The sequence below is a fragment of the Ursus maritimus genome, unplaced genomic scaffold (assembly GCF_017311325.1).
Source record: "Ursus maritimus isolate PB19 unplaced genomic scaffold, ASM1731132v1 scaffold_20, whole genome shotgun sequence".
Lineage (NCBI taxonomy): Eukaryota > Metazoa > Chordata > Mammalia > Carnivora > Ursidae > Ursus > Ursus maritimus.
In genome coordinates, this window is record NW_024424453.1 from 517835 (window position 1) to 589923 (window position 72089).

At 35.7% G+C, this 72089-nt stretch overlaps 1 long non-coding RNA gene across 1 annotated transcript; it reads right to left on the reverse strand.

The window, feature by feature from the left end:
- Positions 1-4531: 4531 nt before the first annotated feature.
- Positions 4532-47459, reverse strand: LOC121104242. The gene is made up of 3 exons (XR_005836520.1): positions 47391-47459; positions 5803-5994; positions 4532-5289 (listed from the first exon to the last, which is right to left on the reverse strand). It is a non-coding gene; the product is annotated as an uncharacterized LOC121104242 (long non-coding RNA).
- Positions 47460-72089: the final 24630 nt, after the last annotated feature.

Here is a 72089-nt window from a genome sequence, read left to right on the forward strand (position 1 = left end):
GACCCATCCATATGCTGCCTACAAGAGACTCATTTTGAACCTAAAGATACATCCAGACTGAAAGTGAAGGGATGGAGAACCATTTTTTCATGCCAATGGACCTCAAAAGAAAGCTGGGGTAGCAATTCTCATATCAGACAAATTAAAGTTTAAGCTAAAGACTGTAGTTAGCGATACAGAAGGACACTGTATTATTCTTAAAGGGTATATCCAACAAGAGGATCTAACAATTATAAATATCAATGCCCCAACAGGGGAGGAGCCAACTACATAAGCCAACCATTAACCAGAATAAAGAGACATATAGATAATAATATGTTAATAGTAGGGGATCTCAACACTCCACTCTCAGCAATAGACAGATCATCTAAGCAGAAAATCAACAGAGAAAGAAGAGCTTTGAATGACACACTGGACCAGATGGACCTCATAGATACATACAGAACATTCCACCCTAGAATAACAGAATACTCATTCTTTTCAAATGCACATGGAACTTTCTCCAGAGTAGACCATATACTGGGTCACAAAGCAGGTCTCAACTGATACCAAAAGATTGAGATTATTCCCTGCATACTCTCAGACCACAATGCTTTGAAACTGGAATGAATGCAATCACAAGAAAAAAATTGGAAGAAACTCAAACACTTGGAAACTAAGGATCATCCTGCTTAAGAATGTTTGGGTAAACCAGGAAATTAAAGAAGAACTTAAGCAATTTATGGAAACCAATGAGAATGAAAACACATTGGTCCAAAACCTATGGGACATTGCACAGGTGGTCCTGAGGGGGGGAAATACATAGCCATCCAAGCCTCACTCAAAAGAACAGAAAAATCTAAAATGCAGTCCTTATACTCACACCTTAAACAGCTGGAGATGGAACAAAAGAACAGGCCTAAGCCATGCATGAAAAGACAACTGATTAAGATTAGAGCAGAGATTAATGAATTAGAAACCAGAAATACAGTAGAGCAGATCAACAATACTAGAAGCTGGTTCTTTGAAAGAATTAATAAGATAGATCAGCCACTGGCCAGACTTATTCAAAAAAATAGAGAAAGGACCCAAATTAATAAGATTATGAATGAAAGGGGAGAGATCACGACTAACACCAAGGAAGTAGAAACAATCATGAGAAACTATTATCAACAACTATATGCCAATAAATTAAACAACCTCGAAGAAATGAGAAACTATTATCAACAACTATATGCCAATAAATTAAGCAACCTCGAAGAAATGGATGCCTTCCTGGAAACCCATAAACTACCAAGACTGAAAGAGAAAGAAATTGACAATCTAAATAGACTGATAAACAGTGAAGAATTTGAAGCAGTGATCAAAAACCTCCCAAAAAACAAGAGTCCAGGGCCTGTTGGATTCCCTGGGGAATTCTACCAAACATTCAATGAAGAAATAATACCTATTCTCCTGAAGCTGTTTCAAAAAATAGAAACAGAAGGAAAACTATCAAACTCATTCTATGAGGCCAGCATTACCTTGATCCCCAAACCAGGGAAAGACCCCATCAAAATGGAGAATTACAGACCCATATCCCTGATGAATATGGATGCCAAAATTCTCAACAAGATTCTAGCTAATAGGATCTAACAGTACATTAAGAGGATTATCCATCACTACCACATGGGATTCATCCCTGGGATGCAAGGGTAGTTCAACATTCCCAAATCAAAGCAAGAAAGAATATCCAATGGGGAAAAAGACAGTCTTTTCAACAAAGAGCTGGGAACACTGGATAGCAACATGCAAAAAAATAAATCGGACCACTTTCTTACACCATACACAAACATAAATTCAAAACGGATGAAAGACCTAAATGTGAGACAGGAATCCATCAAAACTCTAGAGGAGAACACAGGCACCAAGCTCTTTGACATCAGCTGTAGTAAACTTCTTAGTGGACACATCTGCTGAGGCAAGGGAAGCAAAAGCAAAAATGAACCATCGGGATTTTATTTTGATAAAGTCAAAGGAACCAGTTAACAAAACTAAAAGGGAACCTACCAAATGGGAGAAAATATTTGCAAATGACATATCTGATGAAGGGTCAGTATCTAAAATCTATAAAGAACTTATCAAACTCAACACCCAAAAAACATAATCCAGTTAAGAAATGGGCAGAAGACATGAATGCACATTTTTCCAAAGAAGACATCCAGATGGCCAATAGACACATGAAAAGATGCTCCACATCACTCATCATCAGGGAACTGCAAATCAAAACTACAATGAGATACCACCTCACGCCTGTCAGAATGGCTACAATTAACACAGGAAACAACAGGTGTTGACAAGGATGCAGAAAAGGGGAGCACGCTTACACTGTTGGTGGGGTTGAAAACTGCTGCAGCCATTCTGAAAACAATATATATGCGGGTTCCTCAAAAAGTTAAAAATAGAATACCCTATGACCAAGCAATTGCATTACTAGATATTTACCTAAAGGATACAAAAATACTGATTCAAAGGGATACGTGTACCCAAGGTTTATACTAGCAGTATCTACAATATCCAAATTACGGAAAGAGCCCAAATGTCCATCGACACATGAATGCATAAAGAAGAGGTGTCATATATATACAATGGAATATTACTCAGCCATCAAAAGGAATGAAATCTTGCCATTTGCTGTGACGTGGATGGAGCTAGTGTATTATGCTATGCAAAATAAGTCATGAGAGAAAGATACTGTAAGACTTCACTCATCTATGAAATTTAAGAAACAAAACATTAATATGGGGAAGAAAAAGAAAAGCAAACCCTAGAGCAGACTCATAACCATAAAAAACAAGCTGAGGATTACTGCAGGGGAGGTGGGCAGGGGGATGGGTTAAACAGGTGATGCATATTAAGGAGGGCACTTGCTGCGATGAGTACTAAGTGTTCATGTAAGTGATGAATCACTAAATTCCACACCTGAAACTAATTACACTGTGTCAACTCACTTGGAATTTAAATAAAAACTTGAAATAAAAAAAATACATATATATTCAATCCTCACTATCTGTAAATGTGTAGTTTGTTTTGATATCCATATACTGGATTTCTCAGCAAACTCCCCCCCGCCCCGTATCTTAAAGAAGCTCCAACATTTAGAAATCAAAGGGCATTAAAGATCTGGCCTAGTCCTTCAGTTTAGCAGATGTGAAAACATGGATTCAGAGGAACTAAATTCCTACAGCTGAATGTTATGATTTTCCAAAGACAGGCAGCTCTTTAGCATAGAAACATTATTACATTAAAAAGACTTTTCAAGAGAGTAAATCTTAAAGTGTTACTCAAAAATATACTAATAGTATTGATACTAACATTAATTTAAAAACAACCTGTTTCCTTACTCGTATAACTGAACCCAAGTTCATTTGCCCAATGTCCAGCAAAGCCAATTACTGAGTCATGGAGTTTGCAGTAAGGAAAGGGTTTATTTTAGAGACAGCTAAACAGGGGAGGAGAGGGCCAGCTTCAAATCTACCTCCCAGAAAGGAGGAAAATTGGGGAAATTCAGAGGCAAACAAAAAAGGTCTGGGTAAAATGTTGCAATTGCCCTTTTTAGGCCAAATAAACCTTTGGTTAAGGGTTGTTGGGGGTCCCAGGAAGGGTAATTTCCATTGAATGGCCAAGGCATTGGAGCCTGCTTGTGTGATTTTGCCATAAATGCTGCTCCGTTGCCCCTCTGAGCGGTTAGAGGCAATCCAAGCCTAGGAATGATTTTGCTTAAAAGTTATGACAACTTCTGAGGCTTTCTCTGAATGACACGGGAAAGCTTCAATTCAACTTGTAAAGGTGTCTACAAATACCAGCAAATATCCGAGTAAAATAATATGGTATTTGTCTTTCTCAGTCTGACTTATTTCACTTATAATACTGTCTAGGTCTATTCCATGTGGTTGCAAATGGCAACATCTCATCTTTTTTTTTTTTTTAATGGTGAACAAATGAATAAACAGACCAAAAAAAGTAGAATCAGACATATAAATACAGAGAACTGATTGTTGCCAGGGGGAAGGGATGGTGGGAGGATAGGCACAATGGATGAAGGAGGGTAGAAAATACAGGCTACCAGATGTGGAATAAGTTACGGTTATAAAAGGAACAGCAGAGGAAATAGAGTCAATGATATTGTAATAGCATTGTACAGTGACAGGGGGTAGTTAAAACTAGTGGTGAGTATAGCACAGGTATAGAGATGTTGAATCACTATATTGTACACCTGAAACTCAGTAACATTATATGTCAACTATACTCAGATTAAAAGGTTAAAAATATATTAGCAAATATTGAAAACTACCTGTTTTTGGCAACATGGTAAAGTCTTCCCGTCTTCTCTAGGTGTGGTGCCTCTGAGTTGTACACTTTTTTTTTTAAAGATTTTATTTATTTATGTGACAGAGAGACAGCCAGCGAGAGAGGGAACACAAGCAGGGGGAGTGGGAGAGGAAGAAGCAGGCTCCCAGCGGAGGAGCCTGAAGTGGGACTCGATCCCGGAATGCCGGGATCATGCTCTGTGCCGAAGGCAGATGCTTAACGACTGCGCTACCCAGGCACCCCTAAGTTGTACACTTTTTAGAATCCAGTTTCAGGATTTTTTCTTTTTTTAGCACAATGATCACATTTTTAAAACAGTTCTCTGAAGACTGGGACCTGTAATATATTTCTGGATCCCCTAAAGAATAGCATCTCACCCATAATGGGTACTTTGGTGAAGATAGTTAATTATTTCTTCCATAAGAAGTTCTGGGATAAGGATTCATTATATTTCCAGCCATCTTTAGCGACAGCATGGTGTCCAAGTCCCTATTCCTTAGCTCATCTTAGGTCTTCTGGGGATACTGGAGTAGATATTTAGTTAAGTGTGTAGGTCTGGTACCAAAGCCATTATAGAGTTTGACAGTCTCATCTAGGCTGCCGGCTTGGCAGCTTCATCTGCCCAGTTGTTCTGGTGTCCTCAGCAGTGGACGAGATCTGATGAGTCAACACTGTGTCCAGTGCTTCACTGGACTTGATCCACAAAACTGTCCCCAACCATGAACATCCCAAAGTCAGGATTTTACACATGCAGATCCATCAAATAAGGACACCTGGAATACACTTGTTCAATTATCTGTAGGTACCTGGTGATCTTTCTGAATAGTCCATACACCAACAGGCAGAAAATGGTCTAAACATGGGCCATTGAGGCCATGTTTTCTCTGAAGATTACCTCAAGTCGTCTAGCTTCAAGTGCCGGGGCTTCAGGAAAAAGAGCACGTTTAGTTCTCAATGATTCTAAGAGAAAGGGAGAAAATTGGAAACTTTAGTTTGAAGAGTCAGAGCCAGACCTTAGAGGATATTAGAATTTAGGATTCAGTCCAGATTTACGGGCAAACAACAAACACTCAAGGACAGTTAATCAGAACTAGTATCTAACATACACAAAGGTGTTATTGAAACATAATTCTCTAAAATCACCCTCATTTCCACCAAAGATAGTCAAATTAAAGCTGATTTGTTTGTAAAAGAAGTCCAATTTTAACAAACTTGGCCTATTTACCTAAGCACAGCAAGAATAATGTTTTTTTTTTTTTAAATTGGTTTTAAAATCTGACGAAGTTGCAACTTTTCATAAGGAATTTCACATTGAACTTTTAAGAGCCTCTTGAGACTAAGAAGCCAAGTCAAATACTTGCATCAGATTTTTGCCAGCAATATCTATAGATTTGGGTGAATTCCTCTTTTCTCAAGGTCCCCATAATGTCCTGAGGACCCTGCACCTCCCAGGAAGTGACCCTCTTTACTCACCTGGTAAGGCTGCTGGAAACCATGTAAGCAAGGTGCCAGGCTGATTTTTACAAGGGGCTTCAATGGTTCCATGAATCAACCTTAATTCCTTAAAGCTGTCTGGTCATATCTGAGTCTATGCATATGTCCCTCAATATGACATTCCAGTCGAAGTTTTTCTTTTGTAATATGACCAACATTTCCAATAGTATCCTGTCATAAGGAGAACAGATTCTTATAAAACTAATGCAAATAAATGCATTGCCATGAAAATATAAAGTTTCCCTGACAGTTTCTGAATTCTGGAGGGGGGAAAAGTATCTTTTACCAAGTTTCTTTAAATCATAGATAGCTTACGAGAAACAATTTCCTTAAATCTGGAAGAATAAACAGAAAACCAGCAGTGTTTTCAACGAGAGTCATAGTATTTTTTTTCATGTTCTTTAATAATCCTTGGAGACACTGGCTTGATAATCCTTTTACACCAGCAACCTGAATGTTTAGCTCCTTGGCAATTTGCCAAAGTTGATAAAATTGAAATCCTTAGCATCTTCTTTGGTTCTCTCAATTCTAACCTTGTTCCTGCCTCTGTTGGACAAATCAGAGATTCCAGCTCCCTAGCAGTGATTGGTAAGCTATTTAACCATTGGCTCTGTCTCCGGAGCTCAAGGTAAAAATCTAGAGGAATTGATCAGCTTCTGTGGATAGCCTTGGATAGACATATTGCTGAGCATTACAGTGTAATTTCTCAATAGCTGGTGGAAAATTAGATCTACTGTCTTTCCAGGAACCACTTTTAATCTTTCCGATAGTGGTTTCTGAAGTACTTGAATCTTGACCAGCTACATGGCACTGCTAACAGTTCTTTGCTTTCCAGCTTTATTGCAATCACATGTTCAGAGTGTAAGTGGCTATGATCCTTATTTGGGGTGTCACCTACACATTTTTGGCTTTCTTCAAAGAGTGCTAATGCCAAACATGCCCTAACAAATTCATGATCAAAAATGACAGGGTGAGTTGACAATGAGTCTAAAAAGGTTTTCTTCAGCTTGAATCTCTTGGATGGCATAAGGTGCTTCGTACTTAATGCATCCTCGGAAGACTTTTTCTGTCCTTTGCTATTGCTGACAGAATTTGCTTCAATGTACGAAAGGAATCTACAGCATCTGAGACCTTGACAACTCTTCTCCCTCAATTCATTCAATTCCATGTCTGCTTGAATGCAGTTTTCCAATTAGTTCTAGAAATTACTGCAGGCCTGTAGTTGTCAGAATCTACGAATTTCCTTAAGGCAGAAACACTTAACGCAAGAGCAACAGAGTACACCAATCACTGAAATGACAAGACTCAAAGATGGCCGTGGTTCCTTACAGTGCAATTAACAAGGGAATTTGGTTATTTCTGTGACAAACAACATCTCAATAATTACACCAGGACATGTCAAAACCTCAGAAACTTCTGGAACAATGATAGTGTTCATCCATACAATATAACCTAGGAAGGCTTATCATCACTTAACAATGCTTCCCATGTAATTTGACATACCAAATAAATAAGCCTAATTAATCAAAAAGCCCTTATTTATAAGTTGAATTTTGAGAATTTTCTCTGAAATATCAAGTTTTAGAGCACATGCCTAAATAGGATTACAGATAATTACAAAACTTAATTATCTATTTAGTGAAGGTGGCAGTAAGATTCTAAAGGCAAATGCAGAGGGTTATATAGCTGATAATAAAACAGTTTTTTTCATATTGAAGAGATTCAACTTTCTGAAGTAAAGACCTAATAAGGACAAAACATAGACATTGTTTTCTAGGTAGATTAGATTGATTTTTAGACTTATTAAAGGTAAATAAAAACCCTTGTTTACACTTTAGGCCACTAGTCTTAAGAAGACTGTCATTTTAACAGGCAGAAAGACCCAACTACAATCTTATACTCATGTACTTCTGATATTAAAACTCATTCATTCCGACAAGATGAATTTTTAAAGCCTTTATGGAATGCCCCCATTTTCCTTCCTATCACTCCCCTGTAGATATATACTTACCGGGAAAAGGACATCGAGCACACTGCGTGGATCTGTGTTATGGTGGAGGCTGAGATGTTCAGGCAGGAAGGACCCTCAGCTGTGGGATGCCACCAACGCTCTCAACTCTCAGATTCCACTGGGGATGGCCTGGACTGAAGACAGCTGTGTCTCCAAGGTCATGCCCTCTTCCCAGGTGGTCACATCCAATGACTAATAAAAGTCCAGCCCTTCTGTCCTATTTAAGGTGGTTCTGAAGGGTGATCCACCTTTTGGAACTTCTCAGAGACTCAGTTAAGGCTTCTGTTGATACTGTATCACTGTTCGACTTCTGCCAAACTTTGTTTTTTTATTCTCCCTTCTCTTCCCCAGGTGGTGATCACTCCCTAACAAATTTTACATACCATTCTCCATAATCATGCACAAAATTCCTTTCCAAAGGTTTCCTTCTCACAAACCTCTACAACTTTCGTTTTTACATTCATTCAGTTTTGGTCCTAAGTTTTCCCCCTCTAACCAGTCTCACTTTCCTTGCATATCGAGTTGTTTCCCTCATTATTCCCAGTAGTCTTATTTATACTTGTTAAAATAGTTTACCTCTGTTTCTGTTCTCAGATTACCAATAAAGCATCATAGAACTTCATAAGTTTTTTTTTTCTTACAAATTTTGCAATGGAGATAACATGAACTTATTTGACTTTCAGTAAGCATACACAGACTAAAAGTTTTATATGTAATGCTGATAATTTACGACCTATATATTTTAATTAAAGCAACCTTAAATTAGCTTTAATACCAAATATTTTCCCATATCATGTGAACGGTAAAACATTTGGATTAGTTTCTATCTTTCTGAGATTTAGACTGCCTAATTCTTACAAGTGCTTATCTTTAAACCAACTAAATAGAGTCCTTTTACAAATTAATGTTATCAGTACCATCCAGAGGCATAAAAAAAGCTCTCACATTTACAATATACATGGACACACATACAAATACACAAACAAGATACAAATACAATCTTAAAGGCCCAATTTTCAGGTATCTCCCTTTTACAACACAAATCTAGTTGCAAGATGGCAGTATAATTTATGGAGTCATTAATCGGTCAGCTTTAACTGGAGTCTAATATTGTGGCCGAGCAGTGCTGCAAAAAATGCCCAACATTGGAGAATACAGTCCGAGGGGCTGCACGTGGGGATCAAACTGTCATTTCTCAGTTCTCCATTAGAACACGGCTGGTTTTATTCCGATACCAGAACAACAACAAAACAACGTGAAGCCCAGAGTGTCTCTTGTGAGCATTAGCTCCTCCCCAAAAGTTAGGGCTTTAGCAACTAAACCAAATGTCTTCCTGGTTTCCAGTTCCTCCCTAAAAGTCAGAGCTTCACCGACTGAACCAAACAGCTTCCTAGCCAGACTTTCCTTAACCGAGCAAGAGAAGAAGCCTAAGAGAACCAAAATCCCCTATTTGGAGGCAATGGAATGGAGGAAATCTAAGCCAAACCAAATGGGAGGAAGAAATAAGTTGATGTGCTTTGCACATGAAATACTCACCAAGAGATGTCCAAATCAAAACCAAAAACTGTTTTCTTGCCACAAGATTTAAGTTAAGCATTGAAGGTTGGAGGTCCCCAGTGGTGCTGTGTGTGTGTTGGGGGGGGGGGCAGGACAGCCTCTAGGACAAAGAGCCTAGGCAGCTGCTTGGACCTGTTACCGGACTCCTGTTACTGGCTGGAGCCTGACAAATCACTGGCAAAGGGCTCCTGGTTTGGCTGGTCAAATTTGTAACCAAACCCATTTGTCTGCCAGATGTGCAATGAAGCGTTACTGACACAAGTATGCACCAAAGAAGGGTTATTCGAGAGGCAGCCAAACGAGGAGCTGGGAGGGCAAACCCCAAATCCACCTTCTCAAAGGAGGAGAGTCAGGGAAATTTAAAGGCAAATGAAAAGGTCTGGGCAAAAAGTTGCAGCTGTACTTGTTAGTCTGCAGCTGCACTCGTTAGTCCTGTTAACCCTTTCGTCACTGGATTTGCTGTACTGTTATTATGTAGAGTATATATTCAATAAATCCTTGTCAAATAGAAAATATTGTTAAAATATTAATAACTGACAGAAAGTTATTATTTCCTGGTTTCCTATTATAAAACATACTAAGCAACATATACACAGAGATGTAATTTGAAACCATTAGTCCCTTCAAAATAAAGTAGACCAATATTTTTAGGAAACCATATCCTTGGAAATGTTTTCCATTGCAAGTAAACAGATATCTAATGGTGACTTAAAAAGTAAAATTTTATTTTGCTAACATAACAAAAAATCTAGAGTTAATCCTTTCTTTTGGCATTTTTGTCAGTGACTTAAATATCACCGATAAGTATACGTCTCCGGACATGTTTTTCATGATCACAAGATGGCTACTTTACGTCAAAGCACCATACCTACATTCAGTGATGAAGAATGTGAAAGTAGGAATGACAAAAGCCTGAGGGAGTCACATCCGTCTCCTTTATCACCAAAGAAAAATCTTCGGAAGAAATCATCTCAGCAGGTCCCCAGGACTTAATCACTTGACCACATCAATCTGCAAACGCGGACAGTAAAGTATGGTATGCAATGTTACAGTTAATTTAGACCAATCACAAACCACTGCTTGGAGTTGGCCCAACTGTTGTTTCAAAACAGAGTCTGCTACAGACCTATTTCTCCCATGAATATAGATTCAAAAATTCTCAACATAATATTGACAAATTGAGTTCAACAGCCTATAAAAAGAATTATACACTATGGCCAAGTGGGATTTATTACAGGTGTGCAAAGCTGGTTTAACATTTGAAAATCAATTAGTGTAAACTATCACATCAACGGATTAAAGAAGAAATATCAAATGATTACATTGGTAGATGCAGAAAAAGCATTTAGTAAAATTCAACACTCATTAATGACAAAAACTATCAGAAAAAAAAAAAAAAGAAGAACAGAAAGGAACTTCATCAAATGGATAAAGAACATCTACGAAAAACCCGTATAGCTAATGTTATACTTAATGGGAAGAAAATAGAAAATTTCCCACTAAGATCAGGAAGAAGGCAAGAATGTCCCGTCACCATTCCTTTTCAACATTGTACTCTAAGTCCCAGCCAATGAAATAAGGCAAAAAATCATAGCAAGTTATTTTGTCTATGTAGAAAACTGAATTCTAATGTTTACACATAAAGGCAATAGACTCAGAATAGTCAATAACAATTATTGAAGGAAAAAATAAAGTAAAATATAAAGATACCATGCAACTTCAAGACATACCATAAATTTCCAGTTATCAAGTCGGTGAATTATTGGTGAGAGAATAAACAGATCAACAGAACAGAAGAGAGCGAGCCCAGAAATATACCCACACAAATATAGTTAACTAATTTTTGACAAAGGAGCAAAGGGACTACAATGGAGAAAGGACAGTCTTTTCAACAAATGTTGCTGAACAACTGTATATCCACATGCAAAAAATATCTCAACATAAATCTTACATATTTCACAAAAAATAACTCAAAATGAATCACAGACTAAATGTAAAATGTAAAACTAAAAACTCCAAGAAGAAAAGATAGGAGAAAATCCAGATGAATTTGGTTTGATAATGACATTCTTTATACAACTTCGAAGGCACTATTCATGAAAGAAAAAACTGATAAGCTGGACTTTATGAAAAACAAAAGCAAACAAACAAAACTTCTCTGTGAAAGGCATAGTCAAGAGAAGGAGAAGACAAGACATAAACTGGGAGAAAACATTTGCAAACGACATATCTGAGAAAAGACTATTATCCCAAATATACAAAAAACTTTAAAACTCAGTAAGAGAAACCCAATTAAAAAGTGGACAATGTCTGAACAAATACCTTAAAATAAGACACATAGATAGCAAATAAGCATATGAAAGAATGCTCCACATCATGTGTCATTTAGAAATGGCAAATTAAAACAGAGATACCACCACACACCTTTTAGAATGGCCCAAATCCCAAACACTTGGAACACCAAATACTGGCAAAGATGTGGACAAACAGGAACTCTCGTCCCTTGCTATTAGGAATACATGATGTATAGCTACTTTGGAAGCCAATTTGTTAGTTTCTTGCAAAACTGAGCATATGATCCAGCAATTGATCTTTGGTATTTACCCAAAGGAGTTGAAAACTTATGTCTATACTCAGTAATTACTAATATCGACAAAATCAAAGGGTGTTATTTCTCCAGTTGGTTCTTTGTTGTTTAAAGACACACACTAAAATATTGAAGAAGTCATATTGTGTCTGATATTAGATTCAAATAACCTTGCTAGTGGTTGAAGTTGGGAGTTAAGTCTGGATTCAGATGAAATAACATTGACTATAATCTGATCATTGTTGAAACTGAGTAACGGATAGAGAGAGAGTTCATTAGATTATTGTGGATAACTCTGTGTATGTCTGAAATTTGCCAGAAATTGGTAGAGTTTTTCCCGAGGCTCACATTGTCCACTGAAGTCATGTTATGTTTAATTTGTATTTTTGGAAACTATTGTTGTTGGTGGGAAATAAATTCTTAAAAAGGCCTTCACTGATTTGAAGGCAAAATCAAGATTGTTTTCTGGAAAAGGGACATACAAGTTAATGGCTTAATTAAAATTATCTAATTTATTTTAAGTCTTTCTACTCTAATTTCTTTCTAATTATGCTAAAATATTTTTGATCTTATTGCTACTTTGACACAATGGCCTTTCTAAAGAAATATTATAGTCTATGAAGACAGTTACGAGTTGGCAAAATGTGATCTGTGGTAAAACTTAGTGATTGTCTAAGTTTAGATGACTGGGTAAGGTGACAAGGGGAAATAGGGACATTTTTGTGGAATATGTAAATATGTCTTGGGAATTTCCAAAACCACATGGGGAAAAGCAGTCTTATAAACTCCTGAATTCCCAGAGGTCAAGCAAGTTGTAGACTCAGAGGTTGTTTTTGTGTGTTTTTTAATGGGCCACTAAAGAAATGTGTGACCATGGAAGGGGACAACTAGATAACTGGTGATATAGCATTAATTTTTAATTTATTATTGAGTTCTGTAAAGATAAATCAGGAGCATCCACTCAAAGTAACTTGTTATCTTCACAATGTAATTACTCCTTCCTAAAAAAATCAAAACTATCAGCACTCGATGGCTTTATAGCTCAGCTTGTATGCTGATACATATTCACTAAATTTTATAAAATTATAAAGGAATCTATCTCAAAGATATCACATGAATAATTTTCTCAGGATACTAAATGGCAAGGCAACAATTTAACAGTTTTGTTTGAAATGTAAGTATCCCTCCAAATAGCACCTAAGAATTCCTCCTATGAACTAGCAGTCCATGGAGCAGGTTTTAGTTACACATCATATCGGTTCAAAAAGACTGCGGCCAGCAGCACGTAGGTCTACCAAGTATGTGCCCTGAGTCTGAGATAGTTAATAAACTTCATATCCGAGGAAAAGCATTGAATTTCATCTCTAACACTTTAAACATAGACCAAAATAAAGTTGGATTAAAGCCAGTATAAATCACAGTAGAATCTGAAATTGTATACTATGTATGTCAGTTTCTGATATCTTTAAATGTCAGAAAAATCCCCTTGTGGATGCTGTGTGTATTGAAGAAGGAAATATATATATATATATATATATATTTATTTTTATTATATATATATATATTTATTTATTTTTTTTTTGGATGGTGAGTGCTTTATGGATCAATAAGCCACATGTCATAACAAAGTTCAAAAAAGCTTAGTAGTAGATTAGTATGAGATGAGAGGTGGAAATAATAAAATTAGTTTTTCTTTTTAATTTCCATCCTGCATATCTATAAATGGGATTGTTTATAGCATATACTTTTATAGTTGAAATAACTGCATCACATATATTTATTTTATTTTACACATTTAGTTACACATATTTGTTCCTTTAGAGTACTAATATTTCATTTACATCTTTCCTTATGTTACCTTAAATACGCACGTTGGTCAATATTTTTCAAATTATAGATATCATCTTTTTATTTCCATTTTTTAGGGGAAAGCGTGTTTTGTGTGTGTGTATATATATATATACACACACACATATATGTATGTATTTAAGATTTATTTATTTATTTTTAGAGAGAGACAGAGACAGAGACAGAGAGAGTGGGAGTGGGAGGAGGGAAGAGGAAGAGGGAAAGATTCTCAAACAGATGACTTGCAGAGCTGATGCAGGGCATAATCTCACGACCCTGAGACCATGACCTGAGCTGAAATCAAGAGGCAGATGCTTAACCAACTGAGTCACCCAGGCACCCTGTAAGGGTGTTATTTAATATAATTAATACAGTTCATTCACTGATTCAATGAATATTCCTACCATCATCTTATGCCAGAACTGCTCTAGACACTAGAGTCAAAGCAGCACACACATAGAAAAAAATTATTTCATGAATTACATGTGCTGTTTGGAGAGAGTTATTAAACACACACAGACACATATGCACACACACATACATGTACAGCAGGTGAAAATAAGTATGATGATAAACAAACAAGAGTAAAATTGTGGGCAATGACGTCATAAGGTCTATTTTATATCAGGGAATAAGAAGTATCTCTCTGAATATTTGGCAATTTTAAACTATCTAAGAACTGATATTAAAAGTTTTTTTTTTCTCCAAAAAAACCCAGATTCTTAACTATAGAGAAGAAACAGATGGTTACCAGAGAGGAGGTGGGTGGAGCGATGGGTGAAATAGGTGAAAGGGATTAAGAGTAAACTTCTCCTGATGAGCGCTGAGTAATATACGGACTGCTGAATCGCTCTGTCGTGCACCTGAAACTAATATAACAGTGTATGTTACGGACACTGGAATTAAAATTTTAAAAGTTAAAGTTCGTTTTTTGGACAGAACATTGAATTGGGTCTGTTTTCCTCTCCAATGCACTCTGAAAATGTGTCTTTTAATTGTACTTAGACCACTAGCCTTAAGAGTGATTGTTAATATAGATAAATATCCACCACATGTGTAACTATTATTCTATTTCATGTTTTCTTTTTTTATTTCTCTGCTTTCTTTAGAAGGTTCTAATTGTGCATTTTGTATGGTTCCATTTTTTTCTTAGTTTTTCTCCTAAGATTATAATATAATGTTTTTAACTAATCTAAGTCCACCTTCAAATAACATTATACCACTTCACGTTTAGTTCCTGTATCATAGGACAGAATACTCCCATTTCCTTCTATTTCTTGTAGCATTGCTATCATTCATCTTATTTTGCCATATACTATCATCATAGATACGTTACTGTTATTGTTACTTTCAATATATATTAGGCGATTATGAATAAAAAGTTAAAATATTTTATTTTCCCTTCAATTATTCCTTCTCGTATGTTCTTTCTTCCTTTTTGTAGATCTGAGTTTCTGATGAGTATCATTTTGCTTCTCCCCAAAGAACTTCTTTTAACATTTTTTTTTTTTTTTGCAGAGAAAGTCTGCTGGTGATAAATTCCCTGGTGATAAATTTTTGTTTGTCTGAGAAGCTCTTCATTTATTCTTCACATTCAAAGGATAATTTCTCTGGACATAGAATTCTCAGATTTTTTTTTTTTAACATCAAATATTTCACTCTAGCTTCTTTTTTACTTTCATAGTTTCCTATTACCAGTCTATGTTAATTTGCATCCTTATTTCTCTTTTGGTGAAGTATATTTTTCTTGACTTCTTTTGTTCCATTCTCTCTATATGGTATGTGATATTCCAATTATGTGTATGTTCAGTGTTAAAAATTGTCCCACAGTTCTTATATGATCTGTCTTTTTTTGTAAAAAAAACTATTTCTTCCCTTTTCATTTCAGTTTGGGACATTTCTCTTGATCTGTCCTTAAGCTCTCTGATTCTTCGGTTGATTTGAGTCTATTGAGGACTGCACTGAAGGAACTCTTTGTTTATGTTACAGTATTTTTTTTTATTTCTAGTATTTCCTTCTGATTCTTACAAAATCAATCTTTCTTCTTATTTTATAATTTATTTTTGCACATTGTGTTTTTTTTCAGTTATAGCTCTTAATATATTAATAACAGATATCTGAAGTTCTCTGAGAATTCCAAAGTCTGAGTCACGTCTGAGTCTCATTCTGATGATTGCCCCGTCTCTTCTGTGTTTTTTTCTTGCCTTTTGACATGTCTTGCAATTTATTCTGGAAGCTGAACAGGTTGTATCAGGTAATAGAAATGGAAGTAAATAGATCTCTAGTGTGAAGATTTATGTTAGGCTGGCTATGAGTTAGTTTTCAATGTTTGCTATGGCTCTAAGTGCCAGAGGCTTCAAGTTCCTCTAAGGTCCTTATTTCTGTTTCCCCTTTTTACTTCCGACTTCCCTAAGTACTATAACTCAGAGCCTCTGTGTCTTGCATCTCCTACTATTATTATACTGATGCCCGTTGAAGTGGTAGTAAGAAGTGGGGGAGTAAGAGGAACTTTATGACCTTATGACTAAGTCTGTCTTTTATGGGCCTATCTTTTGATAATTCTGCTCCCCCAGATTAACATACAACTACATATCTTAGTTTTATGTTCCCTCTTCCATGAGAAAAGAATGCTATTGGGGGCTGCAGTGGTAGAAATGTGCTTCCCCAGGTGGGATAAGGCTTTGGTAAGATATTTCCTCTATAGAGTAAACCTTTGCTATTAATAATGCTCTAAGAATATTTCACAGTATTTCTTCTGCTCCTACCAGAGCCACAAGAGGGTCTTTTAACTCTGCACCATCAGAACCTTGGAGGGGTTCATGAAAATAAAACACACAAATGTGGGGAGATCTCCCTAAGTCTCTGACTTCCAGGAATTTCTCATTCTCAAGCTTGTCTACATCCAGCTTCCAGAAATTCATTAATTTTACCATTTAATTGGATTTTTCTCCAGTTAAGCAGATCATGACTGTAACTCTCTGCATTCACCAGTCTTTCAAGATTTGGTAGTGGTTGTTTGCCCAAGACCTCAGTTTTCTGATGGGTGCAATATAAGTCATTGATTTTCAGTTTGTCTGTCTTTTTCTGTCCTTGCCATAAGGATAGAAGTGATAATTATCAAGTTCTTCACATTTTGAACTGAACCCAGGAGGTTGAATTTTAAGGACTAATACATAGAGAACAGATTATATGGGGCTAGTATGGAAGCAAGTGTGATTTTAAGAGGCAGTTTTTGGCTCTATTTTAAAGAAAGGTTCACATGACGGGGGTGGGGGGAGATATGTATCAAAGATGACACCGAAGTTTTAAATCTAAGTAACAGAACTGAGTTACCAAATGGGCAACTCTCTTTAGGGAACGACGGAAGGAAGCAAAGTTGTGGGCTGTCAAAAGAAAAACAAACAAACTGCCACCTACCAACTTGGAGTGGCCTGACTCTTTCTTTGGTTTCTTTCTACCTTCTGAGTACAGAGGCCAATTTCAGATTACAACAAGGAAGCTCCAGGGAGAGTTATGAACCAACATTGTTGAGAACTAAAAATCCTTCTTTCAAAGACTGAATTCATCATAACTTCATTTTATGTATGAAGAAGAGTAAAAGTAATTAAATTTTGAACAGAGAAATGCCTTGGAAACCAGGGTCATTCTCACTGTTCTTTAGTTCAGCAAATTATCACTTAAGATATGCTTTCTCTTTAAATTCCTCTAAAGCTATAAATGATAAAAAAAAATAACTACTTCTCACTACACACTGATTATGTTAAATGCTATTTATAAATTTTGTTTCTTTTCCCATCACCAAAATTTTAATTATATTGCAATAAACGTAGTTTGTATTGTGATCTAATGTTTTATATAAATTGGACTCTGATGGCAAATGTCTTTTAGAAGTTTCTGAAAGTTCATCTGTAAATTTGAAAGCAAATGATAAGAGTATATTATAAAAAATAATCTCAGTTTAATGAAGCTGAAACTTTCTTCCAGTCTTATTCTGAGATCTTCAGCAGCAGAAGTACACTTTTTTAAATTATTTAACTACATCAGTTTCTGATGTTATTTAGAGGATGGAGACTCTGTGTATTCTTAAGTTTAACACATGTATTTAGTTTAATACTGCATTTAATTTGCATAGCTAATTATGACCCTTATGGAATATATTATGTACATACCAAAATATAAAAAAATTAAATAGTCTTCCAGAATACATGTTGAAACAGTTACATTATTCTGTAAAATTCGAATTCATTGTGTTTACATTTCGTATTATTTGATACATTACTTCAGCATCTAGATAATTCTCTATTTCCCATTCCAAGTATTTTTTCACGTACTGTTTCCTTGGTTGGAAATACATTTAGATTAGCTTAGTTAAAAGCCTAGTTATGAAGAGAAAAGAGAAACAAAGGGCCTGGAATAGACAAGCCTTAGCAGTGAAATGGAACCGGAGTTGAATGCTGTGCAGTTTTCTCTTTCTCCTTTTCTCCCTCCTTTTCAGTCTTCCCTGCTGTTTTCAATAAATCCTATCCATCCTTACTGAAATGTTGTCAACCCCTTAGTTTTCAAGGCAAAATAATCAATTAATATGCCCAAACCTTGCCCTCCTACATTGAAGAAACTGGCCACAAAGAAGGTATAGTCCCTGAACCAAATTCTATAACCCTTAAAATGGATGTCACTCAGTCCATTTGGGTGAGATTTTTTTTCCCCTAAAACAGTCAACTGTGGCATAACACGATAATGTTGAGCTTGAGTACCACTAATCTTCTTTTAGCCATTGCTGTGGATAGGAGTGATAGAAAGGATTATTTCTAAAATGGTCTTGGTAATGATATTTCTGAAATGATATGATGATTAAGGATAAATGTGTGGAATTGTATGGACTCAAAGGATTCATTGTGATAGTCTCTCTAGTTAAAACTGAAATTAAACCCAAATTGCTTTAAAATAAAATTAAAACAATCACTGTTTTCAATTTTTTCCAAGAAAGTATCAAAGTAAAATATACATTACTTCCAAGATGAGGGGAGAAAAGGTGCATGCCTATTCCAATTGGCCAGATGCAGACCCACAGAGACAAGATGAATAAGAGTTCATGTGATGATATCTTAATCTTTGTCTTTATAGTCACTTAGACGGGTTACTTAAATAGTTCCTTACATAATACTCTGACGGAGTCTGTGTGGAATGGACTACTGTATGTTCTGGCGCTGAATATAAAAGTCATAAATGATCAGATGGAGATGAACATATCAAAATATGGCAGTGTGAAAATATCTGGAAAAAGACTAATACTTTTCTACTAAATGCATAAATGCATTCCTCTCCTTCTTATGGACACTTACTAAGTGTTCAATTGTAACACTGTGAGTATGTGAGGAAATGGGTACACTCCCCTTCCTCGATACACACAAGAAGCTAGAGAAATCCTCAGAACTCATAGCATTCATTCATTCATTCACCCGTCCACTTAAAAAGAATCAGCTTATAGTACCTACGTTTAGAGACAGGTAACTTTTGAGGTATTGCAATTTTAACATGATAATTATTTGATTTTGGGTATGCTGCTCAACTTTTCTGTGCGTCACTATTCTCTTCTACAAAAAGGAGATAATAATATCCTCTTAGGAGGCGTATTTTTAGAATCATATAAAATAATGTTTTCAAAGTTCCTGGTACTCAATATATGATCAAACAAATACAATGATTGTGATTAGTTTTATCATTAATCATCATCACCATCATCATCATCAATTATTTATTTAGTAATCACTATGAGGAAGAAGTGATAAGTGATACTGGGAAATAATGATAAATCATACAATTTTCTCTGTTCAAGCTCTTCACGCAGAAACCTTCACCTTCTAATAGCTCATGACAGATCGAAACTACAGAATTCTCATGGATGACCCCTTATATGGAGTGTTCAGTTTACACTGCCATTCATAGGACAGAAATTTAGAACAAGTCCTGCCAGTCGTGATTGCTCAGATTCAAGTCTCCCATTACCGACTCTCATCTTCACAAATCTCCTGCTTCATTAATTTGTTGTAGGTCCTTTTGCCTTTTCCCCCTTTGTCCACAAAGGCACTCTCTCTGTTTGAACAAGCTTTCACACCAAACACTGAAGTTATAAGGGAACAAAGGTACATTTCTCACACTTTGGATGAGAATATGAGAATATTTCTTATACCATGTGTGTTTTAAAATGTTTCTCTGCCTGAGGTCCAAGCAACTGTTTCTAACTATCGCTTGTTTTTTGCAGTTCCACTGCACTGACACACTACAAGCATTTTTAAACTGTAACTACCTATACTTAGCTTCTTGGAAGGTGCTTGTTTTCTGCTGTCTTAATAAGCTATCTGTAGTGAACCATGCCTTGTAGTTATGAAAAGGCATCAGCCCCAGTGGTTTCATTGGCATTTCTGTTTGCCAGCAGAAAGCAACATAAGAAATAATAAGACAAAATAAAACTGTAATAAAAAAATCACAAAATATTGTTATTAAAAGGTTTTTCTCCCGTGGGCAGAACGTAATCAAATATCATAAGGTAAGGTTAACATAACTTTATAAATCCTCATCTTCCCCAATGTACCAATTCATCTAGAAGTTAATGTATACTATTTTCTTCTGTCTTGCGTTTGTAATAATACATGGAGAGCTTACCACCATATATATGTATATAGAGATCTCATTTCGTATCTTTTATACTACTTACGTTATATATCCACTTAGCTCTAAACACATGCAACTGCTTCGTACTTTGCAGTGTTTGGTCATATGCAATCGTAACGCATTTATGATGGATTACAAAATATATTGGCCAGTATTATATTATTTCTGAAAAGTGATATACTCTAATGGATGTTAGTTGATCAAAAATACTCTAAATTAGAGATGAGTATTATTTTCTGGATCTCTTTCCTCATAAAGCAACAGAGAAAACATACGCAATTTTAAAATTGATATTATTGGTAGATCTTACACTTTGTATTTCAAATGATCATTTTTATGTTCACTCCAACATGGACATATGAAGTTTCTTCTTTTAAAAATAAAAGCAAAAAATAAGAGCAAAAAGTTTATTTGCTTTTTAAAAAAATAACATATTTATTGATAGCTGTTGGACTGCTCAGTTATTCTGAGTTCTGAACAAACTCAGTGTGATTGTTTTTCTTTCCCTATTGATGACAGGCCTCCACGCAGGACTTTGTACCCAGATTAATAAACTGGTTGTCTCCAATTAGCTGTGCTTGGTGAGGGTTTCACATATAGTTCAGGGGCTCAGTAAGTTAATTAGTGTGAAAATCTATGCCATAGTCGTTAACCATTCCTATGCCCTACTTACTATTTTATATACCCCATGAAACATCCACAGAGAATCCACAGAGAAGTCTCATTCTCTGCTTTTGCGGACTTCCCAATGTATCCTCAACACACTGATTTTTCTCTCTACTGGGCCTCAGCTTAGACCCTTCACTACATCTGGAATGCAAAGTCATCACCCCTATCTAAAAAGAGAGCACTGCCTCTTCTTCCAGCCTGACTAAAAGACGATCCACATAAAACTTTCTCCCGTGGGAATGAAACTTTTCCCTCTACCATCTGTCTGCGGATTGTGCTTATTTACAATGTACAATATTTTGTCTTCTCCAATAGGCAGTGTATACATTTTTGCCTTCAATATTCTGTGTAATCTCCATAAATTCATTTTTAATGTTTTTTTATTATATTATGTTAGTCACCATACAGTACATCCCTGGTTTCTGATGTAAAGTTCCATGATTCATTAGATGCGTATAACACCCAGTGCACCATGCAATACGTGCCCTCCTTACTACCCATCACCGGTCTATCCCATTCCCCCACCCCCTCCCCTCTGAAGCCCTCAGTTTGTTTCTCATAGTCCATAGTCTCTAATGTTTCATTCCCCCTTCTGATTACCGCCCCCCTTTCTTTAGCCCTTTCTTCCCCTACTGATCTTCCTAGTTCTTATGTTCCATAGATGAGGGAAATCATATGATAATTGTCTTTCTCTGCTTGACTTATTTCACTTAGCATTATCTCTTCTAGTGCCGTCCATGTTGCTTCAAATGTTGAGAAATTGTTCTTTCTGATAGTTGAGTAATATTCCAGTGTATATATGGACCAAAACTTCTTAATACAGTCATCTGTTGAAGGGCATCTCGGCTCCTTCCACGATTTAGCTATTGTGGACATTGCTGCTATGAACATTGGGGTGCATATGGCCTTTCTCTTCACTACGTCTGTATCTTTGGGGTAAACACCCAGTAGTGCAATGGCTGGGTCATAGGGTAGCTCAATTTTTAACTTTTTAAGGGACCTCCACACTGTTTTCCAGAGTGGCTGTACCAACTTGCATTCCCACCAACAATGTAGGAGGGATCCCCTTTCTCCACATCCTCTCCAGCAATTGTTGTTTCTTGCCTTGTCAATTTTTGCCATTCTAACTGGTGTAAGGTGGTATCTTAGTGTGGTTTGGATTTGAATTTCCCTGATGGCTAATGATTTTGAACGTTTTTTCCTCTGTTAGCCATTTGTATGTCATCATTGGAAAAGTGTCTGTTCGTTTCTTCTGCCCATTTTATGATTTGTTTATTTGTTTCCTGCGTATTGAGTTTGAGAAGCTCTTTATAGATCTTGGATACCAGTCTTTTTTTTTTTTTTTTAAAGATTTTATTTATTTATTTGACAGAGATAGAGACAGCCAGCGAGAGAGGGAACACAAGCAGGAGAAGTGGGAGAGGAAGAAGCAGGCTCATAGCAGAGGAGCCTGATGTGGGGCTCGATCCCATAACGCCGGGATCACGCCCTGAGCCGAAGGCAGACGCTTAACCGCTGTGCCACCCACGTGCCCCAGATACGAGTCTTTTGTCTGTAGCATCACTTGCAAATATATTCTCCCATTCCATGGGCTGCCTCTTAGTTTTTTTTGACTGTTTCCTTGGCTGTGCAGAAGCTTTTTATCTTGATGAAGTCCCGCAAGTTCATTTTATCTTTTGTTTCTCTTGCAGATCCTGGCTAATAGAATCCAACAGTACATTAAAAGGATTATCCATCATGACCAAGTGGGATTCATTCCTGGGATGCAAGGGTGGTTCAACATTTGCAAATCGATCAGGGTCTTAGATTTTATCCAGAAAGAAAAATTCAGAAATCATATGATTCTCTCAATAGATGCAGAAAAAGCATTTGACAAAATACAGCATCCTTTCCTGAGTAAAACCTTTCAGAGTGTAGGAATAGAGGGTACATTTCTCAAGCTCATAAAAACCATCTATGAAAAGCCCACAGCAAATGTCATTCTCAATGGGGAAAAGCTGGAAGACTTTCCCTTAAGATCAGGAACACGACAAGGATGCCCACTCTCGCCACTATTATTCAACATTGTACTAGAAGTCCTTGCAACAGCAATCAGACAACAAAAAGGGATGAAAGGTATCCAAATCGGCAAAGAAGAAGTCAAAATGTCTCTCTTTGCAGATGACATGATACTCTATATGGAAAACCCAAAAGAATCCACTCCCCAAACTATTAGAAGTTATAGAGCAATTCAGTAGTGTGGCAGGATACAAAATAAATGCTCAGAAATCAGTTGCATTTCTATACAAGAATAATGAGACTGAAGAAAGAGAAATTAGGGAATCCATCCCATTTACAATAGCACCAAAAACCATACGTTACCTTGGAATTAACTTAACCAGAGACGTAAAGGACCTATATTCTAGAAACTACAAATCACTCTTGAAGACATTGAGGAAGACACAAAAAGATGGAAAAATATTTCACGCTCATGGATCGGAAGAATTAACAGTTAAAATGTCCATGCTACCCAGAGCAATCTACACTTTCCATGCTATCCCGATCAAAATACCGAGGACATTTTTCAAAGAACTGGAACAAATAGTCCTTAAATTTGTGTGGAACCAGAAAAGGCCCCAAATCTCCAAGGAACTGTTGAAAAGGAAAAGCAAAGCTGGTGGCATCTCAATGCCGGATTTCGAGCTGTACTACAAAGCTGTGATCACAAAGACAGCATGGTACTGGCACAAAAACAGACACATAGACCAATGGAACAGAATAGAGAGCCCAGAAATGGACCCTCGGCTCTTTGGGCAACTAATCTTTGATAAAGCAGGAAAAAACATCCGGTGGAAAAAAGACAGTCTCTTCAATAAATGGTGCTGGGAAAATTGGACAGCTACATGCAAAAGAATGAAACTTGACCACTCTCTCACACCATACACAAAGATAAACTCCAAATGGATGAAAGACCTCGATGTGAGACAGGAATCCATCAAAATCATAGAGGAGAACATAGGCAGCAACCTCTACGACATCGGCCACAGCAACCTTTTTCATAAATTCATTTTTAAAACTTGCAAAGATGAGCACTCAATAAATGCTTTTGAAAAAATGATGTAAATATCATTTTTATTTAAATGTAGAAACGGGTTAGGAGCTTTAAGTAACAACATAAGATTACTTTTCTAATAATATATTGGTAGGAACAAAATTCAAGTTGCCTGGCAATCAATCCTTTCCACCATCTGGAATCGACTTCATCCTGTGTCTGTTTTCTCACACCCTGTGCATATTTAGATTCTGCTTCCTACTAAATTGTTTCTAGCAATCCTCACTTTCAATAAAACGAAGGAGGTGAGTTTGTAAAGGATGTGCATATAAAGTTAGATTTTAGGGATACCTAGGTGACCCAGTCAGTTAAGTGTCTGCCTTTGGCTCAGGTCATATCCCAGGGTCCTGGGTTCAAGTCCCACATCGGGTTCCCTGGTCAGCTGGGAGCCTGCTTCTCCCTCTGCCTGCAGTTCTTCTTGCTTATGCTCTCTCTGACAAATAAATAAATAAATAAAATATTTTTTAAAAAGTTAGATTTTAGGGGCGCCTGGGTGGCGCAGTCGTTAGGCGTCTGCCTTCGGCTCAGGGCGTGGTCCTGGCGTTCTGGGATCGAGACCCACATCAGGCTCCTCCGCTGGGAGCCTGCTTCTTCTTGTCCCACTCCCCCTGCTGTGTTCCCTCTCTCGCTGGCTGTCTCTCTGTCACGTAAATAAATAAAAAATCTTAAAAAAAAAAAAAGTTAGATTTTATATTTGGGGTACTGTTTACTCTTGGTGCACTCTTATCAATGACTACTGGGGTCTTGTTTTCAGAATTGTCATGTAAATTAAAAATCTAGGTGACAGGGCACCTGGGTGGTTCAGTCGGTTAAGCATCTACCTTTGGCTCAGGTCATGATCTCAGGGTCCTGGGATTGAGCCCTGCATAAAGCTCCCTACTCAGTGGGGAGTCTGCTTCTCCCTCGTTCTCTGCTTCTCCCCCTGCTCTTTCTCTCTCTCTCTCAAATAAATAAATAAAATCTTAATTGTACAGACTAAGTTTGGTGTAGTATTATTAATTTTGTCAGAAAAATATAATTATTGTACAATTTGGCCAATCTAAGAGTCTTGACTCATCCTGGGAACATTCCATTCATTCCTGCTAATAATATCCCTCTAAAGAGATAGTTATCTGTGGAAATGAATACAAGAAGGTTCACATACCCTGAAATTTCTACCCTGATCATTATAAGCACTTGAGGAATATATCGGCAAACAATTTAACAGAGGGGTATTTATTTAGATAAATGATAAATAAATTTAATTTAGTCAACCTATAAAGTAGAGAAGGTAGATATTATTTCCTGTTTATAAGTGAAGAAGCAAAGTGACTTGGCCAAGTTTAATGGCTAGTAACTGGTTGATAGTGGGAGTTAGTTATTCCTGTTACTAGTCCATTTCCCCCATTCCATTATCTTATATTCACTTAAGAAACAATTACTGTGGACACTGAAGCACTATTTTCTTCTTCTGGATTTTTCTGATAGCCTGTTTGAAACATTTTTCTCAGTATTTTTAATGGTTAGTGAATGTTTATCCACTCCCAGACTGTTCTAAGTGCATTAATTCTATTAACTAATTCAACCTCCTCAACAACAGCATAAGAAGATAAATATGCCGCTTAAAGTTAGATTCCTACCAATCTTTCATTCTTTGCGTCAATCCTGTGAAGTAGATTGTTAATATTTTTTCCATTTTAGGGATGAGTAAAGTAAGACATGGAAGCTAAAACAGCCTTTGACATCAGGCTGACCTCAGGACCTGCACTCTCGTGTTAGTTTGCTAAGACCCCTACAAGTAGTACAATCTTACATGGTTATGTTCTTTCTCTGGGTTTCCATTTTCTGACCTATAAGATGAACAGGATAATAGTTCTTATGTTAAAACACGACTGTGATAATTAAATATGTTTAATGCGCTTACCAGGGCAACTGGTACAGGATTAGTTCTTTTAAAAATGATAGCTCCTATTTCACTGCCTTTTAAATCAGGGTCTCTGATTTAATCCATCCATTAATATTAAGCAGTAAAATTAGACATGAATTTAATTTTTTAATCAAAGATATGTCAACTCTAGAACCTTAGGCAATCACTGACCATAGCTCATGGCCATAGGGGTAAAGTCATATCAGAAGTGAGTTGTCTGCGGGGGGCGCCTGGGTGGCACAGCGGTTAAGCGTCTGCCTTCGACTCAGGGCGTGATCCTGGAGTTCTGGGATCGAGCCCCACATCGGGCTCCTCCGCTGCGAGCCTGCTTCTTCCTCTCCCACTCCCCCTGCCCTCTCTCGCTGGCTGTCTCTATCTCTGTCGAATAAATAAATAAAATCTTTAAAAAAAAAAAAAAAAAAGAAGTGAGTTGTCTGATATGATGAGACCAGCTGGCTATATAAAACGGACATAGAGTAAGCACGACAGAGTTACACCCAAAACCCAAATGAGGCAATATTACATTGTAACCATCAACTGTTAAGTCTAACTACTGTAACTAAAGAGATATTTGAAATAATTGATATTTTTCTCAGTAACACCTTTTATTTGCAGGGATTTAGGAAACTGGTTTTAAAGAGAAGAAAATAAAAACCAAAAGGCTACCACTGCTCCAGTTATCTACTGTTATATAACAAGCCACAGCAAAATTTTGAGATTTAAAGCAATAATTTATTACTATTTCTCACAGCGCAGCAGGCTGATTCTACTCTGGGGCCCCTCCTACAGTTACGAATATATGGTAGATGGGTCTAGAGTCACCTGAAGGCTACTTCACTCACAAGTCTTGTTCCTGGTGGGATATCTGAGGAAATTAGGCGTCGTCAAGCACCCACGTGTGTGTGTGTGTTGTATGTGTGTGTGCACGTGTGCACGCATACGTGTGCAAGCACATGTGTTTCTCTGTCTCTTTCTCTCTCCATCCAGACTATTCCCTTAGATAGCTTAAACTTCCTCACAGCATGGTGATTAGGGTAGTTGAACAATTCACATGGCATCTGGCTTCCCTAGAGCAAGCATTTTAAAGAAACAAAGTAAAAACTGTTAATCCCTTAAAGTTTGGGATGGCTAACTGTCATATAATCAATTATCCCATATTCCATGATCAAAGTAGTCCCACAGTCTGCCCAGATTCAAGAGGAGGGGAAATAGATGCCACCTTTCAATGAAAGAAATACCAAAGGGTTTGTGGCCATCTTTAATCTTCCACAACATTCATACACTTTCAGCTATTTTAAGCATATATACTTTGCATCAATAAAATCATATTATTTGTTAAATAATAAGATTACTTAACAGAGCATATCTTCAAAGATTTTTTTGGCATTTAATAGTTTTACAGTATGTCATTAATGGATATTTATAAACTATGTAAATATTCCTGCTGTTGCACATGTCAATTTGTTTATCATTTCTCACTCTTATAATCAACAGCGTGATGAGTACCCTTTAGCTTAATTGTCGAGGAATTCTAAAGTAATTTCCATAAGAAATATCCCAAGAATCAGAATTACTGAATTTTAATATGTACTGAGAAATGTTTAAATGTGAAATAAAACATGAAGCCCAAACGACGTCTCTCCTCTCTAAATCAAAGTTTCTATAAACTCATCTCATTACTACTGCAAAAGAATTTTTTTAGAACACTTCACCAAGGATTTTGCAGAGATGGTATATTTAACCTGTCCATATTCAAACAGTGTTAAAGCTCAAAATCTTCCTATATTTTATGTTTTGATATGATTTATGCAATGGCTGCAATAATGGAATCACTGAGGAAGAAATCCTAGATATTTTAGGTAGAATGTGCCAAACTTTAATTCTGGACAATAACAAAAAGAATTCTCTACAGAAGAATATGAGTTGAGATACCTATATATTGATCTAGATCTAGAAACAATCAATAAATCAATAAATTCTCAACTAAATCTGAACATAAAAGTGAACAATGCCAGAGGCAGCACAAAGAAAGCTACAATAATCCTAGCTATACAAATAATGAAGCTACAATAATCCTAGCTCCTCACTGTACGCGTATCTCCCCACCCAAAATGGTAGTAATATGAAAACATCGCTCCAGTTACAATTGGAGATGATAGGCAGTTTACATTTGGTCAATAGGCTGAGCTATTTGACCCTGTTTTGCTGTTGTTTATGCTCTCCCAACAAGTTTTAGGACTCTACCATACTCCTTAATATTATATGCTATACAAAAAACCAAGGATATCTTAAGAAATTTTGTGAAATCAGACTCAGTGGTTTTCTAACTAGGTAAACAATAATAAATGCTTTATTTGAAGCTTGAGACAACTATTACAGTGGAAGATATATTGAATTGTGCTAGGTCTCTGGAGCTCTTTATCCTCCGTAGAAAGAGGCAAGACTTCCTACTGTTCTCAAACCTGATGTGGAGATTGGGTTGTGCAAGACTCAGAGAATGATACAAATCTGAGGTGTTACCATTCGGATTTATAAGTTTTTAAATTATTCACAATGAAGATAAGTATGTCATATTTTAAATACCTTAAAATAGGTATTTTCCCATGTAAAATTTAACTAAAATTAATATAAATACATCTCTCAAGGGCTCTTATTTCTTAAATTGCATATGACTGTTTTACTTTTATGTCCCATATAATTTCCTTACAGTTTGAATAATCAAGAAAGGACAAAACTGGATGCTAAACAATTTTGAAGTGTGTTTTATACATTGTCTTTTAGACATTATATTGTCCCTCCGTCTAAACTCAGATAAGTAATTTTAAAGTTTTGATCATTTTTTTTTCTCTAGAGGTTTTTATTACTTTTGTACATTTGCCCAATTATTAATTTCCCAATTAGGGTTGGATAAAATAAAAAGTAACCAGAGAAACCACTGTACAAGTGACTCCATGGTTTTTTAAGGATCATAATACTTCAGGCAATTGAATCTTGCAGGCGGAACGATTAATGGATAACTGCCAAGATTTCCATTGGCTGGGTTAATCTACGTTACTTAGATTCAAGTCAGTACTCTGGTCATTCAAACATTGAAAGAAAGAAAGCAACATCCAAAGTGGAATATTTTTAACATGTTTGATTTCATGTTTACATTATGCCTCTGGCAAGATGCACCGCTGGAATGCACAACGAAGAAACAGAACAGAGAAAGGAAGAGTAGATGAAGTTAAGAACACATTGAAAGTTCTAGTCTGACACTTCAAAAGCCATTCTGTTTGTTCATTTACAGATGAAAGTGTTAGAGGGAAAAAACTGGTAAAACATTCTTCCTCCCTATAGTAAAACAAATACTTTTAAAAATAAATCAACACTGTATTAGCAGCTGGTAAAGAGGATAGATCTTCCCTATTTTGCCCAATAAGGTATTCTAGCTTCAAGCAGATGCTGAACATTTAACGTTCTACAACTGGAGAGCAGACTTCAAACATAATTTTATTAGACTAAAAATCCATATGTGCTTTTTCAAAACTACTTGGGAATAAAATTTTTGATATTTAACAATTCGTACACATAGAAAACAGAATTGTAACTAACTTTGACTTCTGTATACTGTTTTTCCCTTTGGAGACGTGAGTAATATTAGTTGCTTATGTTTACACATTTTTATTTTATTTTATTTTATTTGAGAGAGAGAGAAAGTGTACTTGTGGGGAGGGGCAGTGGGGGGACGGCGAGAGCGAATCTTAAGCAGGCTCCATGCCCAGCGCTGAGCCCCACTCAGTGCTCAATCTCATGACCCTGAGAAGCTGAAATCAAGCCGGATGCTAAACCAACTGTGCCACCCAGGTGCCCCTATACATTGATATTTTAAAGTGCTTTTTATTTTGTAACCCTAAGTCTTACACAATGAGGGGAAATTATAATGAGAAGTGATAAGACAATGCAATATGCCAAACCAACTTCCCAACGAAGAGGAATATATTTCGGGGATTGAGTTACTTTTGAGATCATCTATTCTAACTCTTTCATCTTGCCGACTTGGAAACTGAGGTCCCAAACAAAAGCGAAGAAAGAAATTTTCAAGATCACATAGTTATTGACAAAGCAAGATGGAGATGCTCGCTCTGCCGACTCTTCATCTGGAATTGTTGCAACGTCGTGCGCTCCTGCTGTCGGGCTGGACCCGCTCCGCTGCTACGAAATGTCCGCAACGTAGAGTATTTCAGATTAGAAAGCGCCGGTCGGTAAGAAGTGTTATCTAAAAGGCACAACCCTTACTAGATATTCTGAATAAATATGAACTTAGATTTCAAGAGAGAGTGTGTGTATGTGTGTAAGGCTCAAATGCAAATACAGAAGGTTTCCTGTAACCTAATGGAAGAAAATACAAAGCTGTCCATTCAAAAATAGGCAATGGAGAATTCTCAGGAAAACCTATCAGACGTAAAATAAATCAGAAGTCAACAGTTATATTTCAAACAATTAGATATTAATTGTCTTTTAAAAATCTGCTGAGGACTGAGATATAAAAAACTATTTTTCTGGAGGGAAAACTGCCCCATTGAAGATGGGAGACAATTGGTAATTAAGGAGGGAATTTGTACTGTGGCATAGAGAACGCATTGTTTGCTCTGGCCCTCCAGCCTAATAGACGAATTATTGTACAATGAAGGTCAGTTTCTCACACCGACAGTATTCCGACAGCATCTACCCACACGTATTACCTTTGTTCTAAAGCCATGTTATGGGTTTAATGGAATAAATGGTGTTATCGCAAAAAGAAATGTTTAGCGACCCATGCATCAGTGTTATCTGGGAATCGCTGCGTTGCAACTTCTCCAGTTCCGCCAAAGTTGGAAAGATATTTGTGGGTCAGTTGCTACAGATCTCACAATAGCGGGAAATTCTGTCAATGTGTTGTTAAAAACTGATGCTGGCATTACAAGAGGGCCCTGAGTGGCTTTCAGTGTGAAAGCTAATACATTTTATATTAGCATTTCTGCTTAGAAAATCTCTAACTAGGCTGCCAAAGGGGTTAATAAATTTAAGTGAGAAAACAAATTTGTTATTTTTTTCATATGCAGTCTCATGATTATACTGTTTAATATTTATTAGTAGAGTCAATAAAATTTTTTGAAATTACTTGATTGTATCATGACCTAAAACGTAACTCTCACACATGTTTTGACAATGCAAATGCTGAATGCCTTGAGCAATTAAATTATCAAGTTTCTGGGTATGTATTTTGATGAATATCTTATATTCATAATCCACAAAGTCCACCCTGATCTCTCTTTCAGGCTATAACATAGATTTCCCCTTTTAAATACATAATTAACAAGATCTATAGTCCCTGAAGGATACAATTTTGAAATAAATAGTTGGATAAAAAAATAAAACACATGACTTTTCACATAAGGACCCATTATTTCCATATAATTTGAGTAGGGTCGTAAAGAACAGGCATGAAATTTGAAAAGGACTGGTGATATAAAATATTAAGCACATTCTGTATACCAGGTAATAATATTATAAATACTTATTATTAAGCTTTAATGTGATTTTCTTTGATTTAGATATTACAGTTCCTTTTTTAGATAAAGAAACTAAAACAACAGTTTGAGTAACTTGTCTAAGCTAACATAGTTTCTACATCAGTAAAATAATATTTATATTTCAAAATACATCATTACTCATCACTCTAGACTGGGGCAGGAATTCTGAATACTTGGCCCAGGGTCTACTTTCTTAAAAGAGACTGAGTCCTCCACATCATTTATTCTGCCTTTACCAGTTAATATGAGGATTAAGGAGTGCACTTGCTGTAATGAGCATGGGGTGATGCCCGGAAGTGTTGGATTCCTATATTGTACACCTAAAACTAATATATCACTGCATGTTAACTGGAATTAAAATACAAAAAAAATAAAAAATAAAAAGTAAATAAAGTCCATGTGGCCTGGGCCATCTGTTTTCTATCATCAGGTGCTCTGAACTTTCTTATTGCTGAAACCCAAACTCTTCCACTGCGCTCTCAATAACTATGCATGCTAAGAACCTCTCCCCCACCCCCCGCCCAAACCCGGGATCTTTAACCTCATAGCTAAAAGTTCTCTTCAATTCCAAACTTTCTTTGAATGACTCACTATTGAGAACACCACTTGAGTTGTAGCTGTTCAATCAAGTTCTCGTGTAATTAAATTTTGCAGATTTTTGGGTCTTTCGTCTATGTTTCCAGTTATCTCTGCAGATAGTTCAGAGATTATTGCTAATCCCTTGATTTTAAAGAAACCCTGCTGCCATGGTCTGAATGTTTGTGTCCCCCAAATTCATTTGTTGAAATTCTAACCTCCAAAGGTGATGGGTGATGGTATTAGTAGGTGGTTGACTTTGGGAGATGATTAGGTGATGAATTAATGCTCTTACAAAACAGAACTTCCTAGCCACTTCCAACATGTGAGTATACACTGAGACGTCTGTAACCCAAAAGAGGGCCTTCACCAGAATCTGACCATTCTGGCACCCTTTTCTTGACCTTTTAGCTTTCAGCAAGAGAAAAATAAACTTCTGTTGTTTATAGGCTACCCAGTCTGTGGTGTTTGTTATGGCGGCCGGAACAGACTAAGACACGCCACGTTCTCCTCACATCCTGTGCTTGCCCTTCATTGATTCCTGCTACCAACAATTCATCATATATTGGCACATGACTTATTCTCTCTTTAAACTCCAAACCCTGCCATGCTACTGTGCACTTCTACAAGCAGCCGAACGTTCCCTCAGTCACTCTGCCCGGTGAAGTCCTTAGCCTGTTCATAACCACTTCTCTACTCCACTTACATCAGCCACTTCCACACTAACGTCCACAACTGTCAACACATTAAGTCAATCCAATTCCAAAATCATTCATCCAATTATCTTCCTCTGAACCAACCTGCGGCTACTCTCAGTTTGCTCATTTCACTGTGACCTCTTTTCAACCTTTTAAAAATATGCACTCCATTTCTCTACATTTTTCCATTCCTTTAATATTATTTTAAATTATCCTGCTATTTTTAATTTTCTCATAATACAGCTTAGATTGCTAACTCACAAAGATACTTTGCTGGACTAAATTTTACCAAATCTTGATGGAGAAATCCCAATATTGAATGAATCTAATTCTGAAATTCTCCACACTGGTCCCTCAGCAAACTAACCATTCTAAAAGGACATACCAAGACAAACTGTTTCCAGCATAAATTCATGAAAAACAAACAATGGGGGGCATTAGAAATACTAAGCAGACTTACCGTCTCTCTAGCCATTCTCTCTCTACAAATCAAATCTTTTCTTTCATTCTGAAACTTCTAAATCTTCCCATTATTCTCAGATTACTTTGCTTTCTGATTTACAGACAAGAGCAGTTATCAGATGAGAACTCCCCTATTATATAATTACTCAACACGAGGTACTACCTGTATCTAGTGGTAAGTTTATCCAAAGCATCATCCCAAAAAGCGTCAGTAGCTTTGTGCAGGGGCTGGGAGGAAGATGCTACCAAGTGTTGAGAGCTTCAGAGTAATGGACGATCCAACCAACACTCATGCCCCAAAGGAAAAGATTTCCCATGAGTGAGAGCACGGAGAACTGAGTTTGTAAATGATTTCAAGTACTGGGAAAAGAAGTAACGGCTTTGAATTGTGGGTAAGTGCAAAAACAAAATACTTGTGGAGTCGGCAAGTAATTAAATAGGTGTGTGGTGGTCAGAACTGTTAAAGATCTCAGAAATATCCATTTAATACTCATTTTGAAAAAAGCAGAAAACTACCCTGCATGCAACATTCAAATTTAGCAAGCCAGAAAACCTGGGATGAAAGAAAAGAAATTAATTTACAAGGTGAGGGGCAGAAAGAAAGCAGTGGAAAGTGCCGTGACGGTAAAATACATCATAAAATCTGAGAGCATGTTCTTGAAAGGCAGTACCTATAGAGCTTTAGAAAGACCTGGAAATGAGAAACCACACAGGAAACACAAAACCACTCCGAATGACAATAAAGCTATGACGTGGCTACACAGAAAGACCACGTCTTGAGTGGACCATGGATGGTAATAACAGGTGAGGACACACTGAAATCGAAAACCTTCGGAAAATACCTTGGCTTTACCACCTCCTTCACAGAGAACTAACAGCATTCAAATACGGAGAACAAGAAGGGTTTATGCAGAGTTATCCTGAGAAAAAATAAAACGGAACCAAATTTTCTTCAAGATAAAATAAAAACAGAAAAATAGGGACTACAAATCTTATGAAACAATTACCTAATATTTTTAGCTAAAGTAAAATAAATGTAAAAAACTATACCGGCCTCAAAAGAATGAAAAAGTCAGAAATACGTTTGCTTGGAAATGAACTATCTAGATAATAAGAAATTGAAAAAAATGAAAACTGACAAAAATCAGGAAATATAAACAAATTAAAAACCATTTTGGAAATGAAGGCTAAATTAGGGGGAAAAATAAGAACATAACAGACCCTACAAAAAAACCTCAGTAAGTTAACTAGAGAATGGGAAGGAAAAACTATCTCATTAAAATGTAAAAGGAAACAATTAGGAAGTGATAAATGCTGAACACAACTAAAGAAGATGCAACGTACATATTTGGGATCCTTGAAAAGTAAAATCAACTCAAAAGTTTATTAAGTATTTCTTGAATTATTTGATAGAATGACAGTTTTTAATTTAGCTGCTGGTCTCTTCACACATGGACTGAGCCACATTAATGAAAACTGGTTTATTTGGAAGCATAGCATTTTCTTAGACTATGAAACTGCCCTAAGTGATTTTTTCTCAGTGTGTAAGTAGCTACCATCTCTATGGAGATTGCAATAACATTTCGTTATGTCTGAATGTATAAGAACCAGAGTCTTCGTGAGAAGGAGATTGGCTTTCTCCAAAATAGACAATTAAAGTCTTAGATCATATGTTTAATTTTGAACAACCTGTTGTCTTATACTTTCACATTCTCATTTAAACAGTTGCACTTTTTAAAGGCATTTGGTCATTTCACATGGATGGGGAAAAATCATCTCTATGCTTGCTTTTTAATTAGTTTGTTCAATTTGCTGAGCCTGCTTTTCTCTCTTTGTTTTCTAATTATGACAGAGAATCTGAAACGGATGCAGAGGAAGCATGACCTACTTGAGAAATCAGGAGCCAGGCCTGTGAGCTCTGGGGAGTAACGTCAACATTAAGGAACCATCAATCCAAGTGGATTCCAGTATGCAATTGAAGTCGTTAGTATGGATCGGTGTCAGACTTTCAAGCATTTGCCTTATTTACTGAATGACCTAATACTTCTAAATGAAAATGGGGAGAAGGTGGAGTAGGAAGATAAGGATAGCCTCTAATACTAAGGTCCTTAGGGCTCCTATCTGCATTTCAGAATTGCTGGCAAATAAATATTTATTAGTGTCCCTCCTCTTATATGTAGACAATAACTATAAATATAGAAGACTGAATAAAAATTAAGTGCTAAACTGGAATTAGTTTTGAAACTGACTACCAATATTCTTTAGTAAATCTCCCCTGGGATACTATTCTGTGCATAGATTTTTTGTGCTTATTAATTAAAATTTTTTAAGTGATCACTAAAATTGTATCTCCTGACCTACAGAATATATCAAATGTATGTTCTCCGGTCCTTGTGCTAGATGCAAAGTAAATATGAGAAATGCAAATTGAAATTTCTATGAATGCATCATTTTGCAAAATGAGCTTTACAAATTCCATGTTTTATGCAACCCTTCAAAACAAAAACAAAAACAAAAAAACAAGTGCTTACTAAGCTAAATGATGCTGAAACAGTTTATCTGCTGAATGATGTCAGTCAGCAATTAAGAACAGTCAAGCTTTGCAGAAAGCAGCCAGATATTTAAAGGAAAAGTACTTAACAAATATCATAAGAAAAGGAAAATGTCTATGACTCTTCTATATTTTTTAGAATAGAAAAATAAGAATAGGAAAATAAAATTTTAAAAATAAGAACACAGGGGTGCCTGGGTGGCTCCGTTGGTTAAGTGTCTGACTCTTGATTTTGGCTCAGGTCATGATCTCAGGGTTGTGAGGCTCAGCGCTGGGCGTGGAGCAAGCTTAAGATTCTCTCTGTCCCTTTCCCTCATCCCCTCCCCCACTCTCTTTTTCTCTCTAAAAAATAAAAATAAAAAAATGTAAAAACACCACATTTTAAATTTTGTAACAGTAAAATAGTATTATGTATCCTTAACTTTTGCATTTTTAAAATTTAGAAAAATTGGGGCTCCTGGGTGGCTCAGTCGTTAAGCGTCTGCCTTTGGCTCAGGGCGTGATCCCGGAGTCCTGGGATCGAGCCCTGCATCGGGCTCCTCTGCTGGGAGCCCGCTTCTTCCTCTCCCACTCCCCCTGCTGTGTTCCCTCTCTCGCTGGCTGTCTCTCTGTTAAATAAATAAATAAAATCTTTAAAAAAAAGGAAGAAAGAAAGAAAGAAAGATAATAGCATAATTAGGACTTTGATGTAATTTCAGTTCCAACACATCCATTTACCGTTTTTTTCTAAACCTTAGTTTCTTCATATATAAGTGGATTTCTATAAGAATTCAAGTAAGTAATCAATGGTAAATGACAGGTAAACCAAATGGCACATTGTGGGTACAAATAATAGGTGCTCAGTAAATACTGGTTTTTCTTGTGTTTCTATATTAGAATCCATTTTTTTCAAAGTGTGAGGAAAATAAAAATCATGGCTACACCCACCACTTCAACAATGATTATATTTACAGTCAACACTGTTTCTTCTATCTCTATTTTTAGATTAGGTCATTACATAAAAGACTTACCATTATTTTTAGATTAATTGGTTAATAAAATAATGTCCATTGAAACCATAAAACACCAAAGGAACAGATATAAATAAGGTAACACTAAGAATTTATACTAGTTATGTTAATACAAATTTCTGTAGCAGATAACCCTCAAAATAACAGTTGAACACAATGTAAGTTTATTTCCTTTTCTCTATTCCAACTGTCTGTGCTAAGAGAGTTGTCACTATCCTCATAGACCTTTGGGGATTCAGTGACTCAGGAGATAGGGACTGCTTGTTTTATACTTGGCTACCAAGATTTACTTGAGAGTGACACTCAATTCAGCAAGGAATGGGAACTACTAAGAGAACTACTAAGGGAACTACTATGAGGTAATGTGGCAGTTTTGTTAGAACTGGCGTGGAGGAAGCATACATCACTTCTCTTCATAATTCACTGGCTGGCGAAGGCTTAGTCATTTGGCCATAACTAATCTCAAGGGAGACTGGTACAAAAGGGAACATTTTTTCTGAGTATGCTACTTAATTTGTGTCTAAGAAGTAGTAAGAATTGAATACATACATATTACAAAGGCTTTTATTTTTTATTTTTTTAAGAGAGAGCAAGCTAGTAGGAGAGGGGCACAGAGAGAATCTCAAGCAGGCTCCACCACCAGCACCGAGACTGATGGGGGGCTTGATCTCAAGACCCTGAGATCATAACCTGAGCCCCTGAGTCATGACCTGAGCTGAAATCAAAAGTTGGGTGCTTAACCGACTGAGCCACCAAGGTTCCCCTAAAAACAGCCTTTTTTATATAGTTGTGTGTGATATAATTATTAGAATCTCACATATGTGATATTTTAGAAATGCACACAGTACTGCTAACTATTGTTTATTGTTTGGTATACGTGAAATTTACCGAGAGTGTAGATCTTAAAAGTTCTCAGGGCCAAAGGGGGGAAATTGTAACCACATGAGGTAATGATGTTAACTGAACTTACTGTGGTAACCATCTGGCAATACACACGTTCATAAAATCATGTCATACACCTAAAACTAATACAGTGCTATATGTCAATTATATGCCAGTAAAGTTGGGGGAGAAAAGCCATCACCACAATCCAATATAGATACCAGAAGAATTTAAATAAATTGAATGCTAAAAAAAAAAAAAATGTTCAACTTCTCTAAGGGATAGCAGGAATTCTATTGATGTATTTTAGCTAAAATCAACGTTAATATCTACTTGTAGAATATGGTGTTAGAGAACATTCTTGGTGGCTCAAAAAACTGAAACTGTGTTAAGGTTTAAACATAAAATCAAAATGAAATTTTACAATTAAAAAAGAAATGCATATATTTGTCACAAAATGAGGGTTCTTAGTCAATGCATATTAATCAGAGTGAATATGCAGTGTTGGATCTAAAAGCAAGATATTTTTTGACAGATACATATTCTGGGTTGCACATATGTATATAGCAGGTGGGGAAGCAAAGTAATAACCTCTATAATCTGTGTTTGAGATAAATGTAGTACTTTTTATCATCAGTGACACTTACTGGGGTGGGTGAAAGGTAATAGAAATATTAGACCCCAAATAGCAATTTTGCAAGTCTTGGAATTAGATGTCTTAATTCAACTATAAGCACATTTTCAAGATTTCTAGGCTTGAAATACTTTGGTAAGAAACAAAAGGAATACTTTAAAGATAATTAAGAAGAAAATTGCTCTATTTCAAAAATAAAATCTATCTTCATCAACTTTATCTGATATAATTATACATTTCACATATCCACTTAAAATTAGCTATGAACTAAGGTGATACGATTATTTTTCTGGATGTAATAATTTGATTCCAAAAAGAATTTATTTTAATATAGAAAACAAAATTAATGTTCTCAATAGCCAATATTCTCCATTAAATCTAGTAATAAGATTTTTTGAGATCTTCTATCGATTAATGTTAGAACTCCACAATGTAAGATAAGAAAAAAATAAGGCAAGCCAATAAAGAGACATAACATGATTTAAGGCTTAAAAAGAATTAAGGAAAATGACAGGAATTATGTAAAATAGAGAAAATATAAGGTTAGTTTAGTAAATGTTTTTAGATTCTTTAAGGAATATGAAAGGACATAATACTATATTAATTCCATTATAATATTATTAACTTATTTACTTGCATTTTCCCCCAGTGCCTGAGGGCCTGATAGACTTCAAATTGGAATTTTTAGGGCAATAGGTTTTATTTGTCTTTTGGCTATTGAGTCAGTGAAGGCCACTACTGCCAGAAGTTCTTATTGTAAATAACTAGAGCAATATGAAATTGTTTGGCTAGGTTTTAATTAAGAAGCTGTATTTTTAAAACATGAAGTTTATTAAGTCAGTGAATATATCAGTAATAGTAATTAATTTTTTCTGAATATAATTTTAAATTATATTACAGAGTCTTTTAATAAAATACCTTATACTTTTAGACAACAAATATCCTACAAATCCTTCAATGAATGATTTTCAATGAAAGGCATTTTATTTCCTATAGCTTCAACTGTCAATAAGATGGGACTCTCTTAGAGAATGGTTAAAACAGAATGTTGGATTTCAGAAAAGTTTATAGCTTAATTTTCTTAATTTTGCTAACGTGGTTTGTGATATTTGTAGACAAGCCTTGTCAAGTAAAAGTTTATGCTGATCAATATGGGTATTTTAAATCAAATTTTAATGCATAGTTAAATGTCTTGACAATGTGATGCTACTATTATTATTTCCTCTGAGTTCCAGAAGTATTAGTGAACAATGCTTCTCACAGACAACCAAACAGTCATCGATATTGTTTAGTATTAATGTGGTTTCAGCCCAGGTTTGGCAGCGTCATCAACATACATTCTTGGTACAAATCACCTGATATCAAGTGTTACCTTGTTTCATAAACAGCCTGAGCCTCACTCTGTATCCTTCTAGTAGATTCTGTGAAGGATTCCAAATAGGGAACATTATTATTGATGTTATAGAAATAAAATGATTATATGGAGATATGAACAATATATGTGTGTGCATGTACAAATATCACACACATATTTGCAGTCAATCTCTGTCATGTGAAAAATAAATAATTTTTTCTGATTCAGTTATCAAGAGTCAGTTCTTGTGGCTCGGTACTGCAAAAAATTGAAAAGATACTGTATCCTGGTCAGCAAGATGAAGATACAATGTTTCACATTTTAGAAGGGCAGCAAGTGCCAATTCTAGTTGGCTGACGTTTGCTCAAGTTCCCAAAAACTGAAATTTATATTAGAATCCCTTGGATTTGAGGAACAGAATAACAACACATTTAGAGAAATTCTCAGATTTACTCAGTCAGAATTTCTGGGAAATAGAACCTAAGTATTGTAACTTAACATTAGATCCAGGTGTTTGTTATGCAGTCAGAACAGATATATTCCCAGGGTGGGGGATGCCTTTGAATGATTAAATGTGAGGTGAGTGATAACAATGTTAATTCAGAGTTTCAGGTTCCAGACTTTGATAATATAAAGCACTAATCACAAAGTACCGGCACAATTAATCTATCATCTACCTATTGGAAATTTGAGCACCAAATGCATACAAACAGAAGCAAATTATATATTAAATATGCTTCATTTTGAGGCTATATACGTGATTCATGAAGTTTTAAATTTAAAATGAAAAATTAAACTACGTATGTTGAACATAAAGGGAAGGGAGAGGAGAGGAGAAAGGGAGGAGAAAATGAATGGTATTAGAACACATACACGCTTCATCCTCAGTGTCACCATTTTGCTCACATGGGTCTTCATGCAATGCAGATGCTATTATGATCGATATTTTCTTTATTTTGATGTTTATATTCTAGTAGCCTAATATAAAATTCCTCTCCCCCCCAAAAAAGACCCCTTTCATTTTCAAGCTATTGCTTTATTTGCATATTTTTCAATATAGCTACATACATATATCAAATTTAGATATTTTTCTATAGCATATAGATGTAATTATGAGTATTTGTATCTTTCTGAATAAAAAAAATATACTTGAGCATTAAATAATAAGGTCCTATACACACTCCCATGAGAATTTGTGGCCATAATCACATTGCTTTTTATTTTTAAAATTTTCAAATACATCGGATAATTCATATGGGTCTTTAGTTTTACATGTTGAGAAATCAACTTTTTATTATTTTAAAATAAAATCGAATATTTTCTGAGTGAACAGGATTGAGAGAAAGAGAGGAACTGAGGCTATTGTACACAGATGTTAATCTCACGGTACAGCCCCCAACATAATTATTCCAGATTACAAAAATTTGTTCCTACACACAACGGGAAACTCCTCAGACAGAACTGCAACTATTGTGAAAATCTGTAATAGAAGCTTAGTCTATTGTTTCATTACTATGAAGAAAAAAATTCAAGAACATTTGATTTATGGAGATGTTAATTTTAAAATATCACTCCCAAAATTGTATTGTCTTCCTTCCACCCTGTATTCTCTTTTCTCATCCCCCTTCCCCTTTCTGAATCTGTGCTCATACTGCCCCACTCCCAGTTAAAAGTAACCATAATTTGTAGTAGGCAAAACTTCTTTGTAAAGTATCTATTTGCTGAATAGTGGTAAAATATTAATGCGATTTATTGTTGTTGTTGGAAGAGACTCATATCTGAAATTACAGGACTCTCTAGAATTGTCATAATTTGCTGGAAATCTGATCAGATTTTATTACTTATTTTCAGTGACAAATTTTAAATATTTATGATTTGTATTATATCCCTCTTGCATGGTTTGGAATTTGGTAAGTGATATTTCAGACATTACAGTAATTTTTCATTAAAATAAAATGCTAACTGGGAAAATGATGAATATTTACCTCAAAGCCAAGCCAGGATTCTGGGCTTATGGTTTGAATAACCACAATACGTGATTTTCATGAGATTTGATAAATTGGGTTTAGAATGCCCTCTGCCTGATAATGACCTTAATTTATTTGAAAAATGAAGATATTTTGATATACACAAAATAGCTGTTGCTTATGAAGGTTAATAATTAGCATTTGAAATAATTATAAGTTTTCTAGGTTTTCCAAGAGCTAATTTATAATATCTTTGAATTGTTATTTCAACAAGTTTCCCTATTAATTATATTTTAGTATTCTGATAAAATAATCTAATAAATTTAATACAACTTGATTCTCTATCATAATGGATAGACCTCATATTTATTTAAAAATATGTAAATTATCATGTATCTATTATTAAAATATTGTAGTCTTGAGATAGCATAAAATATTATTGCCCTGTCTTTTTGATATCAATAATGGATCATTAAATTTTATATCAAATAAATAAGATGCCATTTCATGAATTAGTGAAAACATCATAAATACATGAACATTGCTTAGTTACTTATTAAGAACCCAATAAAGTATAATGATTACATAGCAAAAAATATTGAAGTAAAATATTTTCCAAAATATTTGTCTTAATTCATGCCATATTAATGACTAATTCATAAGGAAATAATTATTGTACATATCCTTTATGAAAAGTCTTGTAATTTGAAATTTATTTGTATTTGCTTTCAATTAAAAGCCAGCTTTGAAGGTATATACTTAAATAAGAAAGAAAGAAGTATGAGCTCGCTAATGTTTATTCTCAAAGTATGGGACACATACTTCCTTAACATTTTCCTATTTCGGAAGTCAGCTTCTTTTTCTCTTCTATGCAGCCTTCAACAACAGGACTAAATCCTGCAAGCTTTTTAGCCCATGATCTCATGTATGCAGATTCTCTGCCACTCTGGACTTTGAGCTATGTGGAAAGGAGGCGTGTGAGAGAATAGAAACCAAATAGGATGAGCACACAGCCAAAACAAAGCTGACTTGGGCTGTATTTCTTGCTGGGACTCTAGGAACTCACCAACATCATAGAGTTTTGGCATTGTAGAAATGCAGCAGGGCACACGTAGGCAAAGACAGGTTCCAGTATGATGGCACCTCACCTTTCCTCAAGGCCCATGTTGCATGTAAGAGATTCAGAGGTTCTTGGGAAGAAAGTAAACATCGCTGAGATATGGGAAAGAGAGCAGACCTTCAAAGGATGGTATAATTTAGTGAAAATAACTTGAATTAGAATCTGGGGAGTGCATTATTTAGCCAAGGACCATATAGAGGATGAAGCTAAGAATTTGGTATTTTCAGAACCAGGGAGAAGTGGGGGGACAGATTGGAAGATATGGGCCCTGACTATATCCAGATGAGAGACCATAAATGAGCTGTAAACAGCTTTCATTAGAAGACACGATGATAGAAAGCACTGACATGATTCCAGGAAAAAGTAGTCACTTCATAGAGGAATGAGCGGGCAACAGAAAAGGACTGTACAAAGGATTAATCACTCTTTCCACCATGAGGATATACACACTTTCTTTTGTCCCTAGATACCAACGTGGTATGACTTAGATCTTTGGGATGTCTGTGGATCTTGGGATTATTGTCTTTTAACAGAAAATGGAAAATTTTCAGCCATTATCTTTTTGAGCATGTCTTCTTTCCTATCCTGTATCCCTGTTTAAATTTTATTAGATATATGTTCAACTATCTCATGCTATTCTTCATATGATTTAGCCTTCTTTCATATTTTCCATTTGTCTGCCTAGACTGCATTCTATATAACTTATTTTATCTTACATTTTATTTATTATTTCTTTAGCTGTGTTTAATCTGCTAGCTAATTCATCATTGACCTTTAAATTTGAACTGCATCATTGTATTTTTATATCATTATGCTTTATTTCAAATATTCTTGTCCCAGGATCACAATTTTAATCTTGTTATCTAAGGTACCCAATCACCAAATAGATTTATTTTATACTTTGTCTTGTAATTTCAGTACCTGAAGTTATTGTGGATCTGTTTCTGCTGTTTCAGTGAATTAGTTCTCTAAAGGATTTAGGATATAAAATTACTTAGAGTTTGTGCATAAGTACAGTAGTAAGTGAAATCTGCATTATGTCATTATAGTCTAGCAGTCATTATAGTCTTTCCCCATATAAAATAACTCATGAAATAAATAACTCATTTTAGTATTCTAGGTTCTTCAGTCAACAAAAATTAGGTAACTGATATTTACGGAATTAAAATTTCCAACAATAGATCAATAAGGGTTATCAGAAGGTAAATCCTTCTGTTTTTATTTATCAATATCTCACCTAATATTTCTAGGAGACAAAAAATGCTAAGTGAAAACGACTTAAAATTTCTGGGAAATATTAATTGATATATAATATTCTTATATAACTCTTCCTTTTCATAAAGATGCAGAGAGAGAGCTTTCAGAATTTTAGTGAAAGAGAGCTTTTCTCCTAAAGAACTGGTATTCACCGTCTTTTCCAACATGAGAACTAGATCACTGCTTATGTTTTCCTTTGTGCCTTGTTCTCTGTGAAACTCTGACTTAAAGTTTATGCATAAAAAAGGCATCAGATGCATGCTTGGTGCATTTGTTATCTTCTTCTTTGACTATGATTTTCTATTTTTTGTTTTACCATTTTCTATGACTTTTATGGCAAGCCATCAGCTTTGAAACTTTTGCATGAAATGAGAATATATGTGATCCCTGAACAACATATGGATTAGGGGTGCTGACCTCCCACTCAGTTGAAAATTCACATATGACTTTGGACTCCCCCAAAACTGAACTACTAATAGCCTGCTGTTGACCAGAAGCCTTACAGATAACATAAACAGTCGACTAACACACACTTTATATATGTATCTTGTACTGTACTCTTACAATAAAGTATGCTAGAGAAAAGAAAATGTTATTAAGCAAATCATAAAAAAGAGAAAATACATTTACAGTATTGTGTTTATTAAAAAAAGTCCACATATGAATGAATGTGAGCAATTCAAACCTGTGTTACTCAGGGACCAACTGTAGAAAGACAAATCAGGTTGTTAATGGGAGAATCTGCTAATAACTTAGAAGGTTCTAAAAAAATAAAGTAATTCCACATGCAGTTGACATTTGCATAGTGACAAAAATTATTATTCCTCATGATCTTTTCCTTGATCATAGATTTATGTTAGCTGAACGATCTAATGGTAAACAAAATTCTGTTTTTACCTGTGTTATCAACATGGAAATTCACTTAGAATTTTAAAAAATAAAGCATAGTCTGTATTTTTTATTATAATCGATTATTGTCCTAAGCTTAAATTGTAGAATATTTCAAAACAGAATAAAAAAAGAGTACTATGATACAGGAAAACAAAATCCAAAGATGAATTTATGTAAAGGTCTCATTTCCTATCCATCTAAATTGTGTCCTTTTATTTTAGCCAGAAATTGATTGATATTATAAAAATCATTTCACTCCCATAAAGAAATACTGTTATCTATATGGAGATAAGATGGGGAGGTTAGTTTTATATGTCATTAAATAGAAAAATATTGGTATTTAAAAAAATGAATACTTTTAGAAATAAAAGACTATATATTTGTTTTTAAAATAAAAAGTATGGATTTTCTCTACTAACATCTAATTAAAAACCGTCTCCTGTGTAACAGAATAAGAGAATGAAATCCAAGGCTCCCAGAGGAAGCTATCAAATTGATGGATCAATGCAGCCCAATTTGTAAGACAGTAAACATCAAATAACTCATTTAATAATATGATTTTCTCTGGGGCACCTGGGTGGCAAAGTCAGTTAAGCGCCTGACTCTCGGTTTTGGCTCAGGTTGTGATCTCAGGGTGGTGAGATCAAGATCTGAGCTCAGCTTGGAGTCTGGTTGATATTCTCTCCCCATCTCCTGCTCTCTTTCTCTAAAATAAAATAAATTAAAAAAAAACAGTATAATTTTCTGTTAACTCTACTATTTGAAATTTGTTTATTTTCTATTTCTAAAATGTCATGCAATTATGTTAATAATTTACATGATTTCTCAATTAATATTATAGATAATTAAAGAATAAACCAGTGGGAACCTCTTTAACTAAAGGTAACATCTTTTTGCCAAAGAAAGGAGAACATTACAGAAACTTTAATCTCTTAGCAAGTTTGACATAAATATCAGTAGGCATTCCATGTTTCAACTCTCCAGATACTCCTAATTTCTACCAAGTAGTGATTAACCAGCTCATATAAATTATTTCCAATAAATTAAACTTATGTCAGTGGAGGATAAAACCAAACCACTATTTCAAAGAAAAATCCTACAAAAATGAAGGTATTATTTTACTTCTGGTCTTAGAAATTCTTCTGGAGAATTAAACTTATAGTATAAATTCCATTTGCCCTCTAATCAAAGGTCAGTAAATTTATAAAAAAATGTGTCTTTGGAAATTAAGGTCTTCTTTGGGGAAAAGGGGGAAAAATCTACTGGAGCAAATAATTAGCCAATTTAAATTCACCAATGCTTACCAGTAAACTTTTAAGATTAATATTAGTTCCTTGAGATGAAGGCACCTGAACAACCACAACAAAAAACCCTCAAAAAACTTTTATTATATTATAATCCATGGAGGTAGCCATGGCGGTGTCTTACTCAGATCTTTAATTGTCTCTGTAGAGATCCAGAGATAATTAAATTCTCAGCCAAAGACAGTCTCTTACCTAAGACAGGGAAACAAGGAATGAAGACATCAGGCTGAGTTCCCCAGATCACTGGGGGCTCCTCAGACTTCTCTGAACCCTCGAAGCCTACCGAGATGGCCCATCTAATGTATTAAGAACTAGTACTTCCTTTGCTTGGGGAGACACTGCAGACTAATAGGCATCCCCCTCAGGAGCTGTCCCAGGCTGATAATTATAGTTAAATCTCAGCATAACCAGGCTGGCAATATGCTAAGTTTGATATAGGACGAAAAAGATTACAACCCAAAGGAACTGCAAAAATTAGCTACCATGTAACAACAGGATCCAAGGGAGTACTCCTGATATTGGATTTTGTCCCTGGCAACACCATGTTTTATTAACTAACTCATCAGCTTCCTGTCAGTAAAGCCCCCGTGGCTGCTCCTCTGACCTTGCTGACTTTTACAGCGGTTAAGCAGCACCACCTGGCCTCTACTGCTGTATTTCAAGGGGCTTGGAATATGAAATAAATAAACAAGAATTCATTGATTTAGGGGCACTTTTATAGAATACAAAACTTAACTCCCTGGCAAGAACCCTAGGGATTATGAAAACTGGCTGCTAGGAGGCTCTTTAAAACCTGGAGAAGTGATAGCTCAGACTGAGTAAGGCTGAAGCTCCTGAGTCACCTCCGCAGACGGTAGCTAAAGGGATGAAAATGTTCAGGAGCAAGTACATAAAATGATTATATAATGTGAGACTAGAGGACCCACAGAAGAACATCATCCCAGGGGGTGACCCTGAGGACTCACCTTTAGCCGAAGACTTAAAAACTGCAGTGCTGAGACAGATGCTAGCTTCGCTGAGAGACGGTTCTCCTCCACGGGCCAGAGCTGAGGGTAGAAGAGGTAGTCACAGATCTTGCTTGTTAGTAGAAAGGACATAACAGATCCCCAGAGTAAGAGAGGTCAGGTGTTGTTGCTTAACCATCTGAAACCAGAGCGTGACAATGGCTGTAAACATCAGCAAGGTCCGAGAATGGTAAAAGGGGCTTTACAGAGAGGGAATTGATGAGTTAGTTAACAGAACATGGCATTGCTGGGGCAAAAGAGACAGCAAGTGCAGATGGTGTCTGATAACTAGCATCAGAAGAAAGCATGAACGGAGAAGCAGGAATCTGAGGGTGGTTTCCCCAATAGAAACCTGTCCCTTTTACAGTTCCTAGACATCAACACGATTTTCAGATCTAGAACCCTGCTCGGAGCACTATAGATGACAGCCTCCGTCTTCTATTCCTTCTGAATTCACTGTGGCACTCAGGCACGGGCTCTGGGTTGCACCCAGCCCCGATGCCTTTCTTCCTACTGTCTACTCTTTCTTCCCCTTCTTCTTCCACAGATGTCAGATCTGCACTGACAGCTTTCCTTGACAACCTCTGATCCTTCTCCCCTTCAACTTTTCTAGGCATTACCTTCAATAAATTCTGTTTGTGTTCAGTTCTTTCTATGTTTCTGCTTTCTGGAGGACCCACATGGCACACTAACTCTACCAGGCTACTGACTCTTGCAGGGGATGAAATAAGACTACCGTGCTGTAATTCAATTTTAGTCAAACCATTTCAGGATACATTTACTAAGTACCTACTGCGTGACGTATACATCACTATTTCATATATACACACACATAAATGAATGAGATATGGTCTCTATCTTCAAGAAACAGAGTCCATATGGAGAACGAACACATGCGAAATAACTATAATCCCACTCAGGCAGTGATAAGACCATGTCTCAAAAGAATGTATTGAAGTGCTTTGGGAGGAAACTTAAAATAGCTGTGATTGGGAATCTCTGGGAGGCTTTTCTAGTGAAAACTTCTAGCTTCGATCCACTTGTAGTGCATTGTATTCTCTAAAAATAGCCATATGAGCATTTTTATTCTCACGTGATCTTTCAGAAGCTTGCCACTCTATCAAGAGATGGACTCTGTTTCCCCTTCCTTGGACCTGCTAGTGTCTATGAGCCAAGACGAACAGAGTGCAGCAGAAATGATGCTGCGTTACTTCTGAGACCTAGGTCATAAAAGACAACGCAGCCTTCTCTTCAGGATAGATGAGCCAATGATAGGGAAGGCGATATTACCACCAGTTGACACATGAGCTGGACCAGGCAATCAGAGGCTCCTTGTCTGCTCCCCTGTTCTTGGAATGTGGATTCTGCTTGCCTTTTCTGCCCCCAGAGCCTGCTCCAGGGACATAGCCTTGAGATGGTGATGTTGAGAACACCTGCCTTTCTATATAAATTTCAGCATGTTGGTGCAGGGATCCATTCATCTTGCTGTCACCCAAGACAAAACTCATATGCAAGTACCCTTAATGTATTAAAACAGCCACCTGCCAACCTGGAGTAGCCTGCCTCTCTCCTTGGTCTCTCCTTGCTCTCTGCATTTGGGAGCCAGTTTCAGATTATACCCGGGAAGCCCCTGAGGATCTTATGAGCTGACAGCCAACATATTAGAAATTCTGCTACCTTAACGATTCCATTTTGGAGAGACATGAAAAGATACTAAGTAGAGATAGAAATGCCCAAGGAAACCCAGCTGTTTGAGGCTTCCTAGCTAGGTCCCAGATGTGTGAGTGAGAAAACCATCAGATGACTCTGGCAAGAAGCCTCTAGCTGCTTTAGGGACAGCAGAAACTAGCTTTCCTTTTCAAGGACTTTCCAAATTGCAGAATCATGACTAAATAAATGTCATTTTAATCCATGTACAAAATGATGTCAAAAGGCACAAACATCCAGTTATAAAATAAGTCCTGGGAATAAAATGTACGCATGGTGACTACAGTTAATTAATACTGCATTGCATTTTTCAAAATTGCTAAGAATAAATCTTTTTTTTTTTTTTTGCTAAGAGTAAATCTTAAAGTTTCTCATCACAAGAAAAAAAATCTGTAAATATGTAAGGTGATGGCTATTAGGCTTACTGTGGTGATCATTCTGCGGTATATACAAATGTCAAATGTTGTACCTGGGAGTAATACAGCATTATGTCAGTTTCACCTCAATAAAAAAGATCCAATTTTCTAGCTTCAATTACAAATAAATTTCAGTACTTTTTCAACTGACTGATACACAAAGGTGTGTATATGTGAATATGTGTGTATTATCTGTTCATCCTTTGTTCATTAGGGGATTTTCACTCATTGGTTTGAATAAGTTCTTCATTTTTTAAAATACGATATTGGTATTATTCAGGACTATTATATTCAAATAATTTTCTGTAACTGAAATTAAAATTGAATTTACCAATTCATACCCTGGAAGGCCAGGGACTTAAAGGTTCAAGATACAGCTAGACTTCTGTGTGCAAACATTACATTAAGAAGCCCTCATACTATCTTTCAACTGTTGTCTTCTTTTTGTTTCATCTGTTTTCAACCAGAATCTCTGTGGTACTAAAGATGGTCCTAGACAGGTCTGGATTCCATGATCCATAACAGTTATCCCATCAAACTCAGACCATTTCTTAGAAAATAGTTTTAGTGTACTTCCTGACAACAGTTTCATTGGCTTGCTTGAGAAATATGCTCATCTATGAATCGATATGTGTAATCCAGCAGATGGATTGCTCTAATGCCTGTACTCGCAGGCCTGGATCAATGGGTAAGGGCCGCCAAAAAAGACAGAGAAACTTAGTGAAATATCCTTTCAAATCACTTATTACAAATGTTTTTACTATTTTATTATTGGTCTTTTCATTTTAGGTATTTCTTTTTTTATGAATAATTCATTTCAAGTAGTCAAGAGCATTAATTCTTTTTTTTTCTCCAATAATTTCTAATGTCTCCATTCTATATATTTGGTAAAAGTTATTTTCTTCTAGTTTTATACAATTTTTGGAAAATTATTGTATTTTAATTAAATGAAATGTGGGATTATGTGATCTGAGCACCTAAACCGATTGTTTTTCCAAATGCTAGCCTCTCATCTGAACATCACTTACTGGACAACCTTCCTTCTTCCAGTGACTAGTAAATCCCCTTGTCATATGCACACTATACGTACTGAGGAATATTCGGGGCAATGAATCATGCTGGGTTGATGGCTGTATTTTTATCAGTAGCACATTTCTATGATTTCTATATCTTCTGATTATAATTTATTATGCAGGAGTTTCTCTGTTCTCTCAAATTTGAATAACCCATCCTTATGCCATGCCTTATTTCAAATAGTTCAAATCAATAGTCAGAAACATATTTTTCATGAATTGCCTGAGATTTCCTTCTTTTGGAATTACAATTACTTTTCAATTACACTTTGTAACAGCTTTATCGAGGTAATACAGGCATACTGTAAGTTTCTCAAGCAAAAGGTTTAAAATATGTGTATACCCATGTACTATCACCTCAGTCAGGATAATAAACATATCCATCGCCCCCAAAAGTTCCCTCACTCCCTGTTGTAACCCTTCTTTCCTGCCCTTTCCCAAATTCGGCTTCATGTAAACAGTGGTCTGCCTCCTGTTACTGGATGGTAGTTTGCCTTGTAAGATTTTATATCCATGGAACCCTGTATATGCATTCTTTTAATTTGGAGTCTTTCACTCAGCATGATTATTTTGAGATCCATGTTGTTATCTTAACAGTCCATTTTTTGTATTGATAAATAATATTCATTTGTCACATTTGCCACAGTTTATCTATTCACCAGCTTATGGGTTGTTTCCAGTTTGAGGCTATAACAGAAAAAGATGTTCCTATAAATATTCGTGAAAAGTCTTTTAATAAATATAAGCTTTTATTTCTCTATGATAAATACCTAGAAATGGAATGGTCATGTCTTACAGTAGATGAGTGATTGACTTTTTAAAAATATCTAGTTGCACATGCACCCCAATGTTCATCGCAGCAGTGCCCATAATAGCCAAACTGTGGAAGGAGCCGAGATGCCCTTCAACAGACGAATGGATAAAGAAGATGTGGTCCATATATACAATGGAATATTACTCAGCCATCAGAAAGGATGAATATCCACCATTTGCATCGACACGGATGGGACTGGAGGGATTATGCTAAGTGAAATAGGTCAAGTAAAGAAAGACAATTATCAGATGGTTTCACTTATATGTGGAACATAAGGAATAGCATGGAGGACCATGGGGGAAGGGAGGGAAAACTGAATGGGAAGAAATCATAGAGGGAGAAAAACCATGAGACTCTGGACTCCAGGAAACAAACTGAGGGTTACCGAGGGGAGGGGGGGGTAAGTGGGTGATGGGTACTAAGGAGGGCACATGTTGTGATTAGAACTTGGTGTTACACACAACTAATGAACTGTTGAACACTACATCAAAAACCAACGATGTACTACATGCTGCCAACTGAACATAATAAAATAAATAAATAAAACTGCCCAAAAAATCTAGTTGTTTTTTAACCTTAGATTGAAAATGAAGGGTCAGCTTTACACCTAGAGTACTTTCATAGGAACGGTCATCCATTATGAATCAGACGAACAAAGAAAAAGTTATGAAAAGAAACAAGACCACGGGATCAGAGAATATGGAGCAAGAATGATTCTTGGTGATCATATGTCTTAAAGCCCTCATTTTACAAAGGGAAAAGACAAAATCTCAAAATCCAGGAAGAGACTTGCCCAATGCTGCACAAAATCAGGACAAGTTTGATCCAGTGCGCTACCCAAGTTACGAAACTGATTCACACTTTATTATCCACGTCAAAAGTGAGGCGAGGATGGGGATGTGCCAAGTCCATCTCAGCAAAAGGCCAACGAAGACATGAGAGACTTCTCGTCTAAGGCATGCCAGACATTTACTTCTTGCTTTTGATGTGGCTTACTCTATCCAACCTGACTCCTGATCTCCCTGCAGCCTGGCACTTTATTAGCACATTCCTACTTTAGTCTCTAGCGACTCAAGTTTTTTTTTTTTTTTTTAATAATGATTACATTGAGAAATGTTCTTCATAAGTACATTTTCCACTATAGTATTTCTAAAAGCAGCAGACGTAAACCTCTGGGGCTTATTACAAGTAACAGATGATTTGTGTTCTGCTCCTTAGAATATCTATATACTTTACTACCAAAAAAATATCCTAAATATCTTTGGGAAAAGTTTTTTTTTCTGTTTTCTGGTTAATGAAGGAGTATCACAAGTTTTTAAATTTGCACTGAAAAAAAGGAACCAACACTGAATATCAGATTCAATATTCAGTTTTTCTTTTTTCTCTTGATAACCCAATATTTCAAGAATTCACACTTACATGAATGCATGGGTACAAATTTGAGTGTTTTCAATGCTTTATGAAGTATGAGAAGATCGGAGTATTGCCAAGATATTAAAGACACAGAATACACTTTGTATAGAATTTTGATTACTGTATTTCTTGCTGAGTAGTTACCTCCTGTGAAAATGTGTGAATTGCAAGATTCTGTGAACCACTGATTTCTCTCTTTTGTGGTTTCAGGTAAATACTTGTAAAAGTTTTGCTTTTCATGAAAAAAGACGATTGCCGATCTGTTTATTTTATCTCCACCATTGACTATTTAAAGTTTTCAGTTATCCTTTATTGAATTTTATAAAGGAAAATATGCTAAAGTGGTCTTTTTTTGATTATTTTTAAAGTGATTGTATATTCATAGCAAGACTGAGCAGAAGGTAGAGATTTCCCATATTCCCAGTGAACCTACACTGACACTTCATTATCACCAAAAGTCCATAGTTTATGATTCTCTTTGTGTTGCACATTCTTTGGGTCTGGACAAATGCATAACAACATGTTTCCACCATTATAGCATCATATGGAGTATTTTCATAGCCCTAAAAATCCTCTGTGCTCTATCTATTCATCCCTCCCTTTTCCCAACCACTGGCAACCACTGATCTTTTCACCATTTCCATAGTTTTTCCTTTTTAGAATGTCATAGAAAGAATCATAGTATGCAGCTTTTTTCAGACTGGCTTATTTCATTAAGTATATATGCATTTAAGTTTCCTCCATGTTCCCTCCTTTTCATGACTTAATAACTAATTTCTTTCTGAGCTAAATAATATTCCATTTTATGAATGTACCACTGTTTATTTACCTATGTAGCTATTGAAGGACATCTTGGTTACTTCCAAGTTCAGGCAGCTTTAAATCTGCTATAAACATTCATGAGCTGGTTTTGTGTGGACAATAACTGACTTTTTAAGAAATGGCAAACTGTTTTCTGAAGTTTATAATTTCACGTTTCCTACCATCATTGTATGAGTATTTTAGTTTTCCCATATTTCAACCAATAGTTGATATCACCAATCCATTTTAATTTTATATATTCTAATAAGTGTGCTGGTATATAGCACTGTCGTGCTTTTATTTTGCATTTTCCTAACGACTATTTGTTGAGTATTTTTGCACATGCTTCTTTGAAATCCAAAGATCATTTGACATCCCAATATTACATTATTTATGCTTTTCTTACTTTTCTAGAGCTTTTTGGTTCCTTAGTATTTATTTTTTTCAGAATTTTGTATATTATGAATCAAAGTGCTTGATCACATCTGTGATTTGGAAATATGTCCTATCATTCTGTGGACATCCTTTTTCTTTCCATTGACTTAATATCACTTAAAATAAAAAATGTTGAAATCCAATTATATATATATATATATATATAAATTTATTTGGATGGATTTTAACATTCATTTCAGAAGATGGTGTGACCATACATGCATGATAAATATATTCTCACTATGATCTTATGTCATGTTGACCAGGACACTTGGGCATTTCCCTTTTAAAGGTCTTGGGTGAACCAGAAAAAACACCTGAGTGATCTATAATTATAGAAAATACCAACTGTTAACTGGATAAGTAGTAGAGTAGCTATAATTAAAAAGGGGTGTTGGGGCGCCTGGGTAGGTCAGTCGGTTAAGCATCCAACTCTTGATTTCAGCTAAGGTCCTGACCTCAGGATTATGAATTCAAGGCCTGCATTGGGCTCCAGGCTGAAGCCTACTTAAAAAAAAAGGTATCTATGAACAATGATAAATTTCATGAATTAAATATATAGGTGTGTTACTATCACAGCAGAATACAGAAATGGAAGATGATGCATTTTAAAAATTTACTTTTAGATTTATTCATTTTACAATTGTTTCATGAACTATTTAAAAACTTTTGATTCTTGATGAAATCATCAACAAAATTAAACAAAATAGGTGTTTTATTTGATTTAAAATAACTAAAATTTTATTATATTTTATTCTTTATAATGAAACTATGACAATGAATAAGTCTTTTAGAGGTTTCTACTAATCTGAGATTTTATATTGTAAGAAAATAAATTGTGATCTCAAAATAAATGCTTACAGAGATACTTTTTGTGACAATTTCTAATTCTGTCAACCTACTAGTATAGTATGGCTTTGAGCATATGTTTATTTTGCATAAGGTAAGAATATCACAATATGAAATCATCAACCATACTGACTATAAATTGACATATGTGAAATTTCTACAGCAAAAAGCTTTAGTTTCAAATTTGCAAATTAGAGACAATGATTCCTTCTTTCCTTTGGCTTCTGGAATGGATATATTAAGTTATATATATGTACACACATGTAAAAGCCCTTTTATTTTCAATGACAGATGAATAAGATATAAATAACTGTCTAACTCAATGACTCAAAGGGAACACAAACTCACTTACTATGGTGTAAGAATAGGAACATTCTATGCAAGGTCTGGGACCCAACCCAAAAAATAAAAGTACTATTCTATAGCATGGATATGAAATATTGGATATGAGTTATTATTTTCAATCAATGGAAGATAATTCAATATGCCCCCAAATTCCAGTAGTGCCAAGAAAGCAAAGAGGTTAACTCTATAACCATTAATGGGGGTGGTGATCATTTAACTTAAATATCAAAGATATCACTTGCAATTCAGTTAAGAAAATAAACATTACTGCTGCTATAGTTTATTGGGTGTTATAGACTTCGGGGAGAAAAGACGCAAGGTTTGATATATATTCATTCTGTAGAGTGATTTCCTATTGCAAATGCTTGGAACACACTGCTGGCATCCTAATGTTCCTGTGCTGATGGGCTCTTCTGTTGTTCAATGTGTCTAAAGCAATAAAATCAGCTTGTAAGCTTTGCCTCAGCAGCTGCGCACTGCATGCATTCAGGCCATTATGGCAGCAGGGGTGCTCAGTTGGGAAAATGGTATATAAATAACTGACAATGTGAGGGGAGTCTGATTAATCCTTACTGGCCAGTGACTATTTTTAGGATTGCCTTGCATTTGAAAGGATTTGTGTTCCTGAGGAATTAAACGTAAGAGTGTGAATACTAACTCCATTCTGACAGCACAAAAGGAATTCTTAGAAATGATTATTTTAAAAATGATTTCTGAAAATCAGAGTTTTTTAAAAAGGCAATTTTAATTTCCTAGTGATACCTTTTTGATGCATTCTCTGCAATTCTTTAAAATTTCATTTTGCTTCATCATTTAAAAAAATCACTTCTGCAATTCTTTAAAATTGTACTTTACTTCATTTCGTCATTTACAATACAGTTCACTTCAATCTGTTACATGCTCATTCGACAAAATGAAAAGGCAATGTATGGGATGTGAGAAAATATTTGCAAACATGGCTATGAGGTTAATATCCAAAATATATAAAGAACTCACACAACTGACAAGAAAATCCATTTCTTAAAAAATGGACAAGAACCTAAATAAATATTTTTTTCCAAAAACATACAAAGGGCCAACAGGTATATGAAAAGATGCTCAACATATTGCCATTTGTCAGGGAGATGCAAAGGAAAACCACACTGAGCTATCACCACCACCTGGCAGACAATGATTACCAAAAAGTCACAGCATAAGTATTGGTAAAGAGGTGGAAAAAGGGACACTTTTACATTGCTGCAGGCAATGTAAACTGATGTAGCCACGAGGGTCCTCAAAAGAAAAATACAACTATTGCGTGATTCAACAATCCCGTTTCTGGGTATATATTCAAAGCAAACGTCGTCGCTATCCCGGAGCAATACTGCACATCGCAAGCACATTGCCTGCACTAGTTACGGTAGCCAGAACCCAGAAACAACCTGTGTCTGTGGACAGATGAATGGATAGAGAAATGGGATATGTATACGTGTCTGTCTACATGTGTGCATGTATAGACACACACAACAGAGTATCATTTAGCCTTAACAACTTGGATGAACCTAGAAGACATTATGCTCAGTTCAATAAGTTAGACCCAGAAAGACAAGTACTACATGACCTCATAAAAAAAACCAGTTCAACTCATAGTTGGAGTAGAATGGTGGTTACTGGGACTGTAGGGTGGGAGAAAACAGGAGTTGTTGGTCAGAAGGTACAAATTTTTCAGTTATAAGATGAATAAGTTCTGAAGATGTAATGTACAGAACAGTGATTATAGTTAATAACTCTATACCTGAAGTTTGCTAAGCGTGTAGATCTCAAGTGTTCTCACTACGAACATACAACAAGATTGGTAACTATGTGAGGTGATGGGTATGTTAGTTAGCTTAAGTGTGGCAATCATTTCACAATGTGTATAAATCAAAAATATATAATTTTTACTTGTGAATTATACTTCAATAAAGTTGGGAAGAAAAGAACTAAGACTAATGGAATGGAAAATATCAAGGAAACCTATAGATTTGAAAACATCACTAAAAAATGTCAGAAGATGAACACATCAACTATGAAATTATCTACTATAGAGTTATCGTGGAATTTGATTATGCCATACTTTTCTAAGTCTTTAAAATTGGCTTATACGTCCTTTTTTATCTATGATATATGAAATAAAAGAATAATCTGTGTGGAGATAAATACTGGAAATATTTCAAGATCAAGATATGCTTAGGCTATTATCCCTACCCTGATCTTACCAGAAAAATATTGTATTCAAACTCCTTTTGCATTTCTGGTGCAAGAGGGATGGAGAATTAGCACAGTGTCTTTGATTTCATCCGGTAGTGACCAGTTTTCTAGAGTACCTGGACTCTTCTCACTTAATGTCTAACTCTGATAGTCAAAGGATTTTGAATTCAGTTTTGTTTTGTTTTTTTTCCTAGCAGAAGTATTTTGTCTACAACTACTAATGTATTTGGGGGGAAAAACAACAGAAAAACCCTTAAGTCAGGCTTATTAATTATATATATTTTTGTTTGGTATACTAACCTATACCTTAAATCTATGTCAATTTTCACTGACAAGGACTGAGAGGCTATACATTTTTCTTAATATTATGTTTAATTTTCCTTTGTCTTGTTATTCACATATATACGTAAACATAGGTTTGGTTTGGTTTTAGACTTGGATACAGGGACTTGAGTTAACCACGTTCCTTAACTTATTATACACCATCAGTATACATTCATGGAAACCTAATCATTTTTTCCCCACATTATCCCTGACCTCTAGTACCATTTTTCTCTCTCACCAAACACATACTCTAGTATATTTGAATTCTATCCCTGATATATACGCAGCCTCATAAAATATTTAGTGCTGTGTTTGTTTATAGGTATTTATGCATATTTCCCTTTTTATTTTCACAACTGCTATGACTCTTTCGATTTCACTGTGTTCCTTACTCATCTCATCAAACTCCATGTTAGAAAATCTACATAGTTATTTAAGCATATGTATATTTATAATTGCAAATATAATAATTTTCCTTAGGATTCCCTAATGGAGCAATCAGTTGAAACAGAACTTCTTTTCTAAAATTTTAAACTATCTCCACCCTAACTTTAACTTCTGCTTCACTAATACTGAAAGGTTTTTGGTTCCAGACCACTTGCCATGCTTCTCTTTCTATTCCATCCTTTCCATCTTCCTAAAATCCTCCTTCCTTTTCTGTGTGCTTAAAAACTCTCCTCTACACACTGATTCTTTATCACTTAAGTTTGCTATATTATTAGTATGCTAATTAAACAAATGAAATAAATTAAAATTTGCTTAAAACATATACACTTAATGCTCACCAATTCACAGAAACAAGAGTCTTAACAAGAATGCAGATAGATAATTGATTTAAGGACAATACGACTTGCTGAAATGACCAAGTTATTTCCTTGACTTTGCTCTGCCCCCAGCATGTCTGCCTCATCCTGAGACTGAACCCCTTATACTTGTGGCAGCCACTTGGGCTACACTTCCTTAAGCATAGATGTGAGCAAGGAAGCCTGTCTTCCTCAGGTCGTATTTTAATAGTAAGGAAGCTTTTTTCCAGGAACCCTCTATCAAATTGTTCTCAGGTTAATTGACCAAATTTGCTTAGGCCTGTCCTTTTGTAAGTCAGTTACTGGCAAGGGAAAATGGGTTTACCAGGATTAGAGTAGAACCCATCAATCAGTTTCCCTTGCGGTACATGGGCTGAGATCACGAGGAAAGCATACATGAATGAGTCCGGTTTCTCTTACAAAAGGGAACAGCAACATTTGCACACTGGGAAGAAACAACATGGATGTGACACAGAGTCACTCCTCACCTTATTTAGTAAAAGTAAATATCTCAGAGCTTTCATAGCACAAAAAATATAAACCTATGTGTAGATATCATATATTTTATTATGGAAGATCGATACTTCTAAAAAACGAATGAATAACTTTATCAGAGTCAAGATTCTGGAAAGTAAAGAAGGGTCAATACTATTATCTGCCTTCTGGTGCCGTTATAATTTTTATCCCTGTTACTAGCACATAATACTTGGTATCATCCTTAGCCTGGAATGAATACTGAAAAATACTATTATTAGTATTGGTAACACCCACTCTGGACGAGCATGAACTCTCCAGTCCATCATTCTCTAATATGACGTAAGTTATTTTATTTGACCATAGAGGAATTAGAGTTTATGATCTTTGGCTAAAGTCAAAGTCTAAAAAAAAAAACCTCTTTCACTCTTAATAAATCCGATTGTTATTGCAGTTGCTTTTGAGACACATTTACATACACACACACACAGGCACATGCACCCTCCTCAGGGCAGAGACTGTCAGGGGCAGGTGAGATAGGAGGGGGATTTCTTTTCAGAGATATTTGGCAATACCCTTGTTTTAACGTACTGAATATTTATCCTGCTTTTTTCCTCCTCAGATCTCCCTCCTGTCTTACTACACTCAAATTTCCCTATTTATCTCTTTTGATCTTTCACATTTTATGCAAATTACTTTTCAATAGAGACCCCTTCTTTGGCCCACCCCTTAATAGAAGGCCTGACCATGTTTTAAATAGATACCTAGGACCACATTTTTTTATTCATAATTTATTAGTTCTAATTTATTAACTAATAAATTTTACATTTATTTGTGATTATTTGGTTGTCAGGCTATTTTCAACAAGACTCTTTATTTTGTTCATAATATTATTCATTTCCTACCACATATCCAATAAATATTTGTGAAATGTGGTTTACTGGCTAAGATTCTCTGGAGGTTGTTAATTTATGAATATTCTGTGTGGCCTGGAGGGAAAAAAGTCAATATTTTAAATGGATATCAATCTCAGGCTAGAGCCTCAGGTATTACAAATGTAACCTAACTTTTCCATTAATGAACTTAATTTATAAAATTAGCTTTATTCCATTATATGATAGAAAAACATTACACAACCAATAACAAAAACCTCAATCCATTATATGTTTCCCCATTCCAAACAGGTCTCCTTCACCCCCATTAGGTCCCATGATCTGGAGCTTAGGCAGTAACCCACAGGGAGGGTGGGCTTAGAGTTTGCTTGGTGACCGTCATCTCAGCCCATGGCTCTGGCTGAGTCATCTCTTTCCCTATCAAGTCTCATAGGCCTTGCAGTGTTGCTGGGACTCCTTCTCCTCATCACAAGACTTTTCTAGACTTGGCTGTCAACACCCTGTCCACACCTTTCTTAGGCAAACCTGAAACAGAAATGTACTCTGAAGTTTATGTACTTGGGCACGTAAATCCTATGAAGCTTTCTCAGGCCGCTGTGACTAAAAGCTCTTGCTACTGTCTCTGATTCACCGTGTGTGACCCGTGCCAGATGCCAGTAAATGCAATGAGGCTTGCCAACTCCCTAGGGTACATATAGAAAGTGAGGCTACATTAACAGTGTTGGTTAGAAGGGTTTGATTGCTAAAGAACACTCATATACCCCAAATAAAAAGGCTTACACATGTATAGTCTACGGCAGAAAAGGGTACAGTACAACAATAGCATTCAAGTAAGGATATACACACCACAGATATATACACCTGCCTCATAGGAAGATGTCCAAAGAAGCCAGGTGTGAGCTACAGTTGTCCTCTTTCTGTAGGGCTGGCCCAGACACACTCCTTCCTTCTCGGATCAGGACCATTACATGTGCACAAAATACCTCAGAACCAGAGCCCCAAATAGGAACTCAGCTGAGGCTTCTGACAGTCATATAGACATACTCTACCTAGTCAGCCCCAATGCAAATGGCTCCAGAGATCTCATGGAGGCCAGGTGCAAATCATCAATCTCACTCTTATCAATAAAAAATGCTGACTATCCAATACAAACCATCTCCAAACTCCATAGACTTACGGCTACCAAGCAATGCTACTAATCGTGTGCTTCTTGCCTTGATCAGGGTTCAGTGTCCCGCAGGTGAATTAGCAAACAGTGCAGGCCAATTTCAGGGCGCTGACATTAAACCAGCACAAAGGCAGAGGTGTACACTCACACCTAGATTACTTCTTCCCTTCTACCTTCCAGCAGTAATCTACGAATACTTAAATCATTTGGAACTGTGTCAGTGTTCTGGCAGGAAAAGGTGGCGTATTCAAGTAGAGCAATTAAGGAGAGTTTAATGAAGAGACTATTTTCAAATGATGGCTGGTTCAACTAATGAAGGATGTTGCTATTCTCCAGAACTAGAAACGATGACAAAATATGAGCAGGCTTTGCTCAGAAGAAGCCAGGAACATAACAGTTTTTGGAAACAGGAAAAAGTAACTGCATGTAAAGAGTCACTAATAGGAAGTCCAGGAGTTGTGGCCTTCAGAGAAGGGACACAGACAACCAATGGTGATCGATAGCAAGAGAGCTCTAGGGAAGTGGGGAATGCATACCCTGACTGTACTCTCTTCTTCAACTCTGATATTCTGCCAGAGGGCAGGGAGGTCACTGATCAGTCAATACTGCGCAGACTTCTGGGACACAGAGCACAGAACACATCTGGAGAGGCAAGAGGAGAATATCCAGCATGGTGTCAGAGAAAGGTAAAAGCCCAGTTCTTACTTTACCATGCATTCTTGCAAATTCATAGTTATTTTGTGATATATAATTTATGCTTAGCTTCCCTCAGGGATTGAAACCCAAAACTGCAGGATGTAATAACATGAAAGCACATGCATTTTATACTCAGAATCATTTTTTTCTGCTTTCCTAAGGCAGCATTTCATCCTACACACAATGATAGATTGGCTGGGGAAAGGGCTATGGGGCAGAAGGGAATTGCCAAAAGCCTAAACATATTGTGTTAATATACCAAAGTACCTTTCACCCACTACAGTAATAAATCCTTTGATTTCTATGATCTCATTTTGATTGATTTTAAAATATTTAAATAATGTTTTGATATTTATATATTTATCAAAATTTAGGCCAATCCTTTCTATCATTGGACAAATAAGGATATTTATGCTCCAAGAGATTAAACCACTCCTCTAAAGTCAAACTTAGCTTGGCTTCTGAGCCATACCTAGAATCCATATCTCATTCTCTGATTCAGTTTTTTTCTTTTTTTTTTAAGGTTTTATTTATTTATTTGAGAGAGAGACAGAGAGAAAGAGAAAGGGGAAGAGAGAGAGAGAGAGAGAGAGACAGCACAGGAGCAGGAGGAGAGGGAGAGGCAGACGCCCCACTGAGCCCGAAGCTGACCTCAGCAACCTAGGGCTCCATCCCAGGACCCTGGGATCATGACCTGAGCCAAAGGCAAATGCTTAACTGACTGAGCCACCCAGTCGCTCCTCAGTTTTCTTTATGCCATGAAAGTGGACTATATAGATTACTATACTTTACAGTTTAATAAATAAGTATGCCAACAAAAATTGGCCATACCATTTCTTCTAAATTCCAACTATTTCTTCTACCTTCTGACATGACACGGGAGCACAAATATTAGAAAAATATTTACAGAAATTATATCTTTTAAAGAATGGACTCATTCTCAGACAACAACATAATAGAGTGCACTACACTGAGATCACCTACATTGGGTTAATGTTAAAAGAAGATGGACTATGTTAACTGTATCCCAAGTGCTACAGATTAAAATATATTGTATAATTAACATCTCACTTTTATAAAATGGATTTTTGTAGAAAGTACAGACAAAATGAGATCTTTCAGACTTGAAACATGTTTGATTAAAGTACTGAAGAAAAAAAAAACACCTATAGGTATCCCTGCTTTTTGAAAATCTGCTTTAGGTCACTTCAAACATATGAAAGACTTGTCTCTGCTAACTGAACAAAATCTGAAGAGGATTTTCGCTTTAATGAAAAAAGGCAAAAGGCAACAATAGCATTCAGCATTTGCAGCGAGCACCCTAAGCAGTGGGTGGCCCCGCCCAGCTCCTTCCCCAGGCACTACACTCGGTACCCCAGCATCAAGCACCATAGCTTTGAACTGTGCTGGTGAGCATCTGTCCTTTGTCCTGATTTACTTTGTGCATTCTTTAGTAAGATGTGTCCTTAGATATCAGAAAAGCCCAAGAGAAGTTATTTCTGGGGTCTGGGAATGCTCAAAATTTTTCCATATAAATTACTGGTGATTTCTTCTTCACTTTACACATTTCAGGTTACAAAGAATTTTACAGGAATGTTCTGCTTTTGGAGAGCACCTAAACCATGCATTTGGTTTCTTTCAAATTAATGTTTACAGTCCAACACAGATAAATACTACATTTTTATTTCCTGGAAAACATCTGAGTAGTCAACCAAATTTATGTAGTACTAAAATAAATTTACATGAGTTATCTTGCAATTACTGGTCCAAAAGCTGAATTATTGGGTGTAGTGACTAATTTTCTGTGTCAATATGGCTAGGCCATGGTACCCAGATATTTGATCAAACATTATTCTAGATGTTTTTGTGAGGATATTTTTTTTAGGTGAGATTAGCATTTAAATCAGAAGACCGAGTAATTTGGTTGGGCTCCATCCAGTTGGTTAAAGACCTTAACAGAAAAGAGACTGACCTCTTCTGAAGAAGGAATTCTGCCAGCAGACTGCCTTTGGATTTGAATTGCAACATCACCTTTTCCCTGGGCTTTTCCAGCCTGCCAGCCTATCCTGCAGATTTTGGACTTTTCAGCTTCTACAAATCACATAAGCCAATTCCTTATAATGAATCTCTCTCTCTTTCTCTTTCACTCATTCTCTCTCTCTCAGAATTACCATACAATTCAGAAATTCTATTTCTAATATATACCCCAAAGAATTGAAAGCAGGAATTCAAACAGATGCTTGCCAGTGTTCATTGCAGTATTGCTCACAATAGCCAAAATCTGGAAATAATCTAAAGATCAATCAAGAGATGAATAAATAAACAATATATGGTATATACATGCCATGGAATCTTATTCAGGCACAAAAAGGAATAAAATTCCGATACATGGATGAACCTTGAAAACATTATGTTAAGTGAAATAAGGCAGACAAGAAAGGGCAAATATTGTGATTTTTTAAAAATGTCAAGGTCATGATAAATAATAAAAGACTGAAAAATTATCAGAGACCACAGGAGACAAAAGAGACACGCCAACTTAATGCAGTGTAGTAACCTGGAGAGGATGTTGAAAGAGAAAGAAAATTTTAATGGAAAAATGATTGAAATCTTAATAAACTCCTAAGCTAAGTGAATAGTATCAATGTAGGTTTCTTTGTTTTGACAACGGTATTATGGTAATGGAAGATATTAACATTAAGGGAAACTGCGTATGGGGTATATGGAATTCTCTGTACTATCTTGGCAAAATTTTTGTGAAAATAAAATTGGGTGGCAAAACTTATTTTTGCCAAAAAACTGACCGTCAGGGAAATGCAAATCAAAAATTAAATTATTCTAAAATAAAAAAGTTTGTTGGGACACCTGGCTGTCAGTCATTTAAGTGTCTGCCTTCAATTCAGGTCATTGGGCTCCTTGCTCAGCGGGAAGCCTGCTTCTCCTTCTGCCTGCCTCTCTCCCTACTTGTTCTCACTCTCTCTCCAACAAATAAATAAATAAAATCTTTAAAAATAAAATAAAATAAAATAAAATAAAATAAAATAAAATAAAATAAAATAAAATAAAATAAAATAAAATAAAATAAAATAAAATAAACTCAAAATACACACTAAATAAAAACGTAAAGTAAAACAAAAACAAACACAAACCATCAAACCAATTCATTTTTTAAAAGTTGGCTGGTCGGGGAGCCTGGGTGGCTCAGTCAGTTAAGTAGCAGCCTTCGGCTCTGGTCGTGCTCCCAGAGTCCTGGGATCAAGCCCCACGTTAGGCTCCCTGCTCTGCTCCCCCTTCTTGTGCTCTCTCTCTCTCTCTGTCAAATAAATAAATAAGAATAAATAAATAAATAAATAAATAAATAAATAAATAAATAAAAGTTGGCTGGTAAAAAGCCCCTATCTGAATCCAGAGAAAGTTTATTCTATAGGCCTTATAGTCAAGGGCACCTGTTCATTTTCCCAGCTGGTAACAATAAAGGAATAATCTTTCTGAAATCCAAAAAAGGCATCCATGGAACTGTATCTCTTATAGATATTACAATAAAGCACCTACATTACAGCTACTTTTGTTTTGGTATTTATCATTTCCTAGGAAAAAAAGTCTCAGCATTTTACATGCATTAACTCATTTAGTCGTCTTCACAATCCTATATGCAAACAATGTTATCGCCGTCATTTTACAGATAAATAAATCAGGACATAGATTAAGTATTTTTTCTAAGATTACTCTGCAGCAAATTGCAGAGCCAGAATTCAAATCCAAGAAGTCTGGCTTCAGAGTTCATCATCTTAATTGCTATATTATAATGTCCTTGAACAATTAAGTGTATGGCAACGGATACAGCTAATTGTGCCATCAAATTCACCATCTCCCTCCTATAGTTTCTAAGCACTCTGAAACTAACCTTAAAATATTAGCTCTTCTAAATGAAAGACACCCAAATTGGTAAGGAAGAAGTAAAATTTTCATTATTTGAAGCTGATAATACCATATATAGAAAACCTTGTCTCCACCAAAAAACTACCACAATTGATAAATGAATTCAGTAAGGCTGCAGGATACAAAATCAGTGTCCACAACTCCACTGCATTTGTATACACTGAATGATGGAGCAGAAAGAGAAATTAAGAAAACAATCTCATTTATAATTGGACCAAAAATAATAAATTACCTAGGAATAAATTTAACCAAGGAGATGAAAGACGTATACTCTGAAAATTATAAAACACTGATGAAAGAAATTGAAGATGTGACAAACAAATGGAAAAAAATATTCCATGCTCATGGATTGGGAGAACAAATATTTTAAAATGTTCATACTACCCAAAGCAATCTACAGATTCAATGTAATCCCTATCAAAATACCAGCAGCATTTTTCACAGAACTAGAACAAATAATCCTAAAATTTGTATGGAACCACAAAAGACCCTGAATAGCCAAAGCAATCATGAAAAAGAACAAAGCTGGAGATATCACAATCCGAGACTTGAAGATATACTACAAAGTTATAGTAATACAAACAGTATTGTACTGGCACAAAAATAGACAATGGAATTGAATAGAGACCCCAGAAACAAACCCATGATTATATGGTCAATGAATCTTTGACAAAGGAGGCAAGGATATGCAATGGGAAAAAGATGTTTTTTTTTCAACAAATGGTGCTGAGAAAACTGGACAGCTACATGGAAAAGAATGAAACTGGATCACTTTCTTATACTATACACAAAAATAAACTCAAAATGGATTGAAGACCTAAATGTGAGACAGGAATAAGATAAAAATAAACTATCAGGACCATATAAAAAAAAATTCTGCACAGCAAAGAAAGCAATCAACAAACATGAAGACAACCTATTGAATATGAGAAGATATCTGCAAATGATATAACTGATGAAGGGTTAATATCTAAGATATATAAAGAATTTATACATCCCAACACCCAAAAAAACAAATAGTCCAATAAAAAATGTGCAGAAGACATGAACAGACATTTCTCCAGAGAAGACATACAAATGGCCAACAGACACATGAAAAGATGCTCAACAGCATTCATCATTAGGGAAATGCAAATCAAAACTGCAAAGGGATACCACCTCACACCTGTCAGAATGGCTTAAATCAAAACCACAAGAAGTGACAAGCATTGGTGAGGATGTGGAGAAAAAGGAATCTTTGTGCACTGTTGGTGGGAATGCAAACTGGTACAGCTGCTCTGGAAAACAGTAGCAAGATGCCCCCAAAATTTAAAAACAAAAAACAAAAAATCCCCAACCAACCAACCAACCAAACAAACAAACAAAAACCCTACATATGATTTAGTAACTCCACTACAGGAATTTACCCAAGGAACAGAAAACACTAATTCAAAAAGCTATATGCACCCCTGTTTATTGCAACATTATTTACAATAAGCAAATTATGGAAGCAACACAAGTGTCCATTGATAGATGAATGGATAAAGAAGAAGTGGTATATATATACAATGGAATATATTCACCCATAAAAACAGAATGAAATCTTGCCATTTGCAACAACATGGATGGATCTAGAGAGTATAATGCTAAGTGAAATGTCAGTCAGAGAAAGATAAATGCCATATGATTTCACTCATTTGTGGAATTTAAGAAACAAAGCAAACAAACAAAAAAGAGACAAACCAAAAGACAGACTCTAACCTATAGAGAACAAACTGATGATTACCAGAGGGGAGGTGGGTGGTGAGGATGGATGAAATAGGTGAAGGGAGTTAAGAATACACTTATTATGATGAGCCCTGGGTAATTTATAGAATTGTCAAGTCACTATATTGTATACCTGAAATTAAGGAACACTGTATGTTAAGTATACTGGAATTAGGAAATATATTATTAGCTTTTAATTTCCCTGTATTTTCCCATAAAAGATAAAGCTATTATGTCCTTTTCATGCTGAGGTTTATCTCCGGCCATCTCTACTAGATCCTTTTTACCATTCTATGTCATCCCCTGCGCGGACGGAATTATTCCATCAAGGGTTGTGTGTTGAAAATATGCCTTTATCAATGTTTCCAAATTTCTTGTCAAGTTTCAGCCTTAATCATTGTTGCGAGTTTCAGGGCTTTTGGGTAAATGGTCCAGTGAAGCTTTATTCATTGGTTCCTAAACATTTCACATTCTTTCATGCTTCTCAGTGTTAGCTAACTCTCTCTTTTTGTCACCAGTGCTCTTCTATCAACACGCTTCCCTTCCATTCTAGAATAACTCTCATTTATTCTTTAACATATATGCCCCAAATCACAGTGTGTGAAGTCCTTTTGCATTTCCAAACAAATGTGTTATATTCTCCCCTGTGCTCCCACTGCTTTATTGGCATTTAACATGTACTGTTAAATATTTCTGATATTCAAAATGCCTAAATAATAATATGAGAATCCCATTACCTCACAACTTATTGTAAGAAACAAAATATTAACAGTACATTAGAATGCACCTTTTCCTCAGACGTACTACCTTAAATGTTATTTTTTGTTTTTGTGTGTATTTTTATGTCCTTACTATATGTGTATATCCACAACAGTATGTATCAACAATATATTATTTTTCATATTTTAAAGCTTTATGTTAATATTATCTCTATATATGTGTTATCTCTTTACATATGTATGTGTATGTGTGTGTGTGTTCTTTCCTCTGAAACTAGGTTTTTTTGTGAAAGGGGTTGAATATATTTTTGGAATCATGACCTGAGCCGAAGGCAGATACTTAACTGACTGAGCCACCCAGGCACCCCTCTTTTTCTTAATATTTTAAAATATATATTCTTACATTAATATCGTACATGCTCTGCAAGTATTTTCTCCAAGCCATTGACGATCATTTTGTTTTTGAGTGTTGTCTTTTGATACCTATATGGTTTTAAAAAAATATATAATCAAATGGATCAACCGTTAATCATTTGCCACAATTACAGTTTAGAATTCTCTGTTAAAGAAGTTTTTCCCTACCCTAAGGTGCCACATATTTTACCTTCTTTTAATAACATTCATCACACCAAGTTGCTGTGATTAGTTTACAAGACCATCTTTTCTGTAGCCTCTGAGATCCTCAAGGGCAGAGGCCATGTATTATTCATTTTTCTACCCTGGAATTTTATGATGCTCAGTAAATGTTTGATGATTGAAAGGTATGAGCTCCTTATAGGTTCTAGTGCAGGATTTTGGTACATCTTTCTCATGTGATAACCACTACATTAAATTCTTACAATTATGTTATCAACCAGAGCACAGGTCCCCATTGTATCTCTGACTGTGATATGCTTGGTTAAAAAGGTTAAATCTAAAGATATTCTATGAAGAAGAAGCATTATATATTTACTAGAAAGAGTATACATAACTTTCTCTGCTTAGCTTAATATTAGCAATTTTAAGTAGTGGAATCCTGCTGTGGAAAATACTTTTTAGAGTCTACCTTGCATTTTGTATTCTTATGTATATGGCTGGGAATTCATAAGGCATAACAGTTATAAATGTTTTGGTGGGCATGTTTTCCTTTGTTTTCTGTTGAATGTTGCTCAAAATAAATTGTGTGTTAACTGATACTTATATTTAGATTTTATAATAATGCTATAGTTTAAATGGAATTTGTTCCAAACAATTTTGAGCTTCATATGAAGAAACTGTCCAGTATTGTTCTTTCTACAATAGCCAACTATTATACTTAACATTTATTGGACTTTTGGACAGTTTGAATAATATAAATTATATATAACACATAATAGAGATATTCACATTGAAGAATTTAGAATGTAAAGATGTCCAAATTGTTACAAACAAGGCAACTGAATTTTGATATATTAATTGTTATGACCTTTCTCTTTTTTGGGGTATTTGGAACACCATATGCTCATGTCTCTCAGATAAAGTAGGATTCCTCAGAACAAAAAAAGTCTAATGTTTGGCTTTTGAATTTTGAAAGCTAAGGGCTAGGCCTATGTAAAAAATAGTGGATCTGCAAATGATGACAGAGTTAGCTTTTCTTAACTTTAAATAATAGCTCAGATTAGTTTGACAGGGAGAGGGGGAAGTATAATGTAACAAGAGCAATAGAATAGATATCAGTATAGGTATCTGAATAGAAAGTCTGTGGCTTGCAGGACACTCTGGAGTGAAGTTGAAGGCCCACAATGCTACACTAAGGAGTTCAGTTGTGTGTGTGTGTGTGTGTGTGTGTGTGTGTGTGTGTGTGTGTGTTTTAGGAGTTCAGATTTACACCAAAAAAAAAAAAAGTCAAAGCATCGAAGAATATTAAATATGGAAGTAGCAGGATTAAATTTTCATTCCATAATAATATGACTGAAGTGTGAAAGATAGAGGAGGAAGTGGTTACAGCTTGGGGCACTTAGAAGTTTATTGCCAGCTCTTACGAACCTGAGAAATTGATATAAAATGGGGAAAGGAAGAATAAAATCAGTGGTTTTCCCAGATGAATTGGGAGGGCTTAATAACAATTGTAATAATACCTAACACTTAGGCAGTGGTTGCAATATGTTAACGAGTGGCTAATCAACGGTGGTTAGTAAATATTTAACAACAAGCTACCTGGGACCAGGGGTTGGGTGGGAAAGGGCTCTGATTCGTAGTTTGTCAATTTTTATGGTATATACACTCCCAGTATGGCCACTTCAACCGCCAATGATATGTCACTCATTAGATATTGGGCAGAGACATGAAAAAATCTGCTCTTAGAAGCTAGCATGAGGTGGCTTCAGTGAGTCACCAGAATTTTTCGTACATGTGTTAACTTCATATAATCCTCATAACATGTCCCTTTAAATTGGGGTTTCTTAACCTTGATACTATTCACATTTTGAACCAGATAATTCTTTGTTGCGGGGTGCTATCTTGTGAATTATAGAATGTTTTGGATGACGCCTGGCTTCTACCAACTGGTTGCCAGTACTACACCCCCATACCAGTTTTGACAACCCAAATGTCTTCAGTAATTGCCAGTTGTTCTCTGGGGGAAAAAATCAACTCCAGTTGAGAATCATTGCTTTATCCTATAATTTTCTTCTTCTTTTCCTTCTTCTCATCTTCCTCTTCTTCTTAATTCTTTATCTTCTTTTACTTCTTTTTATTTTTACAAATGAAGAAATTGAAACAGAAAAGTCACATACTTATTAATTACTAGATGCAATAGATAAACACAGATAGCCTGACTCCAAAGATGACTCAGATGGAGATGGAGATAAAGACGGAGACATAGATATGTAATTTTATGCTATAATTAATTGTTGGATAGCACACTATCCTAATCCCCATTTTGCATATCAGTAATTTCATTCTTGGCTTAATAATGAGTTTCCCCTTGAGTATGAGAAGACAAAATGTATTAAAAATTATGAAATTACTAACGGTATTAAGATAAAGTTTAGTTGTGATTATTAATACATTTTTCATATCAGTAAAGTCTTTTTTCCTTTTCTTTGCCCATAGTCTCTATATCTGTGACTCAGCTTATTCTTTGTATATAATGGGATTGGGGTGCCTGGGTGGCTCAGTTGGTTGAGCAACTGACTCTTGGTTTCTGCTCAGGTCTTGATCTCAGGGTCCTGAGATGGAGCCCCGTGTCAGGCTTCACGCTCAGCAGGGAGTTTGTTTCTTGCACTCTCTTTCCCTCTCCCTCTGTCCTCCCCCCACTGTCTCTCTCTCAAAATAAATGGATAAATCTTTAAAATAAATAAATAATAAATAAGTAAAATGGGATAATAATATATCTACATCAAGAATTGTTATGCAAAAATAAAATAAGTTAGACAGAAGGACAAATACTGTATGACATCACTTGTAAGTGGAATCTAAAAAAGTTGAACTCATAGAAGCAGAGACGAGAATGGTGGTTACCAGGAGCTGGAGACTGGGGGAAAAGGAGAGATTTTGGATAGAGTACAAAGGTCTAGTTATAAGATGAATAAATTCTGGGATCTAATGTATAGCACAGAGGTTACAGTTAATAATACTGTATTATATACTTAAAAGAGAGTAGATCTTAAATGTTCTCACCACAAAAGAAATGGTAATTATGTGATGTGATGCAAATGTTAGTTAACATTATAGTGGTAATTATTTTATATTTATATAAAATATATTATATTCATATATATATATATATATATATATATATATATAAACAGGTTGTATACCTAAAATTTACACAATATTATATGCCAATTACATCTC